Raw genomic sequence first — 72,089 nt, 5'->3', positions numbered from 1 at the left:
ATCTTCCCATGCTGCCCTGTATTGGGTTGTTTCAGACCGATACAGCCATATCATATGTACCAGTTTCGATATTTAAAACATTGCCTAGTTAGAGTGATTTTTACATCACCATGCATACACAAGCAGGAAACGAGGGAAGATCTGTTGTTAGGAGTTGTATAAACATATTGTTTTTATGATGCCCAGTTCCCCATTCATGCCCAACAGGCTATTTTCCTGTTCGGAGCTTTGTTTGTAGATGTAGGGTCCATGATTGGTCTATCCAAGCCACTGATCTGATGGCCCCCATCATGGATGGACCATTCCTCCAAAATCTCCCAAATTGAAAGATCCTAGCTAGTAAATCCTTGCTCTTTCCTTCATTGAATGTGGTTCGTTCGTCTATTCTTTTTAACCATCCTTGGCCTCTGTTTTTATTTATTAATTTATTTTTGGCGAAAGGCTTGGATGACCACACCCAGTCAGCAGGAGCGTGACTTATTCCCTTAGCTGGATGGAGGATTTTATGTGGATGAGATCCACTCCGTCCACCACGTGCGCCACCTGTCTTTGGACTAGGACCCAAAAATCAGTTGGGTTAAACCATCCTGAACAATTGAGTAGGGAAGTCTAACCATTGCAATCATCCAAATTGTGGGTGGGGCCCACCGTGGTGTGTATGTTCCATCTTCTATCCAATCCACTCATCTGACGTGCCACACCAGGTTGACTGGATTACCCAAAACTTAGGACATTATACAGCTCATGCGAGCTTCACCATGTGAATTGAGTTTCTGGGCATGATTTTATAGAGTCCCCATTGAGTGGCCCACATAAGTCTTGGATTGGACTGATTTTTAAGATCAATGGTAAAAATGTGGCCACGAACCTGACAGACGAGATGGATCTGATCGATATTCTCACGATCCCACGTGGTGATCAGTTGTGGGAATGCCCTCCATATGACTATGCATAGTCAGGTTAGTACAGTCCATTTATTTTTGCTGAAAGGACAAACGTGTTATTTAAGAAACCATTCTTTCAATCCAAATAATCCAATGAACACAGAAACATCAGAATGCAATTTTTCTAATAGAGAAAAATAAATATTTTATACAGATATATGTTTTCACAGTTGAGATATCCAATAGAGAGATGCCTTTTGACCCTTAAGACAGTCTTTTCAAACCCCACTATGATTTTCCCCCTTACTTCACAACATTAAACAATCTTTTGAGCCCTTAAATTCCAACTTTGATCATGACATTGTTTAAGGACTCCGTTGATGACTCCAACACCTACATAATCATATTATATGATTATTCATCTGTTTCCATGCACCTTCATTTTTTAACCATCCTAAAATCCAATAATTCATTGTGCAGTATACACATGAGCAACCCCTGCATCATCATTCCAATATGTCGCCTCAGTACAACATCCAAGCCGTCCAAAGGTGGGCCCCTGCATGAAGATTGATTCACATGAAAAAAGGGGGTAACCGTACGTGTGTGTGGGCCACCTGATGAGTGGATCAGCTGATTTTTTAGGCCTGTTGATCTTCATGCAGTGGGACACCTTTTGGATGGCCCGGATGTTGCAGGTGACACTATGACCTGTTTGTGCAAGGTGGACAGTAACTAAACATCCATTGTGTGTGTGTGTGTGTGTGTGTTTGTGGAATCCCATGATCTACCTATAGACATGAGCTTTGACTACTCTTGCTGAAATCGATTGGTAGGCAGAATCAAGGAGCTAAAGAAAAGCTAGGAATGTTTCAAGAAAAACAAATACAGACTGTATGTGGCCACGGATTTATTGAAAGCCTTCTGTTTCTTAATCGTTTTTTTCTTGGCGCGTGCGAAGTCATCATCACCGTCGTTTGAACTGATATCCATCTTTCCTTTCTCAGTCGCCTTCTTGGCAGGAGTGAAGTCATCATAGTCATTGATCCAAATTGAAAATCTCCCTTGCACTTCTTGACGCATTCAACACGGTTTTGGATAGGACAGTTTTCTTTGCAGAGGCCTATAATGTTCTCTTACTTCACACAAGAGTTAAACTTCTGTCGCGGGTTCTTTTTCAGCTTTTTCTTGTGATCTCTTTGCACGCTCCAGTCGCAGAACATCCTGCAATAACATGAAAAATAAAATAAAAATAAAAATAAAGAAGAAGACTTATCCAATGAAACCAAAAGAGATTGTATAACGAAGACGAGATATGTAGTAACGTGACTCATAGACCATAACACAAAATGGGTGCCATATGATAGAGAAGAATAGAGTATTGCAAAAGTAGAGAGTTGGACATATAAGGCGCCATAATCACCACCTAAAAGAATCAGAGGACTATGATCCTTGAACCCAGGATAGCCGAGGATGTACACATGTAGTCCAATTACCCATGATCCAGATTCTTGATCTGATGAGTCCCACTGTGGAGAGACCATGCTCCAACAATATCCCAGTCCAAATCTTTTGCAATTCTCCATCAAAGGTGGACCATTGCTGTATTTTTATTTTTTATTTTTTATTTTTATATTTAACCTTCTATTTGCAGGCCACTAGTTGAAGGGTTAGGATTGTCCATAGAGGAGACATTCTCAATCCATGGGGGGGTTTTTCAGATGAATGGTCTGGATCTCTATACCATTGGTGCAAAATATGCAGACCAAGATCCAAAGAATACTACGCATCCATTGCTCAAGAATCCCGTTGATTCCTCAAAGAATCACAAAAAGCAAGTGATGCAAACACAGCCTGCAGTGTAGAAGATGTGGGTGCATCACATATAGAGGCTAGGCAAGAGGGGGACATCTTCTACAGCCATGGTCATCAAATACAGTAGACAGAATGTGTGAAACTTCCTAGGCAGTGCCAAACATGGAGTTGAATTATAATTGGAAATATAAACAGAAGCTTCCTTGGCTACCCCACAATGATATAAAGGCCTCTAGTGTTGCTAATGATTTCCCACCCTAGTCATAACATATATATATATAAAGGAACCACTAACAGCAAGTGGCAATCGGTGCACTATGCCACTATCGCTTTCCAATATAAAGTTACAAATAGAAGCCAAGCACCAACAAGGTGATCTAGGGCAGCCCTAAGTAAGAAATAACCCAATTGGCGCCTTTATACAACACCAAGGAGGCTACAAAGACTTGCAACCTCTAGGGCTAGTCATTGAACTGGGGGTATGGTTCTGCCAGCTGAACCTGTGGTACAAAATTAATATAGTTGGGTTAAGAGCAACCACACATGGGCCATATGGTTCTTTGCAGTTTATATTAATTATTAAGACGGCCAACATGGGTTTCGTTCCACTTTCCAAATCGTCATCATCATCTAATCCTTATCCCAACTAATCGGGGTTGGTTACCCCAATCCAGTTTGACCATTCCATTCTATCAAGGGGTTTGAAATGTCATATTGTTAGAATACATGATGAAGTTTACGGCAAAAGATTCTGAAGAAGTTGGAGAATATGCGGGAAATGAAATATAAGAAATTATTAAGCTCTGACACTCCATATACAAATTAGAGGCCCATGATTCATTAATTCAGACTGTTGTTGTGTTGGGTCCCATAATTGATGGGGACACCTGAAAATATCACCCTAATTGGAAGTTCCTGACCCTTATTCAGCGACTAACAAATAAACAGTTACAAGCAAAGGTATTAAAAAACGGTAATGTAACGGCTGTAACAGCCATTACTTAACAGTAACATTGGGAACCGTTACGAGTTACAGGGCCATAATGGAACCATTATGGGTCACTGGGACATAATGAAACCATTATGCATTACTGGGCCATAACAGCTGTTACAGAAAATATGGCCCGTAACAGCCTGTTGCAGGGGGCCAATACAGTTTTTTTTTTCTATTTTTAAGTAATGGCCGTTACGGCCTGTCTCGTAATGGTAATGACGGTGACCATTACAGCCACCATTACCATTATTGAATACCGCAATGGAAATAAAACAATGGTCTGGAGAAAAAGGCAGAAGATTAGATGGATATAGTTTTCCAATGTGGAAAAGCTCTGGGGCATCCCCCATCTATGGCGCTACCAGTTGGATCAATGGTCCAAGATCAACAGACCATGAGCCCAAGCTGTGTGAAGTGGATGCATCAGGAGTTCAAAACATGATAATTCCTCATAGAAGAAAGGTACACGTGTGTGTGTGTGTCTATATATATATATATATATATATATATATATATATATATATATATATATATATATATCCCAGACCTGTCCATTGGTTATTTGGAGCTGTGTCACAGCTGATCTACTACATTCCCACTTTTTTTTTTCCTGAAAGGTTACTGCAGTCCCACATCTGTTAGGAGTTCCTACTTCCTACATAACCCCAGATTCCCATCTTCGGTCAAATTGTTCTTGATCCTAATTCTAATTTAGTCAAATTACAGTACTGTCACTACCTAGGAGCCAAGAACATCAATAATAGAGCACACTTTTGACCACCCCAAAAACCATGTACATCATCAATTATGATAGATATATGTTTTGTACAAAATCATGTGAAGCTTTACTTCGAAAAAAAAAAATCTATAATGCTTAGGGACCGTTTGGTTTTACAATTTCCTATGAAATGCAAAGTAAATGAGTCATCATTATGATTTCCAAGTGTTTGTTTAAACAGGAATTATGGCTTGTAAATCAATAGTCAAATACACTTGTAAATGAAGAAGGTCAAGTAAATTGTAATCATTACATTTTCACACTATAAAACTACCATTTTTACAGTGATTTCTGGGTGAAACAAACAATGTAGCAAAATCATCATTGTAATAAAATGTAAGTGATGTCACTACACAATTACAAGAGTAAGTAATCATTTACCCATTTACAGCCATTTACCATTGTAATTGGAAAACCAAACAGGCCCTTTGAAGAAATACGCATAAAGGAAAAGATTGTATGCAGAGTGCAAATGGATAGTCATGCGCACATCTCCCACCATCCAGCAGTCATGGGATTGACTCTTAAAGCATGTCAATCACCCGTCTGAAAATCCAAATTCTGAAATCCTTACAGATTCCCACCAGCTATCTTTAAATGGTGGATGATAAAGTGGGCAGCAACTCTCATGCTCCCTGGACACATTGAAGTCATTCTCTAAGAATAAAGTACAGAAAAGAAATAAAAAATGGTGTTCATTACAGAAAGTCTTACATACATATAAATATGGAAATCAGGCGTTTTTCAGAAAAGTCTAACTCATCTCATCTGATGCATGTCAACTCATTTGATAATGTTATTCCAAGCTGAGAATTCCATGTCTGGAGTGCTCCAGCATTCTGCCTTATGCTGCAGTTGTGTATGAGAAGACTATAATCAGTCCAAAACTGTTAGGTTATGGAAAAAAAAATAAAAATCACAGCAACAGTTACACCTTTGGAAATTACAATTAACATGACAAGAAGCGGCAAAAGTTCATAATACCCATCAAAGGTACATAACTAACCAGCAGGTATGCTCATGCCATATTTTTGTGTTAATTTGAACAAAAATCCCTTAGGGTCTATTTGGATTCATGAAAAGAAGTGTGGAAATATTGTTTTGGAACAATGTCATTACCAATAAATTGGTGGGATTGAAAACATGTTGCTGCTGTTTTTTTTTTTTTTTTTTTCAACAAAATTTTCCATGAAATTAGAAGTAATTTCAAAATCTCTCTCTCGGTAGAGATTTTTTCCATGGAAAATAAACTGGGTTAGGATTGACTAAATATGGGCCCCATATAGATGAGATCATCTAATAATGGGCCTCACACAAAAATACAAATGGTTTGGTTCAACTGATACACATGGTTGGGATCAACTCGCGATGGGCCTCCCATGGTTAAGATCATCTAACAATGGGCCCCACATGGAAATACAGGTGGTTAGGTCTGTTAGAATTGTCTAACATAGACTCCTGCATGGTGAAGATCATCAAATGATGGGCCCCATGTGGAAATACAAGTGGTTAGGATCAACTAACAATGAGCCCCACACTGTTAAGATCATCTAACAATGGGCAGCAAGTGGAAATACAAGTTGTTGCGATCAACTAATGACGGGTACCACATGCTTGAGATCATCTAATAATGGGCCCCGTGGTGGAATACAGGCATTAGGATTGACTAACGATGGACCCTACATGGTTAAGATCATGTAACAATGGCCCCCACGTGGAAATATAAGTGGTTGGAAATGAACAATGATGGATCACACTTATTTTATGATCAGGAATGATTTTTTTTTTATTTTTTTTTTTTAATGTTGACATAATTAGGCTATATCCCTTTGGGCCATGGGCCATTCCCTTTACTTGGGCCTGACTTGGGCCGCGGGCCTCTTATTTCCCTTTTATTAGTTCTCTTTTAGTTTTGTTTCCTTTTTACCCTTTTCTCTAAGGATAATTTATGTAATTTTGCCATTCACTTAATATATAAAGAGAGAGGGACAAGCCTCTCTGAGTTTCTTTTCTTTCCAAGTTCTTTCTTTCCTCTAACATGGTATCAGAGCAAAAAGGTCCCTAGGGTTTCTTATCTCTTGATCTCTTCCCTTTTCCTTCTAATCTCTCCTCCTCCTCCTCCTCATCTTCTTCTTCTTTTCATGTAACCTCTCCTGGTTTGAGAATCTTAACCTTTTAATCACTCATTATATGTGACTTGTGGGGGGTGGTCTGCGACTGTGGTGTCCTACAGATCTTGTTGAAGTTTTTGCTGGAAATTCTAGATTGATTTGTTCCCTATGGTTGGATCAAAAACAGGTTTGATTGATTTCGATTTGCTGGACTTTCATTTTCTTCAAATTTTTTGGATTGTTTTTCTTCTGGGTTTTATTGAAACTGGATTGCAGCAATAAGGGTTTGCTGGTCATTATTGTTTGGACAGTTTTTTGGGCATCTTTCTTTCAGATTTACAGGAATCTCCTCGTGGTAACCTTAGATTTTCCTAGATTTGTATTATTTTAGTAATTTAACCATAAGAACACTCCCTTTTTTTAGATTCTTGGTGATTTGTTGATTTGAATATTCATTCTTTGAAATTTATTGCCTTTTGATTATTCCTTTTGAGATTATTGCATGCTACATTTCTTTGAAATTTATTACCTTTTGATTATTCCTTTTGAGATTATTAAATGCTACATTTGCCTATAGCATATGTCGGATTCTAGTTGGTGAAATTTTAAGACTTGTTGGGTTTAAATATGGCTTCTTCATCTACCTCTAAGACAATAGACACAATCGACTCTAAGATGAAATGGTTGATTATTCATTCTGAGAACCTTGGGTTGTAAATGAACCCTAGGTTGTAGATTACAATCCATAGGCTTAAGTCCTCCATTGCAAGGTGTTCCCAAAGTAACAGTGGCCATAATGGCCACCACTATTACTGTTATGATACCCCATATCGGTCGTTACTGCCCTTTTTTATTTTTTTTAAAAACTGTTACCCCGTAACGGTCTGTTACAGGATCGTTACAGGGTCGTTACAGTTTGTTACAGGGCCGTTACGGTCTGTTACAGGGCCTTTACGACCTGTTTTTTACTGTACTAGCCATTACAGCCGTTTCGAGCCTGTAATGTGTAACGGTTATGACTATTACCGTTACGTAATGGCTGTTATGGCCATTACGCAACTGATTTTGAATACCTTGGTCCATCACCAAAAGCAGTTGAGATGTTTATTGGAGAAAAACAAAGGCTAGAATATATAGATGGTAGTATATAAAAAGCTACCACGTATCCTTCTTATCAAGATTGGAAATCCAATAACTTGATTGTCATGTCCTGGCTTCTGAAATCTATGAAACCAAAAGTTAGTGAAGGATTTTTTATTTTGTTTTGGTTATCCACTACACATGACATTCGGTTGACTACTCATGAATTGTATGTTGATCAAAATAATATGGCTTGGATTTATAATACCTACTAGGGGATTGGGAATTTGAGACGGGAGGAGCGTTTAGTTTCTAACTATTACTTTAAGATGCATGCTTTACAGCAGGAATTATTTTTCCCGGATAATCTCCAATTTTCTTGTACTACAAATGTGGAGACATCACGTAGTTATGGGATCAACTTTGGTTGAGAAATTTGCTCTTATGACCGAATTTAGAAATTATGATAATACTGGTAGTGGAAGAGGTAGAGCTACTGGACGAGGGGGCCGTAATGCTGGCCATGGCCATGGTCGCATGGTCATGGTGCAAACCATTTATGTACTCATTGTGGTCGATATGGCCATACAAGTTAGGTGCTTGATGGTAAACCACCTCAAGGCCATTTTGCTAATTCAGCCACTAAAGATGATAAAGACTTTACACATAAAGATACTTGCCTCCAGTGTTTGAAATATCAGTATTGCATTACGTATCGCATCCTTGGGATACAGATACATATCAGTTATCGCACGGGATATATTGTTTTTATCGGATAACTTATTGCACTTCTTGGGAAACATGGGGAAACATGGGGAAACATTGGGAAAATGGTTGTATTTTTCAATGAAACTTCAAAGATTGTTTTAAAAAAAATACCTCAATACATACTTTTAAATCATAACATCTCGAAAAAGAAGTGCGCATAATAGGTTTCCTTTGTATAGGGTCCTAAGCTATGCATTGTCTCACTGAACTAACGCAACTATATTCAAATTGAATGCATAACATCTAGGATTCTAGAGTGTATGTAATTATCATATCATCAAACACTCATAGATACTTCGAAATTAGACTTAATTGACAGCTGGTTGAAGGGAAATTTGACAAAAAAAATAATATTTTAATAGTTTTTTATTATTAAGTTTTACCTAAAAATGATTTTTATTTTCCAAAAATTGACAAGAACTTAATAAATTAGTAGATCAGCCTTCATGCATGCTTGATTTCATGTTTGGAGTGCAACATTGTAAGCAATTTGGGAGAAATTGGGAAACTTTTGAATTTTCCCCAAACCGGACCACCTACACTCAAATTTCAAAATTATAGTGTATGTGATGATCATTTCATCAAATACTCCTAAATACTTTGAAATTAGTCTCAATTGATAGCTGGTTAAAGGAAAATTTTGAAAAAAAATTGGAGAATATGAAGAACCAATGGATATTGAAATCAAAGCTCCAACTCCATGATTTTTCATGCAAAACATGTAGAACCAATGAATTTATAACCATTTGACACTGATTTAACATAATTTCAACAAAAAAAAAAAAAAAAAAAAGGGATCGGAAATTGAAAACGTTGACCGAATCAAACATGTGAGATATATCGGCACTACTTGTGCGTTTTGTATCACACGGGTGGGATACAAGATATATCGTGGGATATATCAACCGATATCATCGATATTTAAAACATTGCTTGCCTCTATTTCCCTTGTCTTTTTCTGTCATTTGTCTTGTTGGTGCCTAACATTATGTCTAGTCTATCATCAGTTAGTAAAGTATCCAACAACTTGAATTGTAGTGTGACTTTTTATCTTGATCATTATGTTTTCAAGGAGCTGAAGATGAAAAAGTTGCTCGGTGGCGGGCATGAGATTGATGGTTTATACATTTTTCGTTTGAATGCTTCAAGTGAGCATCTTAGTGTCATGAATGAAGACCTTTATCATTGGCATTGTACATTTGATCGACCTCCAAGTCTAGAATTGCAATCTTTATTATTAACATCAGTCAAGTCTGGTGATCTTAAAATTTTAAAATGTGAGGCATGTGTTTTAACCAAACACCGTAGGTTTGTCTATTTTCCTGTGGAGAAACATTCTAGTAGAATTTTTTTTCTTTAGTTCATTCGGATATTTGAAGTCCAGTTCCTATTATTTCTACTGGATTTAAATACTTTGTTTTTTTTTATTGATGATACATCCCATACTACGTGGACTCATTTGATGAAATGTAGAGATGAGGTTAGCTCTATTTTTAAAGTGTTTCATAGTTGAATTAAAAATCAATTTAATGTGAGTATTGGTACTCTTTGTACAGATAATGTAAAAGAATACATTTCCTATACTATGATATCTTATCTTTAAGAGCATAGTATTAACTCTTAGATCACATGTGCATATACCCCACAACAAAATGGCATGGCTGAAAGGAAGAATAGACATCATTTAGAAGTCACTCGGGCTCTTCTTTTCCTCCCACTAAAGTTCATGTTGGAAAGTCTCACATTTGATATTTTTTTGACTTCTATCCAATCTCTGACATTCCCTTGTGTATCTTTGAGTGTGTATATAATGTCCATAACACTGATTCTCTTAGAAACAAATTGTCAAATAGAGCTATCAAATGCATTTTCTTAGGATATTCATCTTCACAAAAAGGGTATAAATGTCTTGATCCTCTTATGAAAAGTGTTGTCTTTATGGATGTTAAATTTGTGGAAGATGCTCTCTACTTTTCTAATAGAAATGGGGAGACATTCCATGGTTCTTCATGTTCCTGCTCTTGAGTCTAATCATATAGTGTTCGTCTTCTGCACCTGACAATGCTAGAAATAAGGTTGGTACTAATTCCACTAAGTCAAACTTAAAACAATATACGAATGAAGAAATGTTAGTAAACACATTACTTCTTAGGACACAATGAAGCACGCTCCTTCGACTATAGATACTGATAGTGTTCCTACTCGACTACCTATTTATGATGATTCTTATTTAGAATCTACCTTGGTTTTACCTCTTGCTATTAGAAAAGAAAAAAGATCGTGTACCTCTCATCATGTTCAGAGATTTGTTTCTTATCATTCCTTGTCCCCTCAGCATCAGTCCTTTATTTCAGTTGTTGAGTGTTCTTCCTCCACCATTCCTAAAAATATTAATGAGGTTGTTATTTCTCCTTTGTGGCTTTGAGTTACGAAGGAGGAGATGGTAACTCTTGAAAAGAATCATAAATGGGAGATGACTGACTTACCAGCTGAAAAGAATCCTATAAGTTGTTGAGTATGGCTTGTCATAAAGCCCATCTTATAGCCAAAGGTTTTACATAACCGTTGGCGAGGATTATTTTGAGACCTTTGCTCCTGTTGCCAAGATAAACTATGTACAAGTGATTATTTCTCATGCTACCAATTTTAATTAGCCCTTGCATCAGTTGGATGTTAAGAATGCTTTTTGGATGGTAATTTGACCAAGGAAATCTATATGCTTCCTCCTAGATTTGTTCGAAAGGGGGAGGAGAGTAAGGTATGTCATCTAAAGAAAGCAATACATGAGTTGAAACGGTCTCCTCATGCTTGGTTTGAAAATTTTAATGAGGCCTTGATGCATATTGGTTTCACTCTCATCCATTCTTATGATTTTGTGTTTGTCAATCGGCATGCGAATGGGCCATTGTGAGCGTGTATGTGGATGACATTCTGGTTACAAGTGATGATGCTAATGGCATATCAAAGCTAAAATTATATTTGAGTAACATATTTGATATCAAAGATTTGGGATCGTTAAAATACTTTCTTGAAATTGAAGTCTCTTGGTCTAAGAAGGGCATAGTTCTGTCTCAACAAAAAATGTGATCTTGATTTATTGACTTCAACTAGGAATATTTATATCAAACCTATTAATTTTCTATTGGAAGTTAAAAAGAAGCACAAGGCAAATGATGGGTAACTTCTTGATGAACCTCGTATGTATCAGTGCTTGGTTGGAAGATTGATGATCCTTGACCAGATTTGTCTTATGCAATCAGTTTAGTTAGTCATTTCATGCATGCTCCCCATTATAGTCATTTTAAAATTGTTCGTTGTATCTTGCACTACATCAAATCGCCCCCGAGGCGTGGTATCCTCTTTGGTCATCAACATAATCTTGATATTGAAGGGTATTCTAAAGCCGATTGGGTAGGTTCCCCGAATGATGTCGCTATATGTCAGGCTACTGTACTTTTCCAGCTGCAATTTAGTCACTTGGAAGACTAAGAAGCATAAAGTTGTAGCACGATCTAGTGTTGAGGCAGATTATTATGCTATGGCAAATACGATATGAGTACTTGTCTGGTTGAAAAGTTATGTTTCTGAATTGGGATTTCCTATGAAGAATCATGTGTTGATGTATCACAATCAAGCTACTACTCATATTGCCTCTAATCCAATCTTTCATGAGTGCACAAAACTTATTGAAGTTGATTGTCACTTTATTCGTGAGAAGGTTGCCACAGGTGTTGCTTCCACTCCATTTATTCAGCCTTTTGAGCAATTTGTGGATATCTTCACAAAGGTTCTTACAGTGGAAGTTGGACGACAAATTCTTGGCAACTTGAGCATGGTTGATATATATGCCTCAACTGGAGGGAAAGTGTAGGTGTATATGCCAATTGGGCCTTCTCCTATTGTTATAAATAAAGTAGGGCTAAACATCCCAGCCCCATGAGCTTCTTTTATCTCTCAAAATTTCTCCTCTAGCAATTCCCAAATCATGTAATAGAATTTTCAGCCACAATAACTCTGCTACGCCTGTGTGTTGGCCCTGTACTTTGCATCTCCAAGTGATTAAATTTCCTCCCACAATAGTACAATATCCTGTAGTCGACTTTCTGTCATCTACACCACCAGCTCAATCTGTATCAATATGGGCCTCTGTGTAGATGACATGATTTATAAATAAAAGGCCCTTCCCAAGAGATGCAATCAAATATCTCAAGATTCTTTCAACTGCCTCTTTGTGGAGCCTACATGAACTAACTCGCCACACTATTTATGTTATGTCAAGTTGGGTGAGAAAAAGATATAATAGTTGGCCAATGAACCTCTGATACATCTCTTTATTCGGTAACAACTCCCTGTCACTTCAGTTCAGCTTATGATTAGCATTAATAGGAGTGTCTATTGCTCAATAACCTACCATACTAGCCTCATTCAAAAGTCTAAGGTGTACTTCTTTGAGAAATAAAGATACCTTTCTTTGATTGAGCAACCTCTGTACTCAAAAATATTTCAGACTTGCTACATCTTAATCTCAAATTCTTTTGCAAAAATTCCTTTTAAGTTTTTAATCTCCTGGGAATCATTTCCTGTCACCACGGTATCATCCACATAAATAGTGAAAGTTGTAGTCAACTGTCCCCTTTGCCTCATAAAGAGAGTGGTCGGTGTGACTCTCGGAATAACCAATCCTCTTCACTGCTTGATTGAATCTTGAACCAAGCCCAAGGGGATTGTTTGAGTCCATAAATAGACTTTTCAACCTGTGAACCTTTCCTTATTGTTGGAGAACCTAAAACCAGGTGAGGAGCCATATACACTTCCTCCTTCAAGTCTCCAAAGAGAAAGGCATTCCTCACATCTAGTTGATATAACGGCCAAGAAAATTGGTTGCAAGTAACAATAGAACCCATATAGAGTTCATCTAGGCTACAGGTGCAAACGTTTCCTTGTAGTCAATTCCACACGTCTAAGTGTATCCCTTAGCAACAAGTCTGGCTTATACCTTTCAATAGGCCTGTCTGACTTATGCTTTACTTTGAAGACCCTTTTGCAACCCACTGGCTCCTTTCCTTCAGGTAAATCTACCAGTTCCCACATGTCATTCTTTATTAATGCCCTCATCTCTTCCAACATAGACTCGTGCCACTTCAGATCGCAAACCGCCTCTTGCAATCTAAAAGGCAAAGAAACATAAGAAACCAAAGACAATGAAGGAGACAAAGATGCATATGAAACAAAATTAGATATAATATATAAAGGACATTGACGCTTCCTGGCAATAGGAGCATTATCCACAGAGGAAGAAGGTATGGACCAAGAAGAGGGATTGACTGGTTTCAAAGAATCAGAATTGGTGAGTGGGCGTGTCCCAGTGATCACCACTTTCTGGTGTCTTGTGTATGCTTGCAATTCTTCCGCCTGTGAGTGTCAAGAAGCATCAGTAGTAGTATTAATAGGATGCCCTAGATTAACTTGAACAACAGCCAATGGACTGCAAGGAATGAGATCAGGAAGAGGATAAACTGGATAAGGATGCCCCTGTTCCAACTAACTAAGCTCCCCCTCCCCAAATGGCTTTTGGATCTAACTTGGTCCATTTCAGATTGAAGACATGAATATACACCTAAAAACACGAGGTGGAACAATGAAAGAAGGTTGATCTGGTGAAAGGACCTGATATAGGGACTTTCACTTCAATACCATGGATGGTATATGATTAATAAGATAGGCGGCTGTAAGCACAACATTGGCCTAAAAATGCCTTGGAACGTGCATCCCTGTCAATAGACTTGAGCAACTTAAGTCCATGACAATTCTTCCATTCTTCCACTCCATTTTGTTGAGTGTATAGATAAGAACTTCGATGTATCATCTCATACTCTTCTAAATAGCCCCACGATTCACCTTCGAAGTTTTCTTGGGCTTCTAACCGAAATATTTTTATGTTCTAATCAAACTGGATGAGCACCATCTTATGAATTTTTTTAATAATATGTGGTACTTCATCACAAGTCTTCATAAGATATAACCAGGTACAGCAAGAGAAATCACCTATAAAAGAAATGAAATATTGATAGCCATCCATGGATACAATGAGAGCAGGTCCCCATACATCAGAGTGAACAATATGAAATCGAAACAAACTTTTAATTAAACTTTGGGAAAAGTTGATCGACAATGTTTGGATAACTCACAAACTTCACATTGTAGATTATGACTCACTACTGACTTAGACAAGTCCGGAATTAACAACTTCAATTATTGAAAAGACATGTCCTAAATGATTGTGCCGCATTTTAACCTGCGCAACATTATTATCTCTGCTACGACTACTACTTGACTGTAAGGTTAAAGGAGACGCAACAATACCCAAAAGGTAGAGACCATCCACTTCGCGACTACTCCCAGTCATTTTTCCTCATCACCAAGTCCTAGAAAACGATAGGAAAGAAAGTTATACAGCAGTTCAAACAATAAATTTGTGGATAAATTTGGAACATAAAGAACGAAGGACAGACAGGTAATCATTAAGATGGATATTACCCTTCCCAAAGACAAAAGGTAGGGATCCATCGGCAATTCTCTCTTTATCTTTTCTGAATGATAGACTCTATGACGAAAAAATGGATAATACACCTACCATGTGCTCAAACGCACCTAAATGAATGATCTAGGCTGGACTGGATAAGGAATGACAGACAAGGCTAGTAGACGCATGCATTCCTAATTGTGCAAATAAAGTAAAAACAAATGGACCTTCTAGTTGGGAAAGTTGACGACAAAGGCGTTCTAAATCCATAACAGATAAACTGTCTGAGACCGATGAGGACTGCCTAGAGGGAGGGACGGACGTGGTGGAAGATGTAACACCCGAGAAGGAGCTGAGGTAGTGATAAGGCCATTGGAAGAAGGAGGTTGTCCAGAGCAGTTGAACTTCACTGGTCTACCATGGAAATCCCAACAAGTCTCCTGTGTATGGAGTGTTTTCCCACAATGGTCACATATCAACTTATCCTTCTCATCGGGCACTCTATTCTTCCAATTGGATCATTTTCCACCCCTAGAGGCACCAAAAGAGACTACAAGAGCTAACTAATCGTTGTTAGAAGAAATTGGTTGCATGGCTTTCTTCCGACTTTGCTCACTTTGAACCAGGGAATAAACCTGGTCCAATGATGGAAGCAGTGTTCGAAATATCGGTATCGCATTACGTATCACACCCTTGGGATATGGATACATATCAGTTATCGCATGGGATATATCGGTTGTATCGTGTAATGCATCGTTATTGTTGGAAACATTGGGAAATTGGTCAAATATTTTAACGAAACTTCAGTGATTGTTAAAAAAGACATCAATACGTACTTATAAATCAAAACATTACAAAAAACAAGTGCACATAATAGGTTTTCTTTGTATGGGGTCCTAATCTATGTGTTGTCTAACTGAACTGTTGCATGCATATTCAAAGTCTATTCATATAATTTATAAATGTAAGAAGACGTGTGGAAACACAAACGATACATTCAAAAGCAAAATAAGAAGCACTAGATTAGGTTACATGTTTGATTTTATGTTTGGACATGCAGATTGCAACCAATTTGTGAGAAATTGGGAATTTTTGATTTTTTTCAATTTTCTGCAACTCAGTCCATCTCCTCCAAATCTCAAAATCAAAGCTCGTAATCCATGATTTTTCATACAAAACATGAAAAATCATGAATTTGTAATAATTTCACTCTGATTTAACATGATTTACAGAAAAAAGGATAAAAAATTGAAAATGCTCGCAGGATCAAATATGTGGGATATATCCCACTACTTGTGTGTTTCGTATCGCACAAGTGGGATACAAGATATTTCGCGGCATATATCGGCCGATATCGTCGATATTTTAAACACTGGATGGAAGCTCATCTCCCCCCCAAATCTGCACATGGGTTAACTCATACTAAGAGTTCAAACCAGCTAAGGAATCAAATATTTTATTTTGTTCACCCTGTTTTTTATATCTCTCCCTATTAGCATTTCTATCACATTTTAATAACTGATAATGATCCAATTCTTCTCATAGATCCTGAAGAGTGGAATAATAAGTAGCCAAACTCTTCTCCCCCCAACAAATAGTAGCAATCTCATGGCATAACTGATAGACAGGAGCAATATTCTACCACTGGGAATAAGTTAATGTAACTTTATCCTAGACTTCTTTAGTTTTCCACATGAACAAGAATCCTCTACTGATAATAGGTTGCATGGAGTTAAGTAGCCAAGACATCACCATCAAGTTCTCTTGCTCCCACTTATCATATGAAAAATCATCCGTAATTTTTTATTTTTTATTTTTTATTTTTTTTACACACTCACGCCGTAGTGGGATTTCAACCATAATTGGTTAATTAGTTCTTTCACCCGGCCATTCACATACCATAGTCTTCCTCGCCCGCCAATATACATCTTGATGGTGATGGGGACATCACGCGCATACGCACGCCCCTACGCACGTACACAAGGAGGAGGAGGGCCCCATCATCGATCTAGATCGATGACAACGTCCAACGAGGGCCTCCTAGCTAGAGGATTGTGTTTTGGTCCCCTTGGAGTGGACCCGATCGTCATGTGAATCCCACCATGGGTTCTCATGATCGTGGCCCACCATTCTAAACGATATAGTACTTTGAGTTTTGGTTATTTTTGTTATTAGGAACATCATGGATAGTTTAGATTGCTTTGATTAGTTGTTATTTGTGATTACTTCATCTATAAGTTATAGGTTGCGCACATGGTGCGAGTTTTGGGGTATAGGATTTTATTATAAATAGACACCCCTTCTAGTATTTTTCTCATGGAAAATTGAATAAAATTTCTGCATTTTCCTGCTCCTTTCTGAGTTGTAAAAGCCTAATTGGGTGCGAAACTCTCCCTTCTTCGAAGGGCTAACTACCGTGGTGCGAAGCCACGCCCATCCCGATTCGCCCGTACCTTCTACCATCTATCTTCCTCTTCTCCTACAATCATTCCACCTGAAAATCCATCGTTATTTTGCAGTCACACTACAGCAGATTTCTGGAATCTAGCCCTACAGGAGGACTAAAACTTCGTCGGAGCACTACGCATGGACCGTACGTCAGATCGGGCCAAAACTTGGGGGGTTTGTAGCCCAGCCTTGGCTAACCAAACCAAAGGAGGGGTTTTCTAGGTTCGTGGGCCCCACGCATGTGCGGACAACCACCAACGCATGTGCGTCAGGCCTAGCCTGCTGTCCACACGCACGGGTTAGCGTCAGGTTCACTCTTTCCTCTCTTTCACTCCTCTCTTACTTGATTTCCCTAACCCTAGATTGTTTTAAATCACAATTTTCACGCTCTTTTCTTCAACTCTAGGGTTCTCTAAATTGAAATCTATGAATCCCTTGGATTGGAGAAATATTTCTGTGCATGTGTGGATGAAATTACTCTCCTTTGAGTAGTGTTTGGTCTATAAATTTTATTGATCCAGCCCTAGCATGTGTAGGCCTGGACCCGCATAGATTCCCCTTAATTGAGTGCTTGACTTTATGCGGGATGTGGAATTTGTGTGACTGTTTCTGAACTAGTATGATTTAAAGCCTGGAATCTTGCATAGAATCTTTAAATTTCCATGTCCTGCATCAGATGGATTGCGACCATTCAAGGAAATTATTGTTGTCCAACTTCACAACTATGATCTGCACACTAGGATTGTCATCATGAGCACGTATGGTTGATATGAAACTTAAGGCCCCAAAAACATTGGAAGTAGCCTCTGAACCACTGGTAGTCAATATCTTCCCACAGAAAGCAGCTCTTAAAATTCTCCGTGGTATAGCAAAAGTACTATTTAGACTTTCAAGGAGGCTCAACAAAAAATCAGATAAAAAATATGACCAAAAGGAGGGTTATACAACAGCATTCCTTCATAAATCTCTCAAACCTTAATGGAATGAGATGATTTTTGTTTCCAGGGGTGGGAATTAGTCAACCGTACCGAATCAATGTGGAGAATTTTCACAAACCACCCTCAGGCAAAAGGCACGCACAAAAACTAAATTGGTCCCCTTTTCCAAGGCTATTTCAAGCAAAACACCACTAAATACTTAATCATGAAAAGATCACCATAGTTCTTAGAAGATCATTCTCTTCTAAATCCCATACTTTTCTTCTTCATGGAACCATCCAACGACACACTGCTGACCTTAGGTGTACGACATGATGACATCAACAGTGTCTCCTACCCAAGAAACCTCCAATCAATGCAGGAACATGCACTATGATACCAAGTAGAAAAGGAGAATAAACCCTAGGAAGAGAAAGAAAAGAAGTAGAAAGAGGTAAAAAAAAGAGTTGGAGAATAAAGACTTGGGTGCATTTCTGCCCCCTTTTTAAATAAAAGAACTTTTAGAAAAAAAAATACAAATGAGCCCTTATAGGAACCAATATTACATAAAAGCCCTTCTAATCACATATCTCAACAAAAAACAATTAATGATGGATATGGGCTATGATCTGCAGAATACCGGTAAGCTAAATTGTGGTCGAGGGTATCAATTCTATTATAGCCTTACATTGCGCCTTATCAGATGGAGATATGGTAGAAGTGGGACATCTCATCTTCCAACCTTATCGCGTGGGCTATTAATCTACTCCAATTATCCAAAAAATAGTCTCAAAAGTTGAAGACAATTAAGAGGCAAGCTATTCAAACACCAATAAATGGAGTTTTGAGTGACAAACTAGCATAAATGTATTTTCGATAAGTTATACATATGTAACATAGGAAGACGAAGTCAAAGAATCGCTCTACTACAAAGAACTTTCCTCATAAATAAATAAAAATGAGAAGGCTAAAATCAAGCAACTACAAAAGACAAAGTTAAGGAGATGCGTCTAAGAACTCCTAAAAACCCATGACCTATATGTCTCAGTGAAAATGTGAATGAAGAACAAACTTCCACACATATGGGTCTACTCCATGAGTTAATGGATGTGTTTGCTCAGAGCTACACAAAAATGCCAGGGTTGGATTCTACAATATTCACACATATGTTGAATATCTAGGAGGATACCAAGCCCATAAAACACAAATCTCCAAGCCCATAAAACACAAATAGGAGATCCTATCCAGAAATCATGGATAAAATTGAAGCTGAAGTCCAAAAGTTGAGACAAGTGGACTTCATATGGGAAGAAAAACATCCAGATTGGTTGGCGAACATTGTCCAGTCACTAAAAAGAATTCACAGATTTAAGTGTTCATTGACTTTAGGAATTTGCGCAATGCGTGTCCAAAGGATAAATTTCCTTTGACCATCCCAAAAATCATGCTTGACAATGCTATGGTTTTGAGGCTCTGTCATTTTGGAGGTTTCCCTTGATACAATCATATTAAGATTTTTCCTAACAACAAGAAACATAATTCACACTACATTTGGCGTGTGCTTGTACTATTATAAAGTGATGTCATTTAGACAAAAGAATGCTAGAGTGACGTATCAAAGGGCGATGATGTGTATCTTTAAGGACATGCTGCATAAGATCGTTGAATGTTATGTTGATGAACTCATCATTAAAAGTCAAAACAAGAAAAGTCACTGCAAGATTTGTGGAAAGTCAAGGCTTCGGCAGATAACCTGAAGACCAGTGTTCGAAGTATCAATATCGCTACAAGTTTCGCCAGCCGGGGATACAGAAACAATATCAATATTGCCGATAACTGGCAATGCAAGAAAGCATTGGGGAAACATGGAGGAAACCGTGGAATTCTTTAATGAAACTTCGGGAGATGCTAAATACACATTTATATATTTAGGAATCAAAAATTGCAAAAATAATGTATACATGATAAGTTTCCATTTAATGGGGGCCTAAAAGCATGTGATGTCGTAAGAAATCAGTCCAACTATCTTATCCATCCAACCATCCCATCTATCTATCCAAACATCCAAAAATCCATTGATATTTTAGAACATCGACACGCTCAATATTTCATCGAGAAATCGTCGACAACTGGAAAGGAAACGAATGATTGTATTCTCGATATTGCTAATGTTGTGATAACAATAATATCGCGATATTATCGATGCAATTGTCGACAAATTGAACATTGCATACAACCATGTGCCAAAAAAAATGGAAATGGATTCTTTTATAAACAGATTTTTGGCAATATTGATACATTGGCGATATTATCAAGATATCTTCGATACATTGATGATACAAGCAACACCTAGAATTTACATGGTCGATAATTTTGGCAATACATTGGCGATATCGATACTTTGGCAATACAAGCGACACCTGGAATTTACACAATAAAAATAATTGGCAATACTTAGCGATACATCGCTGGTACCTGGAATTTCTAATACCACCAGTGTTTTCGGTATCGTCGAGCTGGAGATATGGATAATATCAAAGATATTTCAATAATATCAAGGATACTTCGAACAATGCCGAAGACAAATCATTTGAAGTGTTCCCTTGAGGTAACTTCAAAGAAATTCGTCAAATTTGTAGTATGAGACGATGCAATCAGCATTAATCCCGCAAAAACAAAACCAACCTTGAAAATGAAAGCATCTTTAAGTCTTAGAAAACTACAAGGATTGTAAGGATAACTTTTGTATATCATAAGCTTTATTGTCAACATTTAGGGAAAATGGAAACCCTTCACACACTTGTTCTAGCTGCAATAGTGTAAGGGAAACCATTCACAAAAGAATGATGAAGGGAAAGACACTCCTCTTTTTTATTTAAGGTTTTTTTTTTTTTTTTTTTGGAAAGATAAAGACAATTTTATTAAAAGAGTGTCAAACGTGTGCAAAAGCTACAAGGAGCACCCAAAAGGACGTTAAGAGACCCAATCTACATTGAAATTTAGATTAGAAGCCCAATCTTTTACATCTGACTTGGCTCTCTCAACCATCCTAGACACCATCTCGCTCTTATCTCTAAAGCATCGGTTGTTTCGTTCGCCCCAGATGAACCATAGGCCCACTAACAAGGAAAGCCTCCACATCACCCTCCCTTGCCACAATTGCCTCCATGCCATGCTTGCATCTAGTGTTCGAAATATCGGTATCGCGTTACGTATCGCATCCTTAGGATACAGATACGTATCAGTTATCGCATGGGATATATCGTTTGTATTGGGTAATTTATCGTACTTTTTGGGAAACATGGGAAAACATTGGGAAAATAGTTGAATTTTTCAATGAAACTTTAGGGATTGTTAAAAAAGACCTTAATACACACTTTTAAATCATAACATCTTAAAAAAGAAATGCACATAATAGGTTTCCGTTGTACAAGGTCCTAAGCTATGCGTTGTCTAACTAAACTAATACAACTATATTCAAATTGAATGCATAACATTTAGAGTGTGTGATGATCATTTCATCAAACACTCCTAACTACATCAAAATTAGTCTCAATTGACAGCTAGTTGAAGGGGAAATTCGGAAAAAAAGTATTTTAACAATATTTTATTATTTTTAAATTAAAAAGTGATATTTATTTTTCGAAAATTGACAAGGACTTAACAAATCAGTAGATCAGCCCTCATACATGCTTGATTTCATGTTTGGAGTGCAACATTGCATGCAATTTGGGAGAAATTTCAAATTTCCTCTAATTTTCCCCAAATCGGACCACCTACATTCAAATTTCAAAATTAGAATGTTTGTGATGATCATTTCATCAAATACTCCTAAATACTTTGAAATTAGTCTCAATTGACAGCTAGTTGAAGGAAATTTTTGAAAAATAAAATAAAATGAAAAACCGATGGATATTGAAATCAAAGCTCCAACTCCATAATTTTTTATGCAAAATATGAAGAACCAATGGATTTACCATTTGACACTGATTTTAACATAATTTCAACAAAAACAAAAAAAGGGGGGGGGGGTGGTGGGGAATCAGAAATTGAAAATGCTCACCAGATTGAACATGTGGGATATATCGGCACTACCTGTGCATTTTGTATCGCACAAGTGGTATACAAGATATATCGTGGGATATATCGGCCGATATCTTCGATATTTAAAACATTGCTTGCATCAACCCTTCAATCAATCTTGGCATCCAAGGGATCTTGAAAGCCCCCACTAGGTTCGCCCATAACACACTCACTATCGGAAAATGAATAAACAAGTGGTTTGTCGACTCCGCATCGCTAAGGCAAATGGGGCACGAGATCATCATCAATCTCTTTTGAAGATTGTCAACAGTTAGCACTCTACCACAATCGCCTCCACCCCATGCTTGCATCAACCCTTCAATCGATCTTGGCATCACCCAAGGTATTTTGAAAGGCCCCACTAGGTTCTCCCATAACACTCTTGCTATTGGACAATGAAAAAACAAGTGGTTTGCCAACTCCGCATCGCCAAGGCACATGGAGCACACGCTAGAGATAATCATCGATCTCTTTTGAAGATTGTTGTTGAGTGTCAAATATTGCATATTTTCCCCTGCTTATATCTTAGTTTTATACATGTTTGTGTTGAAAGGTGAATCTAAGAGCTTGGATTGAAAAGAATGCAAAAAGCATGGATTTGAAGCTCAAGAATCACTAAAGCAAAGGATGGATCTTAGGAGACCAAGATTGAAGGATTCACATGCCAAAGATCCAAGGAAACCAAGTGACTCTCGACTAGCCTAAGCCCTGCTTCGACCGGTCTAAGCTCTGCCTCGACTAGTCGAAGAAACTTCGGCTCGAACTCCAGCAACATTATCTTTTAAATTCGCGCAATCCTCGACTCGTCGAAGATTGCCTTCGACTCGTCTAAGGTAACGCAGATTTTGTGTGGACTGCGTAAATTTGAGGCGGTTTCTAGATTTTTCCAAGTTGGTTCGCAAGGAGGCGTTTCACAACTATAAATAGGAGTTCCTATGATGTTCCTAAGCATCTTCTAAGGTTTAAGGAGTGGGACAAAAGCGTGGAGAGCCACTGCCAAGAGTCTTTCTTCTTCTTCCTTAGTTGTTTTTATGCTTTTCTTAAGAAATTTTAGTTCAATCATGTCTATGGTTGGCTAAACCTCTTAGCTAGGGCTAAGAGGTGAAGCTTGTAGCGTGATTGGGATGTTTGCTTTGCTTTAATTCATGTTTTTATTGAACCTTTTGGATTCTAGTTCTTTATTGAGGAATATTTTTAGTTTTTAATGGTTTGTTGTGACAAATTACAATAGATCTGCAATTGCTTTAAATATCTTCTTTTCCGGATTTTAGATTGTGAAATTAGTAAGTCCCGTTGTTCACCATCGTCCCTTGGGCATGGTTGGGTGATGAAACCCTTCCTAATCTTCACAATTCTCCTATGATTGGTTGTGGGATTAGTATATCTTGTTGTTTGACATTGTCTCCTGGGCATGGTTGGGTGATGGAATCACTTCCAATCCTCACAACTCTCATCTGTTAAGACTAGGTTCATGAGAAGTTCAGAGATCTGACCGTATCTTCTTTCTCTAACTGGATAAGATAGGAATTCGATTCCAGTTGGATCTCTTAAATCATGCAAGGTGGCCTCCCAATAGCTATAAGTGGATCCTTGGCACCTTAGTTCCCACCTTTAAATTCACAAGTTTCAATTACATTATTCACAATTACTCTTTCCAATTATTCATATTTAGATTTACATCTTCTTCTAGTTCTAGTTTTAGTTACTTTCAGAAACGTACAAGATTAGTCCCTGTGGATTCGACCTCGGTCTTACCGAGATTATTACTACATCGCGACCCTACACTTGGGGTTGTCGGTGAAAAAGTTTTTGGCGCCGTTGCTGGGGACTAACGGTTGCGTTTTTCTGAATTTAATTAGTTTTAGAATTGGGTTAAGATTAGGACTGACTTTTTGTTTCGTTTTTATGTTAGGATTTTCTCTGATTTGCTTTTAGAAACTAACTTACTTTTCTGTTTTGTAGGATACTAACATAGCAATCTCCAATCTGGTAACTTCCTTCTAATTCTCTCTCTATTTTAGATCTCTTATTTGTTTTAGTTTCTCTAGTTTTATTTCTTAGGTTTAGTTACTTGAGGGCTTCGAGTGGTTCATGCCCAAGTGGGTTCGTGACAACACTCAACGTTTCTTAAGTGAAGGAGGATTGGTCGAAGGGTTGCCTATCCATCACAGGATTAGACACTACCAGAGATCCTCAGAGTTGATAGAAGTGATGGCTACAAATCAACCTACAAATCAACCTGCAAATCCACCTCAACCTCCGGTTAAGGAAATCCAAGATGAAAACAAGGTGCAAAACGTACCCCCACCTTGTACACTACGAGATTTCTTACAACCGACGGGGGTGAGCACACCTTCCTGTATGGTTTTTCCAAAAAATACAGAAAACATGGATATCTAGCCAGGAGTGATCCAACTCCTTCCAAAGTTCCATGGACTTGAATCCGGAAGTCCATATTTACACATGAAAGAGTTTGATGAGATAATAGCCACTTTATATTTTCCTAATGAGTCTGAGGACATGGTCAGGCTGAAACTTTTTCCCTTCTCTTTGAAAGAAAAAGCTAAGATGTGGTTGCATTCATTACTCCCACGATCTATTGGTAGATAGAACAACATGACAAGGGAGTTCATAAAGAAATTCTTCTCATATCATAAAACAAACACCCTCAAAAAATCGATCATGAACTTCGCCCAAAAGGAAGATGAAACATTCTTCTAATGTTGGAAGCGGTTCAAGGATCTTGTCAGTTCATGCTCACAACACGGTTTTGAAACGTGGCGCATAACAAGTTTCTTGATAGACTGACATCTTCCATGAGCCAAATGGTCGAGACAATGTGCAATGGGGAATTCATGAGCAAAGATGTCAATGATGTGTGGGACTATTTTGATAAACTTGTTGAAAACACACAATCATGAGACATCTCCCCTAGACCCATTACCACTTCTAAGCCTGCTTAATCAAAGGAGGGGCGGAATATACTTGTTAAAAGAGGAAGACAATCTAAATGCTAAAGTGGCCAGTCTCACAAGGAAATTGGAGGCCATGGAACTTAAGAAGGATAAAGCTAAGGAAGTTGTCTGCAGTATTTGTGCTTGTAATGTTCATACAACTGAAAATTGTCCAACAATAACTTCTTTTCAAGAAATATTGAATGAGCAATCGAATGTCGTAAACAACTACCAAAGGCCTTTCAAAGGACTCACTTCAAACACATACAACTCAAGTTGGAGAAATCATCCAAACTTCGGCTAGAGGAATAGACAAACTGCTACTCCTCAAGGAGTCCCTAACCAATTTTTAAATCAAGGGAAACCTCAAGAGGAATCGGTTCGAAATCCCACACAGACTCAAGAGCTCATCCAGCAAAGTATTCTCCAAGCCTTACAAGAACTTACTAAGGCTATACAAAAGATAGACTCGCGTATTACGATTATGGAGAAAGGGATCCTTCCAGCTCAACCTATCCCCAATCCTAAACCGCAATACGGAGTTAGTGACCCAAGCTCTTCAAATTCAATGGAACAAGCCAAGTCTATCACCACTCTTAGGAGTGGAAAAACAATTGACAAATCTATTCTGGTAAGGGCTGAAAAGTCTAAGGACCCAGAAGAGAACACGGATGATAGACCTAGTACTACTCCACATGGATTAGAACCAAAACCTCTGAGCAAGCCGATTGCTCCATTCCCCCAACAGTTGATTGCATCAAAACCTCTAGCCAACTCACATGATATTCTAGAGGTATTGAAACAAGTGAAGGTCAACATCCCTCTTCTGGATGTTGTGAAACAAATTCCCTCCTATGCTAAATTTCTAAAAGACCTATACACAACCAAGAGGCGGCACAGTATCAAAAAGAAAATTTTCTTGACAAAGTGAGTGACATCCTCAAGCATAGTGTGCCACAAAAATACAAAGATCCTGGTAGCCCAACTATTACTTGTATAATTGGGAATCACCAAATTGAGAATGCACTTCTTGACTTGGGGGCTAGTGTAAATCTGATCCCTTACTCGGTCTACGAACAACTTGGTCTAGGTGAATTAAAACCCACTCGGACCACATTACAACTTATTGATCGCTCAGTTCATGTACCAAGGGGGATGATTGAGGATGTGTTGGTCCAGGTTGACAAATTCAACTATACGGTAGATTTTATCGTCCTAGATACTCAGCCCATTGTAGATATGAGCACTCAAATCCCTATCATACTTGGCCGCCCATTCCTTGCTACATCCAACGCTATTAGCAATTGTAGGAACGGGGTCATGAATTTGTCTTTTGGAAATATGACGCTCAAGCTCAATATCTTCCTTAACATGAGCATACAGGCAGAGGATGATAACGAGGCCCACGACATAAACATGATAGACTCCTTCGGGGAAGATAGAGCCCTGATAACCTTATCCTCTGACCTTTTAGAGACGTGCTTGGCACACTCCCCCAATTTGGATGATGACACGATTAGGGAGATGGCCACCATGCTTGATACTACACCGGTACTTGAAGTTAACCGGTGGAGACCACAATTTGAAGAATTGCCCCAAACTAATGTAGTGCCTCTACCGTCTAACCTCAAAGCACTGAAGCTTGACCTAAAGCCTTTACCCGCTAATTTAAAATGTCTTTTTAGGTCAAGATGAAACATACCCGGTGGTGATTTCTTCCCACCTTGAGAAAGAACAGGAAAGTGAGCTTATTGGTACTCTCATTGAGCATAAAGGAGCTCTTGGATGGTCGATTGCGGACCTCAAGGGAATCGACCCTTTAATTTGTACTCACCACATTCATCTTAAAGATAATGCGAAGACCTCCCGACAACCACAATGTAAATTAAATCCAAACATGAAGGAAGTGGTTAAGGCTGAAGTGCTTAAATTGTTGGACGTGGGTATCATATACCCCATATCCGATAGCCAATGGGTGAGTCCAACTCAAGTGGTTCCTAAGAAGTCCAGAATCACCATCGTAGCCAATGCTGACAATAAACTCGTGCCAACTAGAGTCACTACTGGTTGGAGAGTGTGCATTGACTACAGGAAGTTGAATATTATCACGAGGAATGACCACTTTCCTTTACCCTTCATTGATCAAATCTTGGAAAGGCTAGCTGGTCACTCTTATTATTGCTTCCTCGACGAGTATTCAGGCTACAATCAGATAGAGATAGCCCTTGAAGATCAGGAAAAGACCACATTCACATGTCCCTATGGCACATTTGCTTACAGAAGGATGTCATTCGGATTGTGTGATGCCCCTACCACTTTTCAGCGATGCATTTGAGTATTTTTTCTGACATGGTGGGGCAATATTTAGAGGTCTTCATGGACGACTTCTCTGTCTTTGGTCCATCCTTCAACAAATGTTTGGAAAATCTGAAAAATGTGCTGAAGTGATGTGAGGAAAAGAATTTGGTACTAAATTGGGAGAAGTGTCATTTCATGTTTCACAAGGGAATTGTTCTGGGACATATCATCTCGTCCAAGGGAATTGAGGTAGATAAGGTTAAAATTGATCTTATCTCTAACCTATCTCCACCCAAGAGCATACAAGACATGCGATCCTTCTTAGGACACTGGATTTTACAGAAGATTCATAAAGGACTTTAGTCACCTCCCTCGTCTTTTATGCAATCTACTTCAAAAGGATATACCATGCAAGTGGACTAAGCAATGCCAGGAAGCTTTTTCTAAGCTCAAAAGCATGTTGACCACCGCACCTATCATGTAGCCACCCGATTGAAGCATCCCTTTTGAGATTATGTGTGATGCGTCTGACTATGCTATTGGGGCAGTTTTAGGCCAGAGAAAAGAAAAGAAGCCCTACGTCATTCATTATGCAAGTAGAACTCTAAATCCTGCCCAAGTGAACTACTCTACTACGGAGAAAGAACTATTAGCCGTAGTATTTGCTTTGGACAAATTTAAGTACTACTTGATTGGATCTAAGATCATCATCTACACTGATCATGCGGCACTCAAGTACCTTCTCTCTAAGAATGATGCTAAGCCCCGCTTGATAAGATGGATCCTCCTACTCCAAGAATTTGATTTAGAAATAAAAGCTAAAAAGGGAGTAGAAAACGTAGTGGCTGACCATCTTTCAAGACTCGACCTCCCTGATTCCCTTGAGATGACACCTATAAACGACATGTTCCCTGATGAACAACTGTTTAAACTCTCGCACTTACCTTGGTTTCCTAACATTGCAAATTATCTTGCTACAGGTTTCACGCCCACTCATTGGACTATGCAGGATAAGAAAAAATTCTTCGTCGAGGTACGTAAGTTCTTCTGGGACGACCCGTATTTATTCAAATATTGCCCAAAACAAATTCTAAGGAGATGTATGCAAGACAATGAACACCAAAGTGTCATCTCCTTTTGTCACTCTCAGGCCTGTGGTGGTCACTTTTCTGCTAAAAAGACCACGGCCAAAATCCTGCAGTACGGTTTCTATTGGCCCACTGTTTAAGGACACTCATGAGTTTTGCAAAGCTTGTGAGCATTGTCAAAAATTGGGAGCGTTGTCCCATCGAAATATGATGCCTCTAAATCCCATACTGATCATTGGAGCATTTGATGGCTAGGGCATTGATTTCATGGGGCCATTCCCCCAATCCTTTGGAAATTTATACATTTTACTAGCAGTAGACTCTGTCACTAAATGGGTCCAAGCGATCCTGTGCCGGAACAATGACCATTGAACGGTCATTAGATTCTTAAAGGAAAACATTCTTTCCTAGTTCGGAACGCCTCAGGCCATCATTAGTGATGGAGGTTCACACTTCTGTAATAGGCCATTTGAAAGCTTAATGAAGAAATATGGCATCTCTCATAAGGTGAGCACTCCATACCACCCACAGACAAGTGGGCAAGCTGAGATTTCCAAAAAGGAGATTAAACATATTTTGGAGAAAACGGTTAACCCTGATCTCAAGGATTGGTCAATCCGTTTGACTGATGCTTTATGGGCCTACCGTACTGCCTTCAAGACCCTAATTGGAATGTCTCCCTTTAAACTCGTCTATAGGAAAGCTTGCCACTTGCCTGTGAAATTGGAACATAGAGCCTACTGGGCTATCAAAAACCTGAATTTTAACCTGGACAACGCTAGCTCGTTGCGCAGACTTCAGCTGAATGAACTCGAGGAAATACAGAATAACGCATATGAGAACTCGAGAATTTACAAGGATAGGATGGTGTTCCATGACAAGAACATCCTTTGGAAATCATTCTTGACTAGTCAAAAGGTCCTCTTGTACAACTCTCGGTTACATCTTTTTCTGGGTAAACTCCGATCTCGTTGAACCGGCCCTTTCACTGTTACGAATGTCTATCCTCATGGGGCTGTTGAGATAAAGAATCCGAACAATGGTAATGCTTTTAAAGTGAATGGACATCGTTTAAAGCCATTTGTTGAGAAATTTGATTCAGAGAACATGTCCATACCTCTAATTGCTCCTGTTTACCAAGATTGACCTCCTAATCTGATGGAGGTTAAGTTTATTGCTTTCATAGAATTTAGGATTAAGATAGTTTGCTTTCCGTTTGTTTCATATTTTGGCTAACCATCTTCATATTGAAATCCATGGAAAAAGCCTCAAAATTTCCTTCTTCAAGTACTATCTTTCCATCACTACTCCTTTCTTTTCGTTGCCTCTTTTGCATTACATGCTTATATATTTTACATTGAGGACAATGTAGATTTTAGGTTGGGGGATGTGGATTAGGTAAACTAATCAGTACTTTCTTAGTTTCTGAGCAAAAATTGTTGATTTTTTTTTGAATTTTTCAAGTAAAAACCTATTTGGAAAACAAAAGTTTGTGTACTTAAGAATGTTTTGAGTACGATAAGATAAAAATTGAATTTTGAATGGTTGGAGTCTGATCAACTAATTAGTCTACCACCTAAGTTCTTGCACTCAAATGATTGAGAGGAAGTTTGAATATCATTTTAATCTACATCACAAGACACGTTTAATTTGCTTTTTGTGAATAGTACTAGAATTTTTTATTGTTAGTATGATGATCATTGAAAAATATTGAGAATCGAGTCTGGAGAATTTTATCCACCTTAAAAGAAGAAAATGACCAGTTAAAAAATAGGAGATCAACAAAAAAGTCATGTACGGTGAAAAGACTGAAAAAGTTTGAAAAAGAATGAAAAATCTGAAAGAAAAAAGAAAAAATGAAAAGATTGAATGAATACAAATGACCGTCGATATAAAATCAAAAACTGAAAAAAGAAAGAAAAATGGGATAAGTTTGGAATCAGTACTCGAGTTTTCAACCAATCTTGAAGTGATGAGCATAGCAAACATTATAAAAAGATAGTATTTTTATGAGAAGTAAGTTGATTTGCACTAAGCACATTGAAAAACTTGATATATGAACTTATGCTCTGAAAGAATTGATAAAGAATTTATTTGATTGATTGCTTGTGTGATTCAGCTCTAGGTTTTCAAAATTCCATTTACTTGTCTTAATTCTACCCATTCATACTTGATTTCACAAAAGATTAATTTCTAAAAAAGGTTTGAACGTTGAGAATTGAAGATTACTTCACTAATGTTTTGCTCGAGACTAGCAAAATGCTGGTTGGGGAGCGTGTTGAGTGTCAAATATTGCATATTTTCCCCTATTTATATCTTGGTTTTATGCACATAATACTGCTTAATGGTATATTTTATACATGTTTGTGTTGTAAGGTGAATCTGAGAGCTTGGATTGAAAAGAATGTTAAAAGCATGGATTTGATGATAAAGAATCATCAAAGCAAAGAATGGATGTTAGGAAACCAAGATTGAAAAATTCACATGCCAAAGATCCAAGGAAACCAAGTGATTCTTGACTAGTCTAAGCCCTGCTTCGACTAGTCTAAGCTCTGTCTCGACTAGTCGAAGAAACTTCAACTCGAACTCCAACAACATTATCTTTTAACTTCGCGTGATCCTCGACTCGTCTAAGGTTACTCAAATTTTGCGCGAACTATGTAAATTTGAGACGATTTCCGGATTTTTTCAAGTCGGTTCGTAAGGAGGCGTTTCACAACTATAAATAGGAGTTCCTAGGATGTTCCTAGGCATCTTCTAGGGTTTAAGGAGTGGGACAAAAGCGTGGAGAGCCGCCAAGAATCTTTCTTCTTCTTCCTTAGTTGTTTTTATGCTTTTCTTAAGAGATTTTATTTCAATCATGTCTATGGTTAGCTAAACCTCTTAGCTAGGGCTAAGAGGTGATGCTTGTAGTGTGATTGGGATATTTGCTTTGCTTTGATTCATATTTTTATTAAACCTTATGGATTCTAGTTCTTTATTAAGGAATATTTTTAGTTTTGAATGGTTTGTTGCTACGAATTATAATAGATTTGCAATTGCTTTGAATATCTTCTTTTCCTGATTTGAGATTGTGAAATTAGTAAGTCCCGTTGTTCACCATCGTCCCTTAGGCATGGTTGGGTGATGGAATCCTTCCTAATCTTCACAATTCTCCTATGATTGGTTATGGGATTGGTATATCCTGTTGTTTGTCATCGTCTCCTGTGCATGGTTGGGTGATGGAATCACTTTCAATCCTCACAACTCTCATCTGTTAAGACTAGGTTCATGAGAAGTTCAGAGATCTATCCGTCTCTTCTTTCTCTAACTGGATAAGATAGGACTCTAATTCCAATTGGATCTCTTGAATCATGCAAGGTGGCCTCCCAATAGCCACAAGTGGATCCTTGGCACCCTAGTTCCTACCTTTAAATTCACAAATTTCAATTACATTATTCACAATTACTCTTTCCAATTATTCAGATTTAGATTTACATCTTTTTCTAGTTCTAGTTCTCGTTACTTTCAGAAATGTACACGATTAGTCCCTGTGGATTCGACCTCGGTCTTACCGAGATTATTACTACATTGCGACCCTACACCTGGGGTTGCCGGTGAACAATTGTCAATGGTTAGCACTTTATTTTTCCCCACGAACCAAACAAAGACCGCAACCTTGGGAGGAGTGCCATATTGTCAAACAAACGCCAATGGACTGGACTCCAGACACGAGACGTCACATGAGTGATCAACTTGTAGAAGGATCAAACCAAGAACTTACTCGACTTCTCCATTTTCCAAATCATGGCATCTCTCACCCCATGTGAGAGAGAGAGAGAGAGAGAGAGAGAGAGAGAGAGAGAGAGACCTTGAAGCATGGCCGAGACCCTTAAGAACTCTTCAACCTCCTCGTCTATTAGATTTATTCTACAAGACAGAGACCACACCCACGCCCTACCTAGCTTAGAGAAGCACTTAGCAATGGTGATACTGTTATTTGAAGCAATCGTCACTAGTCTAGGAAATTCAAATCATAGGCACTTGTCACCTAGCCATACATAATCCCAAAAGAAAACCTTTCTCCATCCCTGATTGTGAATCGGACTCCTTTATAAGTAGTTGAAATGCTTTCTACTACCTTCTAGATGTTAAACGCCCTATAAAAGGAAGATCTCTTGATCGACCAATCATCCCCTGACGCTCCGTATTAGGCAATAATTACATCTCTCTGCAAACTTCTTTCCTCCATCCCGAATCTCCACAGCCATTTGTGGTGCAAAACTTCATTGATCACATCCAATCTTTTAACCCCTGCTATGCCCTCCCTAGGCAGCTTGCAAATGACATCGCACTTAACCAAGTGGAATTTCAGAGATTCCCCGACACCTTGCCACGAGAAGTCATGCCTTAGCTTTTCCAACCAATTTAACACCAATTTCGGACACTCAAACAAGGACATGAAGCTCAACAATGTGCTTGTCATGAATACTTTTATCAATATCTTCCCTTAAGGGAAAGATGCATGCTTTTCCAGCTTGATAATCTTCCTCCCATTTTCTCTATGGCCCTAATCCAGAGATGCTTTGGTGGCTTCCCAATGCAAAGAGGGAGACCAAGATACGTGGATGGGAAGGACGCAACACCACATTCGAACACCCCAACTAACGTCTCCACTTCCTCAATACAGGTGTGAATACCCAACATCTCACTCTTTGAAATGTTAACCCTTGGACTTGATGCAATTTCAAAGCACCTGGTAATCTATCTTAAATTGTCCACTATACTTTCCTCGGCCTTGCAAAAGATTAAGGTGTCGTCGACTAACTGCAACCCCCACCTTGAATCCCTTGATAAGGCTCATTTTATGACCTTTATCTAGCATCCTACTAAAGGCTTCGGCTGTCGCCACGAACAAAGATGGAGAAAGAGAATCCCCCTCTCTAAGTCTCCTTGTTGCTTCAAAGAAACCTAACCATTAACCAAGATTGAGAATCTTGCAGACTGCATGCAGGATTGCATCGAACTTCCCCATCGACCGCCACATCCCAATCTCCCTAGCATGCAATCCAAAAAGGCCAAATCCACATGGTCATATGCTCTTTTTAAATCCAATTTGCAAACTATCCCCTTTTCCCCTCCCTTGTGATAAGCATTGATACATTCATGCGCCCCCAACGTGCAATCCAATATCTATCTTCCTTTATAAACACGCATTTTGGGACTTGGATATGACACTAGTAATCACCTCACGGAACCTTGAAGCGAAGACTTTAACTAGGATTTCATATGTGTTTCCAATTAGACAAGTAGGCCTGAAATCTTTCAGACTTTCAACTCCTTCCTTCTAGGGAATGATGGCTATGGAGTTTCCCATCTCCATCACAAGCCTGCCCCCTTTCATCAAATTCCTTAATAAATCGCATCACATCCCCTATCACAACGAGCCAAAACAATTGGAAAAACGCCAATGGAAAACCATCTAGTCCCAGAGCTTTGTCCCTCCCCAAGTCATCAACTACCACTTTGACTTTGCCACCGATATTGGTCTCTATAGAGTTTTTACAACCGAGTTGGGCATTCTTTCAAACGGGATATTGTTGAGCCACGACCTAGCCCAACCTTCACTAGATAATAGGTTGTTGTAGAAATTTACAATTGCCTTGCAAACTTGGGCTTAGTCTTCAACCTGGACACCTTGCATATTCACGTTTCTGATTTGATTCACCAAAACCGAAGCACTAACAACCCCGTGAAAATATTGTGTTTATATCCCCTTCTTTTAGCCATGCAGCCCTAAAGCGTTGCTTCCACTTTATTTCATCCTCCTCCAACCTTTTTTTATAATCAAACAATAGCTTCTCCCTAGTTGACCTATCATCGGTCGACAGGTCACCTCCCTCGCTTGGATATCCCTCAAAATGTTGTCCATCTCCTCCTCCCTCCTACCCAGCACGTCCTTCTTCCGATCATTAATCCTACCATTGAGAAAGCAAATCTTCTGGAAGATTTTGAAGACAGCCATACATTCCACTTCAAAAGACTCCCACCAGTCCTTCATGAGTTCTTTGAAGCCTTCCACCTCTAGCCATAGCAACTCAAAACGAAATGGAAGCAGCCCCTAATTCTCGTCATCTATGCCCACATCCCAACTGCCCTAACATATTGTCAAGAAAATTCCAGCCCACATGGTCGTATGCCTTGTTTATGTCTAGCTTGCAAATGATGCCCTCCATGCATGCCTTCTCAGTATTGTGAATTGATACACTCATGCAGAATCAAGGCACTATCCAATATCTATTCGCCAGCCACAAAAGCACCTTGAGCATAGGAGATAACATTCGATAGAAACACTCAAAATCTAGAGGCCAAAATTTTAGCCAGAATCTTGTATGGACTCCCAATGAGGGTAATAGGCCTAAAATCCCTCAAGCAATTGGCTCCTTCCTTTTTGGAATAATTGTTATGAAGATGTTGCCTAACTCTCGACGATAGCTAGCTGCCTTTGAAATGATAATGTGGGCGATAGTATAAATGAGTGGCAGATACTATTTAATATTACATATTGTTTGGAATTCTATCAGATGACCCAAAGAGAACATAAGCTATGGAGACTGGCACCTAGCTTGAATTATGACACAAATGCAAAGAATCTTTACTGTAAGCAATGTTGTCAAATGACATAAGCGATCCCGTGCGACTTAGGGAGGTTGTGCACTTATGCGATGCATATAATCACATATGCAATTGCACAACCTCCCAAACAATTTTTTTCTTTTGAAAAGGAAAAATGAAAACATTTAAAATTCAGGGAAAATGAGAAGAAAAATGAAAAATTATACAAAAATACCACAAGTATAGGGAATTGTTTGTTATAATTTTATTAGACTATTAGAATATAACAAGTCAATTAACAACTACTCAAATGAATGTATATACTAAAAAATGTAAATAAATAAATAAAAACATAGAAATAATATTGATAGCATTTTAAGGGAGAATGGGAGCAATAGAGTGTGAGAGAGTAGGAGAGTCAAGACACGAGAGAGATTGAGAGATTGAGAGATAGAGTATTGGAGTGATAGAGAGAGAGAAAGTTGTGAAAATGGGGGGGGCGGGAATAACTAATTATAGGCAAAAGGTGAGAGAAATGAAGAATCGAAAAAACCTTCAACAGTAAAAAATAGGCTATGCTATGTATGTGATGGCAAAACCACATAACTATGGTTTATGCAGTTGTATTCTTCTCTTTGTGACCACATAAGCCCCAACGGCACAATAACCACATATGCCACCATGGCATATGCAGTCCACTAGTCCAAAATGGCATATGCAATGGCATAATCGCTTATGCAATTGCATATGACAAAACTGACTGCAAGTCATTCGATGGAATCTTACACAGTTGTTTTCAAAGCTTAAAGCTGAGGAGGTGCTACGTGAGACTCATCAAGGGACTTGTGGTGCAGATCAACCCAGTCTATGTTGCATGACATAATTGCTAGGATATTATTGGACTATGGTCAAGGATGTGGTCGAATTTGCGCAATGTAAAGCATGTCAGTTTCATGTTGATTTCGTAAGTCAGGCTCCTGAGCCTCTTCATCCAATGATGCATCATGGCCATTTGAAGCTTGGGAAATGGACATCTTGGGACTAATAAATCACTCTCATCAAATTCGCATGGATTCATATTCGCCATGATAGATTACTTCTAGAAAATGGGCAGAAGTAATTCCCTTAGCAAAAGTTAAGACATCAGCTATCCTACAATTTTTATTTTATTTTATTTTATTTTATTTTATTGAACGGTACCAGCTATCCTACAATTCCTCAAGAATAATGGTATTTGCGGGTTTGGCATCCCACAAAGATTTATTCACAATGACGGAAAATAAATCTGTGATCAGCGCTTAGATAGATTATATCAAAATTATAGAATGAAATGCTACTCTTCAATGGCTTATGGTGCTCATGCAAGTGGTCTCACGGAAACATTTAATAGGACAATTTGCAAACTACTTAAACAAGATGATCTCTAAAAGTAACCATAGCTGGCATGGATGTCTTCCTGAAGCGCTATGGGCATATCACATGGCTGTCAAAGGGACAACGTGAACCACTCCATTCGCATTGTTGTATGGTTGTTGGTAGTATTAGCTCTCAAGATACAGATTTCCTCATTGCAAATTTCTCTACAAACTCAAATTACAAAAGAAGAAATTGGCAAACTACATCTTCAAGAACTCAAATCTCCTGACGAGTATAGATTGGACGCTCGACAGAGGACCGACATTTACCAAGCAAGAATGTGGGAGAGCTTTTAATGAAAAAGTTTGCCAATGGATTTTCAAGAAAGGCGACCTTGTCCTCGATGTTAAAACACTGACAATTATCATTGGTGAATCTAAAGGAAAATTGAAACAGAAAGTGGGAACGCCCGGTCGTGATTGACACAATTTACTCAAATGGTGCTTATCATCTGATAAATCAACAAGCCAACCATTGCCTTATGCCAATCAACGGGAACTCAAAAAAGTTTACTAAGAAAAGATCTAAAACAAATTGAACTTTCAAAAATTCATATTGAACTGCTGCATTACTGTTTGAGGGAACCAAGTTTCAAAATCCTAAAACTACTCCCTTTTAAGCTGATATTTAATTGCTCAAAGGAAACAGGTTAGTCAAGTTCTTAAATATTTGTGAGTTGCCAAATATTCTTTGAATACTTCATAATTCTAAGATTTCAAGTTATTGAATTTTCCCTTTCGAGTTAGTGTTTCTCTACTTAGGTAACCAAGTTTCAAATCACCAAGTTAAAAAATTTTAAATCAATGTTAAATTTGTGTAGCATGAAATAAATATCTCAGACATTAGACAAAAGAAACAAATATTATTAACATCTCAAAATGGCAACTGTCCAAAGTAAATAGATCTCCTAAATTGATGTATCCTTCAAAAGAATTTTGAAGAAAACTTTCAAACATCGTCATCGTCGTCTAAGCCTTATCCCAATTAATTCGGGTCGGCTACATGAATCCTATTCCACCATTCCACTATCAAAGGCCAAATCTTTGGTTAGACAACATGTCACAACAGATCATCAAGTATTTTCTTAATACCTCCATCAATGTCCCTTTGGGCCTTCCCTTGCCCTTTTAGAGCCTTCAACTTGTACCAACTCACTCCTAACCAGCACAATTCTTGGTCTCCATTGCATTGCATATGACCAAACCATCAAAATTTACTTTCCCTCATCCTATTACCTATTGGTACTACTCCTAAGTTCCCTTGAATGTTCATTTCTAATTATGTCCTTCCTAGTCTTGTCACTCGTCCATCTCAACATCCTCATCTCAACTACACATCCTATGAACATGTTGTTCCTTAACTACCCAACATTTTGTCCCATAAAGCATAGCTGGTCTTATAGCTATCCTATAAAATTTCCCTTTCAGTTTAAGTTGTACATGACGATCACATAAAACTCCAAAAGCACATCTCCATTTCTTCCACCCAGCTTGAATTATATGGGAACATCCTTTTCAATCTCTCCTCTCCCAAGGTATCAAAAGTGGTTCTTTTGGGAAACTTCTTGGTCAACAATCCTAGCTAATTCCTCATTTTCACTACTATTATTACTAAAATTGCAATTCATATACTTTGTTCTAGTCCGACTAATTTTACATCCTTTAGATTTAAAGGATCCCTCCATAGATCTAGCTTTGTGTTTACCCTTCCTCGTCTTGTCAGTCAAAACTATGTCATCCGCAAACAACATACAACATGGGATGTTTTCTAGCAAATGCTCGTTAACTTGTCCAAAACCAATGCAAAAAGGTACGGGCTCAATGCCAACCCTTAGTGTAAGCCAATAGTGATTGGGAATTGTCGTCTCTCAGATAATGATCCTCACATTTTTTACGCTCCCTTGTACATATACTTAACAATTCCAATGTCCTCTTGAGACTCCTTTCTTTCCCAACATCTACCAGATTAATTCTCTAAGGACCCTATCTTATGCTTTCGCTGAGTCAATAAAGACCTTGTGGAGATCATCCTCTCCCTATCTTTCTCCGTCAATTATCTAAGTAGGAAAATAGTTGTAGTGGTAGACCTCCCAGACATGAAACCAAACTGATTTTTTAATACATTCAGCTCATGCCTTAATCCATGCTCAATCACTCCCTTCCAAAGTTTCATGGTATGGCTCATAAGTTTAATCCCACGATAGTTAGTGCAGCTCTGCATGTCTCCGTTGTTCTTATAGATAAGTACTGTAGTATTTTTCCTCCATTAGTCTAGCATTTTCTTCAATCTTCCCATCTTGCCAAACAACTTTGTCAACCAAAATCACCCAATATCTCCCACACCTTTCAAACCTCTATTGGTATACCATATGGTCCATGGGCCTTTATTATTTTCATCCTTCACAAAACTTCTTTCACTTGAGATATCCTAATCGTAAGTATCTATGGCACCCTATGTCATTTGAGTTTATGGTTCCTTCTATTCCTTGCTCTAGAAGTGGTTGTCATTTAACAAGTTCAAAAAATAGTTTCTCCGCTTTGCATTGAACTCATTGTCTTTTACTAGTACCCTCTGGTTATCACTCTTAATGCATCTAATGTGATCTAGGCCCTCACTCTCTCTCATTATTGCAAGTTAGAAGACATCTTTCTCACCTTCTCTTGTTCCCAATCGATTGTAAAGATCATCATAAGCCTTATGTTTACCCACACTTAATTATTTTCTTACCAAACCTTTTAGCATTTCTATATTATTCAAAATTTTCATCATTTCTAGTCCATTGTCAGGCTTTGAAACATGAACATTTTTCATTGAAAGCTTTTTATATGTGCATCGTCATTCCACCACTGAGTTTCCTTATATGATCGATATTTCCCTCTAGATACTCTTAAACCAAATTTTGCCACTTTCCTAATGCACCCAACCATCTCATTCCACATAACATTTACTTCTTCGCCAACATCCCACTTTCTTCCATCAATTTATTTATAAATAACATTGTTTTCTCTCTTTTAAACTTCCAACACCTAGTTTTTTTACAACTATTAATTTCACTCCCTTTCTTCCATTTCTTGATGTAAACATCCATGACCATTAACCTCTGCTCAACAGTCAAACTCTCTCTCAATATAACCTTACAATCCTTACATATTTATCATTTTGTTTTTCTGAGTAGAAAGAAATATATTTGGCCTGCATATGATCCAATTCTAAAAGTTACAAAATGTTCTTCTTTCTTTTTAAATTATGTGTTTGCTAGAACTAGATTGTATGCTGTAACGAAATTAAGGATGGCATCCACCATCTCATTTCTTCTCCCAAAACCATATCCTCCATATATGCTCTCACATCCTCTACTTTATGTTCCTACGTGACCAATAAAGTCTCCTCCTATAAATATCATCTCTACATTCAGAATTCCTTGCATTAGTCCATCCATATCCTCCCAAAATTGTCTTTTGATTCTATCCACTAACCTTACCTACAGGCATATGCACTAATTACATTCATTATCTCCTCTCCTAACATAAGTTTTATTAATAAAATTCTATCACTTACTCTCCTAACATCTACAACTTTATCCTTCAAATCTTTATGTACCACTACCCCTACCCCATTTCTACCATTGTCCATTCCTATATACCAAAGTTTATATCCATCAATTTCACTAGTTTTGGCCTCTTTCCACTTGGTCTCCCACAATATTTTTCGTATTGTTATCGGGTAATGTATCACACCCTTGGGATACGGATACATATTGGTTACCGGCTTACCGCAAGGGATATATCTTGTATCGCGTAATTTATAGTTGTTGTTGGAAAACATGGGGAAACATTAGGAAATTGGTCGAATTTTTAAATGAAACTTTTGGGATTATTAAAAAAGACACCAATACAAACTTAGAAATATAAATAAAAAAAAAAAAAAAAAAACAAAAACAAAAACACAAGTGCACATAATAGGTTTCTTTTGTACAGGGTCCTAACCTATGAACTATCTAACTGAAATTATGCAACTATATTCAAAGTCAATTCATAAAATTTATAAATGTAAGAGACATGTATGGAAACAAAAGTATTACATTCAAAAGCAAAATAAGAAGTAGAAAACTAGAAATATACCTATGGATTTCAAAAATATATATCCTGAACATTTTTTAATTAAAAATTATTTTTTTCCAAAAAATTCCCAAATTGCCAATCACGTTATGTACATGTTTGATTTCGTGTTTGAATACTAAGATTGCAATTGATTTGGGAAAATTGGAAAAAAAAAAAAAAAAAAAATCAATTTTTCCCCAATTTTCCACAACTCGGCCCATCTCCACCAAATCTCAAAATCAAAGCTCCAAATCCATAATTTTTCATGCAAAACATGAAGAATCATGAATTTCTTACCATTTGACACCATTTACAAAATACGAAGAAAAAAAAATCAAAACTAAAAAATATGCACCTTTAAAATTCAATCCCAAGAAGCTTCTGATCATGATTTCAGAAAAATTTCAAAGATTTTCTTCCAACAAACTAAAGTAGATTGGTCAAAATCACCTTAGAATATACTGGGAATTTTTATTTTTTTATTTTTGCAAAAAATAAAAAATCGATGTTTGTGAATTTTTAAGGATTTTCCAGACAAAACAGCGCCAGTTTCCTTTCATCCTTTTCGATATCGCCCTCAATACCGATATATCACACGATACAATAAGAATTTATAAAGGGGGAGTGTGGATATATCGCACGATATATATATATATATAGCGAGAGAGAGAGAGAGAGAGAGGAATGCTTACCTGCCCACCTTCTTACATGAGCACCCATGCGCACCTTTACACACGTGTCATGGGCACAAAATCTGAACGGTCCACGTGATGTTGCACCCCTTAAAGCCTTATAAGCCCAACTTTCAGCCCGATACAAAACTCTAGTGGGCCATGGAAAAAGGAAACAATTTCCTCCCTTGATTTGCATTTCTCTTTGTTATGGCCTACTAGAGTTTTGGATTAGTCTGAAAATTGGGCCCATAGAGTTTCAAGGGGCGCCGCATCACGTGGACAGTTCAGATTTTGTGCCCATGACACGTGTGCAAAGGTGTGCATGGGTGCTCACATAAGAAGGTGCGCAGGTGAGCATTCCTCTATATATATTTGAAGATTGAGATATCATGCAATATATTGCCCGATACCATGAAAAATGGATATTAAAGCTAGGTTTCGTATCGCTCAACTAGGAGAACAGTTTAGGTGTTGTTTCAAGTGGAGATCTTAGATTAGGGAATGTGTTTCTTCACCTCTTTCTCGATTTTGGTAAACAGTTATTTCAATGCTTTTAAAGGTTTGCGGCGAGGATATCCACTCTCCCCCTTTCTATTTGTAGTGGTGGCAAAAGCTTTGAGTAAGATGCTTTCAAAAGGTCAGGAAGTGGGTTTAATCTAGGGCTTCAAGGTGACGCACACAGGTCCATCAATAACACATTTGCAGTTCGCAAACGACACTATATAGTTTTGTGAAGTGGATGGAACCATGCTAGATAATTTGCGCAAAATCATAGTGTGTTTTGAAGCAGTTTTAGGACTAAAAGTAAACCCTTCCAAATGTGAAATGCTTGGAATTCAAATGTCGAAGAATGAGGTTAGAAGGTTTGCTGAAAGTTTTGGATGTGGTGTAGAATCTTTTCCTTCCACATATCTAGGACTATCGCTTTGTATTGGGAAACCTCCTATATATCTGTGGGATTCGGTTATCAAAAGAATCGAACGAAAGATATCCACTTGAAAGGGTTGTCATCTCTCTTTCAATGGACGCCTAATCTTGAGTAAAATGGAATTTTCCAACATGGCGGTTTATTTGTTGTCGTTATTTCGATGTCCGAAAGCGGTTCTAGCAAGACTTCAAAAATTAAGAAGGGACTTCCTGTAGAGCGGTAAAGCGTTGTGGTAGAAATTTCATCTTTTGGGTTGGAAGGAGGTTTGTAGGCCTCAATCAGAAGGAAGGGCTGGCTTGAGGATCCTAGAGATTATGAATCAAGCATTACTAGGAAAATGGCTTTGGAGATTTGCAACGGAAGGCAATAGCTTATGGAGAGAGGTTATCACAAGCAAATATGGTACCGGCCAAGGAGGATGGTGGATCAAACGCTCCTCACGCTATAAATTGCCAGCACTTTGGTAAGCGATAACTTTTTTATTAAAAAGCAACAGAAGTGATTCATTAAGCGATAACTTGGTGGAAGCTAAGTTTAAAAAAGCTATTTCATTCACAGTGGGAAATGGCTCCCGCGTCCGTTTTTTGGAGGACTTTTGGACAAGAGATTGCATTCTGAAAAACGTGTTTCTTGCTTTGACTGCTCTCTCTCCGGATAAAAACATCTCAATGGCTAGGTGTCTCTTCCAAAGGATCTCGGATTGTATGGACGCCCCCAAGTCGAAGAGGACTTTCAGATGAGGAGGTAGAGGCTTTCTTAAATCTTTTGGAAAAATTGAAGAGTATGATGGTGAATGTGACGGCGGAAGACTACGTCGTTTGGAAAGGACATAGCTCGGGCAGATTCTCAGTTGGATCCTTTTATAGGCTCCTAACCTTGGCTCCTTCCCTCTCATCTCATAATTTTTGTTTCAAGAAGTATGGTGCTCCTCTGAAAGTGTCGGCTTTTGTTTGGTTGTTGGGAAGGAACGGAGTCCTTACGGTGGACAATCTTGTTAAAAAAGGAATGATTCTTCCAAACATATGCATCATGTGTGAGCGGGACGCGGAATTTGTGGATCATTTATTCATTCATTATCCCTTTGCTAGAAAGGTGTGGGATTTTATCCTAACGACTCTCAACGTTTCTTGGGTAATGCCTTTATCCATGCCTTCCTTCTTAGCATCATGGTATGAAGGTGGTGTCGGGCAGGAAGTGAAGGCGGCATGAAGGCTAGCAGCAATGGCATGCCTTTGGGCCATTTGGGGAGAAAGGAATAGACGTTGCTTCAAAAACAAGGTGGCTTTTGGTGAAGCTATCACGAGTAGAGTTATTTATTGGGTGTTTGAATGGGTCGCTGGCATTAAGGAATTGGACGTGTGTCCTAGACTCCTAGTTGCCATTTTGAGGGTGTAATTTTTGGTTTGTCTTCTTTTTTTCTTTTTGCCTTGTTTTCTTTTCCACTCCTTGTGGCCTCTTAATAAAATTGTTACTTCTCAAGAAAAAATAATAATAATAATAATAATAATAACAGATATATTGTGGGATATATTGGTGATATCACAGCATGCTGAAAACATTGGTCTTTTGAATGCAAGTTATGTTAACTCTCCTTCATTCTACTAAATCCATACTCTTAGTTGTCGATGTTTCTATATTCCATATGGCAAGATAAATCCTATTCTCCTGGACTAGCTTGTTTAGCTACACACATCCAGAATAGCACGAGAACCCTTGCCTACTTCTCACAGCAACAGAGCATTGTTGCAGCACATCGCTTCTGAAGGACAAGCTAGCCAAACCTTGCCCATTTCTCACTACACCCATGTTCCTAGTTACAAGAAACACCCTAACATGAGTTTGGAATGTCATATTGTTTGGATTCATGATGGAAGTTGTGGTATAAGTTTGACGCCGGCTGTCAACCTGACACAACCCTCCTTTATCCAAGTTGGGACCGACAATGAGAGCACAAAACTCGGACAGGCGCAATGTAATAAACTATTACCTAGGTTGATTACAATGAAGCATTATCTAATAATCTAGGTTAATTACAATCAACAAGAAATATGTTCGACAAGTTGATTCACTTTCTTCTGTTGGTACGCTTTGCATTCCTTGTCAAAAGATAACATTGTTGCGAATTCAAATTCTATTGGTGTTGCTTCATTAACTACCTACTTGTGTGGCCTCTCGATCTCTTCACCCACACTCAAAACCATTGTCAGATGCTCCTCAGCATTAGACAACTCCTGTTGACACTTCTCTACAACTCCTAATTCAAGTACGGCCTTCCAAGCTTTAGAAAGACGAGGATATTTCTTAAAGCTTCTATTTTTTTGGCTTCAAACCTGATGAAGCTTGTTTATGTTCACTTACTTGAGAAAGAAGATTTCCTATGGGAGTCTCTACCTTCTTTCGAGCATCTTCAGCTAGCTTCCACATTCAAACCCACCTTACGTGTCCTTAAGCTGGAAGTCAGCAATGTGCCTGCACATCCACAAGTCACCCAAATCATTTCTTTCCAGACTTTCAATGAATAGGTGGAAACCGCGGTGAGATATGCTTGCTCCATCTTCTAGCTTCTTTCTGCCAGCGGGATAGATGGTGATGCTTGTACTCAGCTAGAACAAAGACTTGAAGAGGAAGCACCCCTAGAAGAGTGCTTATAAACCGCTTCAAAGAACGAAGACTTGAAGAGGAAGCACCTCTAGAAGAGTGCTTACAAACCACTACTAAAGGTAGGCCACATACAGCGCCAGAAGGAATGGTTGATTCACCTTGAGATACAGGGCCTCCCACTGGCTCACCACAATGCTTTCCCCCTTGGCAGGTTGTCATCCTTGGTGAGGTGGCTCAATGGTCTTCATCAATTCCACAATCATTGCATTGGTAGAAGAGTGCAGGAACCATAATCGAACCAGAGTGATCACTACCCAAGCTTGGAAAGAAGTTCTGTTCATCCTGTTCCCCAAAGGCTCTATAGTTTGATTAGGAGGCTCAAAAAGATTGGAGTGTGCACTTCGCCTGTAGTTTTCTGTCCTCCCACAGAAGTCAGATCACAAATATGAAATGGTGTTGTGAATAAGAAAGCACATGAAATGAGGTCTCACTATAAAATTTAGTATGAACAATATACAGAAAAGTGGGGGAACATACTCTCTTCATCTTAATGGCACTGAAGGAGTTAACAAACCTTTGCAAGTAAATGTTACAGTCGGCACTTCAGGACTGGTACTCTGTACATCAACCGCCACAACATCAATCGACTGGATCTCAGCACCTTCAGAAGTAAGATTTTTTTCTCCAAGTTTAAAGTTTGTGGAGCTTCACTCAAGAATACAGTAGGTGACAAAAGATCCCTTCTTGCATTGATGTTCTGGGGCACAATTGGCATAGTAGATGTAGGAACAAGAGAATGAGGCCAAAAATGAATGAAACTTTAGCTAAACTGAATGATATGAATAACTGAAGGAAGGAATTAAACTAGATACCTGTAGTAGTAGCACTTCCTTCTGTAAGTTTACCGAGACCTGGAATGGTTGCACCAATCCCCAAAGACTGGCTTGCACCTAAGAAACCCAGAAACAAGCAAACAGTGCCACAAAATAAGATGTTTACAAAACTTGAGGAAGACAAAAGTTTACCTTCGGTTGTGCTACTGGGTTTTTCAGGACTGTAGTCAAGATAAAGGCTCCTGATGCACCATGTACTACAAATATTTAATCCAAGATCGAATGGGCCAGCATATAGGCAGGCATGAACTTACTTCCCAATGAAATGGAAATTGCCTAAGATTAAGAACGAAGCCTTTTTATTTGCGGCTTATCCCCACTCGATGAAGAGCCATTAGACTTGGTTCTCTTGGCTACATCCTCTTTCAAGGCTCAAGTTGTCGGTCCTCGTGGTGGAATCAATGGCTCTCATAAAGAAATTTGTGGCTCTTCAGAACTCACCACTCTAACATCTCTTCCTGTTTCATTCATTGGTGGTCCTGGCTCTACATTTTCTTTTTATATTTCGAAAAACCTTACAGAAGTTCAATTTGAAAAACAAAAAATCACTCCATTAGTGGAATATTTACCGCAATTCTGCAGGTGGATATGGGTGTGTAACACTTTCCTTCACAATCACCAAGCAAGGCATACAAAAATGGTTATGTAATGCCCGTCATATAACGGTAACAGGACAGGCTCTTATGTGAATCATAACAGCCTGTGTCAAAATTTTCGGACCCTAACAGGCCCGTAATGGTCCATTATGACCATGTGTAACGGCTCAGGACCTTTAAGCATATGTAAGTCCTGTTATGAGAGTCGTTTTTCATTTCCCCCACCTTTTGTTCTCTTTTTCACATTTTTGCTTCTTGGTTATTTTAACCCATTTTCAACTAGATTTGTCCAATTATATATTTGCACACGTAAGGCGTATGATCCAGGCCATCAAAATTAGTGAGAGCTTCAATTATTCGCTGATTTTTGCATATTTCTCCCTTTTGTTGGTAGTAGAAGAATCTCTATCTTGGATTGGATGTTTTCAGGGCATGATTTGGTCCTAGGGTCTGATATAAATGCGTGTGGTTGCCGATTTTCATCTGTTAACTAAATCAAAATGTTGCCATCGTGAGGCTTTTGGTGTCAGGGAAAAGGAGATCGATACTATCCTGAGCGTGTTCCAAAACTTAGACATCAAGGAAGAATTAGGTAAGTTATATGAGGAAGATCAAACTATAAGAGTGTAATACCTTGGCCCTCCAATACTTGGGTATTGAATGTCCTCAGGTGTTACTGGTAAAATCAAGATCGAAATAGGCAATTGCACATGCTTACATGCGCGTATTCTTGAAGACCAAGCGATCGTGAGCCAAGACTTAAATCTAAAAACCCATAACCCGATTGAACTTCATACCCTAACTGATCGAACTATATTAACTATCAAAGAGCACCAGGTCATCAGACCCACGGCCCATTAGACTTCGTTGTGTGATTAGATAGAATCCGCGCGTAGGTGCACTAAACGGAATGCCCAATTTGAACGAATAAGCTAATAGAAAGCATGAGTTGGAACCCTAGGGCTATAAAGCAACGAAAAGCCCCATCTACAAGTGAGAGCAAGTTATGTCCGTCCGACCTACAACCTTATCGATCCGACGAACTGTGTTAGCCTGGTAATCTGAGAAAACTATGTTTTGTCAGTTCCTACCAGTCCAACCGACTGCTCCTGCCGGTCCGACCAGCAATCCCCAAAATTCGATACACTTGCAACCACCAAACTTCTATCTAAAGCTATAAAAGCCCCTTTCAACCCTTTTTCTTTCATTTTTAGGTCAGAGGGAGGGAGTTTGAGCCTGAGAGAGGGAGTGTGAGATTGAGAGGGAGATTAAGAGAGAGGAGTGGGTCATTGCGCATGCATGTGGGGTTTCTGAAGTCGGATTCGTCTATGGCAACTGGCCAGCTGCATGCTGGAGCTCGTGGCGGCGTTGGATCGTCCGGGCAGGCCCGGGTTCGGGGTCACGTCGTCACATCGAGTCAATTCGGGTAATTAGGTGAGTCGAAGATCCTCGATTAGCTTCTAATTTGGGTTAATTTGATTGATTCGCCTGTTACCTTCAGGTTGAAGCGTTAGGGTTAGATTTCCTTAGTTTTTCCAAATTTTGCAACCGCATAATCCACCACAATTGAAGCGTATCCGGGTTGGAGCGCTCGGAACCTAGAAACCCGATTTCAAGAGGTAAAGATCTATCCTTCAAGTTTTCCCCGACATTTTAGTTTGGTATTGAATTTTGTACACGCCTTGTTTGTTGCTTAGACTTGAATCGCTTGTAATTTCTGAAATTTACGTTTACCTGGAACTCCTTTGTGTAACTCCCCCATAATGTATTCTAACCTGTTATCCTAGAAAATATACATGCCAAATTGATGACAGGCCCATAAATTAGGGGACTACTGTGATTTATAGGATTTGTGGGAAATATAAGTTGCTTATAAGCTATCAGTGTAGCTTTACCACCATTTTTATGAATAAATCATCGTGGCTTTGGAATGCCCCTTCCTGTGAATTTAACAAAAACAGACCCAGGATTAGAGGTCTGACCTGTCAGATGAATTCCACTTTGTTATATTGATGCCCTTGACGTTATCGGGATGGACCCCTTTTGTTTGTGTCCTTTATCTGTACTCTTCTGCCTGAGTGGTTTTCCTTGGGTCGAACCCTTTGTACGTCCTTAGTTGGAATTTGATGGAAAGGATCTTTGAAACTATTAAGTTGCCATTTATAGGGAGGGCCATTAATCGTGGGATCTTGTCTCAATGGATTACTTGTAAATTAGGCTGCTTGTTACTTACAAACAGGATTGCTCATTGCTTGTAAATCGCTTGTGAATTAGATGGTTTGTCGTGTGTAGATTGTTTGTAAAAGGAATTGCTTGTTGCGTGTAATTGGACTGATTGCGGTTAGGCTAATTGCACACCTAGCTAGCACACGGATTCCACCCGGGGGGGGAGGCGCTGGCCAATGTGAGTCGTAGGCCTGGTCATGACCCGAGTCAGCTTGAGAAACTCGATCAACTCAACTTGACTCGCCTCAACTCAATGGGAAGAGTCAATGCGAGTCGTATTTCGGAGCACGAGTCAGAAAACAAGTCAAGGTCAAGCACTGGGTCACTCGACCTCGACTCGGCTCATTAAATAGTTCTAAAAAAAAATAACAATAAAAAAATGAAATAAAATAAAATAAAATAACATATTTGGTTCTGTTTCTTCCCTGAATACCAGCAATAAGCCAATAACCAAAGAAAACCCCCAAAACCCTTCTTTTTACAGAGAGAGTGAGAGGAGAGAATTTTTTACTTTTCCAGATCTCTCTACATCATCAAATCAAATGCCAACGATTCAATCATCAAATCAAATTTCTGTAAAATCTTATCCCTTTTTCTTTTAATTCCCTTCTTCTAAGGATTTAGATTTCATATAATTTTTTCCATATGTATTTGTTCTTGATCTATTTCTTCTATTTTCGATCTGCGTCTCTTAGGTCCTTCGAGGATGAATTCGTGCTTGGATGTCCATTCTTTGTTGGATAGGGTCAGTATCTGGTCGGGATTAGGGTTTGGATTTCTTGTATTCAGTGTTTGAAGTATCGGTATCGCTACAAGTTTCGATGGCTAGGGATACCGAAACAATATCGATATCGCCGATAATATCGCTGATAACCTGAAATGCGGGGAAACATGGGGAAAACGATTAAATTTTCGGCGAAACTTCAAGAGATGTTAAAATATACATATTTGTATATTTATAAATAATATTTTAAAAAAATTTGCAAAAAGAATGCATACATAACAAGTTTCCATTTAATGGGGCCTTAAAAGCACGTGTTGTTGTAAGAAATCAGTCCAACCATCCCATCCGGCCTATTTAACCATCCAACTTTCCATTCAAACATCTATTGATATTGCAAAATATCAACAACATATGATATTTCACCATGCAATCATCAACAATTGGAAAGGAAACGAAAGATTGTAGTCTCAATATCGCGCGTGTTGTGATACAATATTATCAATATTATCAATAACAATTTAAACACCACATACAATCATGTGCCCATGAAAAAAAAGTTGAAATAAATTTTTTTTCTAATAAAATTTTGATGATATCAATACGTTGGCAATATTATTGAAATATCGTCGATACACTTATGATACAAGCATTACCTAGAATATTCATAGTTGAAAATATTGGTGATACATTAGCAATATTGATGCATTGGCAATACAAGCGACACCTAGAATTTACATAGTTGAAAATATTGGCGATTATATTAGCGATATTGATACGTTGGCGATACTTAGCAATATATTGCTAATACCTGGATTTTCTGATACTACCAGCGTTATCGGTATCGCTACCAGTGTTATCGGTATCGCTAAGCTAGAGATAAAGATAATATCGAAGATAATTCGAACATTGCTTGTATTGTTGGGAAGGAAATGGTTTCTAATTAGGTTTAGGTTTTGGGGGTTTTGGTAGCAATTTGGGGTTATGGAATATATTGTTGTGGATAGTTAAATCTTGTAAAGATTCTTGTTTTTTACTTCGCAATATGGTGTTCCATAATTGCAGTTTTGCTGATTGAATTTTGATTATAACAAGCCAAGCAGAGATTGTTATGGAGCAAGGAAATTGGTTTCAAGGGCTTTGCTTTTGTGGATTTTGGTGTTGGATCAAAATGATTATGTGGAATTCAGTATTGGCGATGTTAGTGGAATACAGGTACGGCCATTGTGAACAGGGTGCCTAGATCTAATTTCTCAAGATATGGTTGCAATTCACAAGTATTATAGTGTTGAACTATTTCTAACAATTGTCTCAGGTTGGGCTTTTAGCCCCATTAAAAAGTCTAGTAGGTGTAGAGATCTAGATAGATCTAGTTTTAAGGTCTTGAGGAAGGGGATCCATCATTTGGGCCCCTTATCAGAGAATCCAAGTTGGGTATTCCATTTTTTTTTTTTTTTGCCCCCTCATGATATGATATGAGTATCATTGCCTTGGTGATTGGTCACCTAGGAAGAATTAGGCTTATATTTTAGGTTGTAGTGACCTACGATTTTACAAGCAATTGCCTAAGATCTGGACGACTACCTGCAAATTCAAACCTAGTCCTAACCATTTAATTGTTGAAGGTTCTACATATATCACATTAAGGCTATACTACAAGGTTTGTCACTTTTTTTTGGGTTAAGTTATCGGCTTCTCAAAAGAAGGAAAAACGTGACAATTTTCATACACATGGCAAACAAGAATGAGATTCAAACTAATCATAAGTAGACCTTTCCTTGGATGGGCATATCCCAAAATCACATTTATCAAACTATCCTCACCATTGAAAGGGAGAATCTTGGGAAAAGATAATGGATGGTCACAACAGCTCAACCTAGTCGTGTTGACCATTGATATTTTTCAAGAAATGGTTTAGTTCAACAAATGTGAATTTTCCAAGCAGCTTGTTTTTACCTTTTGGATTATGACCCGACCAAGGTGAGGCTGCTTAATTTTGTCTGATGTTGTACATGTTTGCCACATGCGTGAAGATAAGCTTAGGAGGTGCATGGGAGCTTTGCTGGTCTAAACTACTCTAGTGTTTTAATTACCTTTCCTGACTTCATAGGTTCTAAGTATGAAGTTAGAAGAGTAGATGTCTTTGAAGGGTTCTTTACCAATTAATGGGAGAATGATCCATTTAAAGATTTCCTTTACTTTAAACTTTTTGGCAATTCTTCATTTTTAATGCACTTATTTTTGTGACTGACTTTAGGGGTCTGAGTTGAAGGTTTTGAATTTGGAGCAACATTTGATTTTAATGCCAAGTTTTTGGAAAAGATAGCTAAACTCAAAACAAATTGTCTGGTCAGCTTGATTTTTAGAACTTCAATTTGCTATTGCAAAGCAATCCAGGAACCTAAAGATCAGATCCGAACCATTAGGTAGGCTATTCTATTCTTCAATCCGTAGAAAGTTAAATTTTTTGGCACACTTCATGTTTCCATATTTGTGCTTTAAATCATTATCTCATTCTTTCTCTTATATTTTTCGATATTTGTTCTTTAAATGTTTATGCTTATGATTCTTTGTTAACTGATGTTGCAAATTAGTATTTAGGTCACCTAGTAGTTTAGCAATGCATCCCCCCATTCTAGGAATTCATGTTGAACAAGTACAATCATTCGACTCTAAATGTTTATTCATTATGGATTCCTAAATTGTCCAATTTTGGACAGTTCGGTATCATACAATATACTTAGATTGTCCTTGTTTTCAGTTTACATGCAATTGGAATTTCGGTAGCATCTCCTTGTATTTTTTCCGAATATGTGGCTCTTTACTAATTGGTTGCCTCTATCCATGTATAATGGATTACATGTGGCAACTAATTATTATTAAATTTTACATGCATCTAGAGAATATGGGGAGATGCTTCTGAAATTTCGACCTGCATGTAAACTGCATGAGGATAGTACATGTTATGCTACAGAATGCAATAGAGACAATTAGCATCTCTAGATAGAGACAACTAGGAATAGGTGAGACATTTAGAGACAATTAGCAAACAAAATTTTAAACAATCAGGGACAATCTATAGTTATGCATATGCATGTTCCTCAGCGTATTTATTGATTAGGAGACTATTTAAGACACTTGGTGTCTTGCAGTTTATGGAAGGGCCCCGATATACTATATATTTACACACACACACACACACATGTATGTGTGTGATTGACTTCAACCTGTAAAAGCTCTGATCTTACCTTACCCTTGTTATCTTTTGATTTATAGATGACTAGTGAGGAAAACCCAAGTACCACCGATGCCGGTGTGTCGGTCACATCTCCTCTTATTGTGGAGGAAGATGTGAGGGAAAACAAAGTTAAAACGACTTCAGGTTCAATGAAAGGAAATATATATATATATATACACACACACACACACACACACATCAGCGGTATGGGAATTTTTGGATGAGAACACGCTACCAGATGGTTCGGTTAAGGTTAGATGCAAGTATCGTATAACTCTGTATGGCAAGCATTCTGATTCTTCTACTACTCATTATCAGAGGCATCTTGATAATGTGTGGAGAGACCAAGAACATCGACTGGTGGAGTCCAGCAACTGCTTTCTTTTACCGCTTCTGAAAAGGACGACTCTCAAGCTACACTCTTCACCTATAAGTATGATTAAGAAAAACTGAAATAATGGTATGCAAGATTGCTGATAGTTAAGGAGAAACCGTTTAGAATAGTAGAAAGCAAAGTTTTTATGAGATTTTGCAAATTCTTTAATCTCAAATGTGAGAAGGTCTCTCATCTTACTATGAAAAGAGAGTGCATAAAGATGTATACAATTGAGATAGAAAACTAGAAAACTCTTTTAGCATCCTTCTTATCAAGAATAAGTTTGGCTTCGGATATATGGACAGCATCGAATCAAAGAAATGGATACATGTCATTAACCACACACTTCATTAGCGTATATTAAAAACTTCAAAAGGAGATTATAAACTTTCGCTATGTTCCTCCTCAAGGTGTCCTGTATCGGTATTGGTTGGCGTAACGGTGACCTCCAAAACCGATACGGATACGGGGGCGTAACGGTGATACGGGGGCGTAACGGTGATACGGGGGCATAACGGCCCGTAACGGCACAATTTTTTTTTTTTGCCAAAAAAATATAAAAAAAAATATGGATTAAATCCGGAATATTCTAAGCATTCCAAATATGCATTCATTTATAAATTGGAACATGTTTATGGTGGTGTAACGGTCCACTCTTTGGTGAGAAGTTGTATCGGACTGTCTGATAAATTTATGAACCAGATAACCTGAATTTGACTACAAAATTCATATATTTAATTTTCTAACTATCTACCATCAATGATAGATATATTAGAATGAATGTAATATGAAAATATCTTACATTTGGGTGTTTGCAATTATTTTTGAGGGCCAAAATTCATGCATAAATAGAAAAAAATATAAAATGGCACCCCAAATATGTAAAATGCACATTAACATGCTACTATGATTAACACATCATATGGCATCATTAAAACAGTAAAAGAATCATTAAAAAATGATTTTTCGAATTTTCAAAAAAAGGGCCAAAATAAGTGCGTAAATATAAAAAAAATATAAAAATATATAAAATGGCACCTCAAATCTGTAAAATGCACATTAACATGTTCTACCATGATTAACACATCATATGACATCATTAAAACAGCAAAAGAATCATTCAAAAATGATTTTTCGAATTTTCAAAAAATAGGCCAAAATAAATGCGTAAATAGAAAAAAATATAAAAAGGCACCCCAAATCTGTAAAATGCACATTAACATGTTCTACTATGATTAACACATCAAATGACATGATTAAAACAGTAAAACAACCATTAAAAATTGATTTTTCGAATTTTAAAAAAAGGGCCAAAATTCATGCGTAAATAGAAAAAAATAATAAAAAATTATTAAATGGCACCCCAAATCTGTAAAATGCACATTAACAAGTTCCACTATGATTAACACATCATATGGCATGATTAAAACAACAAAACATATTAAAAAAAGTATAAATACCTATTTTTGACGAATTTCTAAAAAATGGCCCACCGAGCTTTGATTCAAGAAAATCCGTAACATAATATGTTTTTATCTCAAATACCTAGCCAAGGTTGGTCGAAATTAGTAGTAGAAGGAGTGAGAAACAGTTTGGAAGCAAGAGGTTTCAAAAAAACAGCAAAAATAAAGCTTAAAATGAAAAAAAAAAAGTTACCGTTATTGGCCCGTAACGGGCCCGTATCGGCCGATACGGGTACAAAATCGGGTAACGGCTGATACGACGTTACGGCCGATACGTAACCATTTTGGCACACCTTGTTCCTCCTCCTCATACTAGTGCGGTAACATTGGACTGCATCTACAATTGTCTTGTTGAGTGTGGTAATCTACAATTGCCTTGTTGAGTGTGGTAATGACACTTTGGTTTCTTTCTTATGTAGTCAATTCGAGGTAGTTGGAAATTTATTTTTTGAAGGTAAGATATTTCAAGTCAGATGTTGCACCCACATACTAAACTTAATTATACAAAAAGGGCTTAAAGCAATTGACTCCATGATCGACAACATACAAAATAGCGTCAAATATATAAGGGGGTCCCCTTCATGATTGAGTACGTGAAATGATATAATCCAACATTTGAATTTGAAATCTAAAAAACAATTGAAGTTAGATGTTTGCACTGGCTGAAATTCAACATATGAAATGTTGGATACCACTTCATAATTTAAATTTGTATTCCCTGAACCTACGATGCATGATAAAATATACAGATTTGTGCCTAGTGATGAAGACTGGATGAAAGCTAAACAAGTTCACCAGTTTCTCAGAGTTTTTTACGACTGCATAAAGAAAAAAAAAATTGAATAAGCATCCTACAGCAAATTAGTTTCTTTAAGAATTTATTTTCATTATGGACGCTCTAAAAAAGTGTGCTTATGAGGGTCTAGATTTTTTACAAGTGATGGCTCTAGGAATGCAAATGAAATTCGACAAGTATTGGGCCAACTGCCATTAACTAATGGCCATTGTAGTTGTTATAGATCCACAATACAAGATGGCAATGGTTAGATACGTTTTCAAGTCATTTTATTCCAATTCTAAAAGAGTTTCAACGGAGACCGCCATTATTCGTGTTGCAGTTGAAGAGTTGTTCACTTCATATATTGGTACTTTTGCTGCAACATCTAACATAGTAGTTACTCTTTAATCTGGGTGTAGTACTTCTATTGGAGGAAAGCAACTTTGTGATTTTATGCCTTTCTTAGACGAAGAAGAAACAAAGACACAAAAAACTAAATTAAAAGTGGAGAAGTATCTAAAGGAGCCAAGCATAATGTTACAAGAAGAGGATTTTAATGTTTTGCAATGATGGAAGTCAAGAACTCGTGAATACCATGGACTTTCGGTGCTGGCACAAGACATACTGTCAATTCCAATTTCGATTGTGACATCAAAATCAGCTTTTAACACGGGGAGTAGGGTTGTGAGAATTTATTATCTTTGCTCGTCATTTGATAAATGTTGTGTTAATAAATGCAACTCTAATTGTGGCTTGTGAGTGGAATGCTAATTTGACTATGCGAACACGCGGGAAACACTCCTCCCTTGCGTTTTTATTTAGTTCCTCCGAATTCGGGATTTGGGTGTCGTTACTTGGGTACCGGGTTCTGCGGCTTGACACAAAGCTAAGTACTCCCTTGAATATAACTCTAGAATTAAGGAAGATGAGATAAAGTGGCGCCGAAGATCCCAAGTGATCTAACTAAAGGAGATAAGAATATGAATTTTTTCCACAGGATAGTCAGTGCTCGAGCTTGAGTGAACTCTATTTCTTCTTTATCAGTAGAGGGTAAAACCTTGACTGATAAATCTGGAATTACTGATGCGATTGTGATTTTTTTCTCATCGCTTCTCACAGATGATGGTTTTGATCGCCCCCGGTCAGATAACCTTTCCTTCATCTCTCTTTCAAGAGAAGAAGAAGATGGCCTCAAAGCCCCCTATTTCTTTGGAAGGAGTGAAGGAAGAAGTCCTCTCCCTTGAAAAGGAGAAGTCCCCGTGGCCAAATGGCTTCCCGCTAATTTTCTTTCAAAGGTTTTGGAACCTGGTCAGCAAGGATCCATTTCTATTCATCGATGATTTTTTCAGATTGAGTTACATTCCTTCAGAAATGGGATGCACATTGATAGCACTAATTCCTAATATTGATGGAGCTGTCAATCTTAAGGATTTTCGTCCTATTAGCTTAATCAATAGTCCTTACAAGATTTTAAATAAAATCCTCAACCTTAGACTTCGTGAGGTTATTCCCTCAATCATCACTCAATTTCATAGTGCATTTGTGGCCGGAAGACAAATTTTGGATGCAGTCCTCATAGTTAACGAATGTCTGGATTCATATCATGGAGCTAAGAGGGTTGGTGTCTTGTGTAAACTAGACCTAGAAAAAGCTTACGATCGTGTTAACTGGTCGTTTCTTGATTACAGGTTGTCTCAGTTGGGTTTTGGATCAAAATGGAGACACTGGATGCTTTCTTATGTATCTTCAGCTAGATTTTATATTCTGGTTAATGGTTCTCCTGTTGGTTTTTTCAAATTGTCAAGAGGTCTTCATCAAGGCGACCCGCTATCTCCCTTTCTCTTCATTCTCGTATCAGAAGCCCTTCGAAGAATTCTGATACAAAGGCAGGAAGTAGGTCTGTTTCAAGGCTTTCACGTGGGGAATTTTCCTAATCGTATTTGCCACCTTCAAATCACGGATGCTACCCTGCTTTTTTGCGAAGCAAAGGATCATATGACAGACTTTTTTAGCATGTCGGTTTGCTGGTTTGAGGTAATATCTAGTCTTAACTCTTAAAGTAAATAAACTGAAATGTGAGCTTTTTGAGATTAATCTATCATCAGAAGAATCCTCCCATTTGGCCAATATCTTTGGTTGCAAGGTAGGCTATCTGCCAACTTTTTATCTTAGTCTTCTGTTATGTGTCGGTAAGCCTCCATTATTCATTTGGGATAGAATTATAGAAAGGCTGGAAAATAGGCAATCCTCTTGGAAAGGTAAACTCATGTCCCTTGGAGGAAGATTAACTTTAATCAAGGATTGCTTGTCTAACCTGCCGATCTATTTCATGTCTCTATTTCAATGTCCTAAATCGGTATTGGCTAGAATAGACAAGCTCATGAGGGATTTCCTTTGGCAGGGTGGTTCTAATGAGAAAAAATTCCCCCTCTTGAGCTGGAAAGAGGTTTGCCTTTCATTCTCTCAAGGGGGGGCAAGTATTAAACGCCTTGGTTTAGCTAATGAAGCACTCCTTAGGAAATGGGTTTGGCAGTTTGCCACCAAGGAGAGGAGCTTATGGAGAGTTGTAGTAGCTGCCATGTATGGAACCACTCCGATGGGTTGGTGGATTAAAAAAATCCTCCTATCGGTTATCATTTATATGGAAAGGTATAAACAGAATTGCTATTCCGGTTTTTGATAGAATGAAATTCTTGGTGGGAGATGGGAAAAGAATTAGATTTTGGGTTGATTCCTGGATTGGAGATCATCCCTTGTCTTCTTCCATTTTGGATCAGGGTGAAGATATGATCTAGCTTCATTGATAGAATGAAATTCTTGGTGGAAGATGGGAAAAGAATTAGATTTTGGGTTGATTCCTGGATTGGAGATCATCCCTTGTCTTCTTCCTTTTCGGAGCTTGCTTCTCTTAGTTTGGATATTAATATTCCGATGGCTGATTGCTTTTCTATTTGAGGTGAAGATGTGATCTGGCTTCTCCCTTTTAGAAGAGATTTGAGAGATAACAAAATCGAAGTCTTAGCTTCATTGTTGTCTCTTTTGCAGGGCCACTCTATCCCCCTATCCCCATATGACTCAATCTACTAGAAGAAGACAGCATCAGGGTCCTTCTCAGTGCGATCTTTTTACAAGGAGCTGGAGCAACCTGATCTTGTTATTCTCCGAAGTTTGTGTGGCAAGGTCTGGCCCTTACCCCCCCTCCCGGAAAAAAAAAAAAAAGTGGCCTTTGTTTGGTTGGTGGGCAGAAAAAAGTGTTAACGGTTGACAATCTCTGTACATGTGGGATGATTCTTCCTAGCATCATCCTTCTCTGTCATCGCCACACCGCGTCAGTCACTCACATTTTTCTTCAATGTCCTTTTACGATTGACATATGGGCAGGAGTCCTTGGTACGGTGTTAGTCTCTTGGGTCATGCCTCACTCCATCGAAGATCTCTTCCTTGCTTGGCATTCAAAGGATGGAGGGAAGGTGGGCAAGAAAAGATGGAGAATTGCCCTCTTAGCATTATTGTCGTTGGTTTAGGGAGAAAGGAACGGTCGATGCTTTCGCAACAAAAGCATCGCGAGTGTGGGGGTTCTCAATCGAGTCATTCTATTGTTTCGGGATTGGGCATCGTGAATGAGCTGTCTGTTTTGGGGTCTCAGCCTGAGGTTGTTTTGTTATTGTATTTTTAACTTAGGCTTCCTTTAGATTTTTTTGGTTTTTTCTTTTCTTTTCTGTCTTTCTTTTTGCCTTTGATTAATAAACTATCACCTTTGAAAAAAAATATGTGGATGACATAGTAGTTATAGGTGATGATTTGGAAGAAATTAAGAAATTGAAGTCATGTCTTCACTCCCAGTTTCAAATTAAAGATCATGGTTGTCTTCTGTGTTTTCTGGGTATCGAAGGAGCAAGATCTAAAATTGAGATGAATTTGTGCCAAAGAGAAATATGTTTGTGATATGTTGAAAGAGACAAGTATGATAGGTGTCAAACCTGCAAATACACCAATGGACCCTCAGGCCTCATCTCAAGCTTGATCCCGAAAAGGAGAGTTATTGACAGGCCCTGGTATGTACAGAAGACTCGTTGATAAACTCATCTATTTAACTATCACAGGCTTGATATTTCCTCTCCTGTTAGTGCGGTTAGTCAATTTATGCAAATTCCCGGAGCTTCACATTTAGCTACAATTATGAGGATTCTTAAATACTTAAAGTGTGCACCTAGAAAAGGTATCCTATATAAATCTCATGGCTAGCTTGAGGTGGCTAATTATTCAAATGTGAATTACGCAAGGTCAAGACATGATAGGCGATCGATTACAGGCTACTGCATCTTTCTTGGTGTTAATGCGGTTACCTAAAAAAGCAAGAAGTAGAATGCCGTTGTGTGGTCCAATGCTGAAGTAGAATATAAATCCATGGCACACACAACTAGTGTTTAAAATATCGACGATATTGGCCGATATATCCCACGATATATCTTGTATCCCACTTGTGCGATACGAAACACACAAGTAGTGGGATATATCCCACATATTTGAACCTACGAGCATTTTCAATTTTTTATCCTTTTTTCTGTAAATCATGTTAAATCAGAGTGAAATTATTACAAATCCATGATTTTTCATGTTTTGCATGAAAAATCATGGATTATGAGCGTTGATTTTGAGATTTGGAGGAGATGGACTGAGTTGTAGAAAATTGAAAAAAAAAATCAAAATTTCCCAATTTCTCACAAATTGGTTGCAATCTGCATGTCCAAACATAAAATCAAACATGTAACCTAATCTAGTGCTTCTTATTTTGCTTTTGAATGTATTGTTTGTGTTTCCACACGTCTTCTTACATTTATAAATTATATGAATAGACTTTGAATATGCATGCAACAGTTCAATTAGACAACACATGGATTAGGACCCCATACAAAAAAAACCTATTATGCGCACTTGTTTTTTGTAATGTTTTGATTTATAAGTGCGTATTGATGTCATTTTTAACAATCACTAAAGTTTCATTGAAATATTTGACCAATTTCCCAATGTTTCCAACAATAACGATACATTACATGATACAACCGATATATCCCATGCGATAACCGATACGTATCCATAGCCTAAGGGTTTTATACGTAATGCGATACCGATATTTCGAACACTGCACACAACTTGTGAACTTGTTTGGCTGAAATCACTTCTGGACGAATTGGGGTTTTTGGTTCAAGTCCAATGTGATTACACTATGACAATCAAGCGACTATGCATATTGCCAACAATCCAATGTTCCATGAGAGGACAAAGCACATAAGGTCCACTACCACTTCATTCGGGATAAAATCTTTCATACAAAACTTGTCACTTCATATATTTCGTCCTATGATTAGATAGCAAATTTGTTTACCAAAGCTCTTAGAAAGTCTCAATTTGAGAAGCTTATATCCAAGTTGGGCATGCATGATATCTGTGCTCTAGCTTGAGAGGGAGCGTTAAATGTTAAAATTGTCCCACGTGTAGGCACTATGGGCTGTTGGGCCTAATGTACATGTTTCGATAGAGTTTTAGGCCCATTATTATGTCTCTCTTTAAGTTACTTAAGCAAGGGGGATAATATTGTAATTTCAGCATTTTAAGTGAAAGCCCTAATAAGATAAAAGAGTGGGGGATGTGGGGGGTAGAGAAGTCACTCCACTCTTTTCTCCTCTCTCTTCTTCCTCTCTCTTTTGTCTTCTTTATTCCTCTTGCTTATAATATTTTACACAATTTCAGCGCTCATTTCATTTTAGTTAACAGTGGTTATGTATTAAAGATCTTGATCTCTAATATATAACTTGTTCATCTCAATTTCATAAACTGTAATTATGTATTAGAGATCAAGCTCTCTTATACATAATAGTTGTTAACTAAAATGTGATTAACTCGTTTTTAGGCGTCTGCCAAACAGTGCCCAAGTAGAACTTCCAAATTTTGCAAAATAGGGTCATTCTCTCTTGTATTAGGATAAAAAATAAAAAAATAAAAAAAATTTTAAAAATAAAAAAAAAGAGCTGTTTCATATTCACACAAAGAATCATTTCATGATTTTGGGAATTATAGTAAGAGTTAAATCCCAAAATCATGAATTATTTTTTATATCATATGAAAAGATTTGCAACTCTATCACTTGTCAACCAAACACCTACGTAGTATGAGAACAAGCCTCAAGTTGTTTTACTTCATAAATATATTCAAAGTTCAAAAATGACTATTATGCGATGAGAAGTGACAAAATCTTTTAAATTGGCTTGTTTACAATCTTTTTCATCTCTCGTCTTGTGAAGGATTTTCAATTACAACACTAACCCAAGAGCAGAAAGCGTCGGTGTGATTGGAGCTTGGAGTCACATATCTGTGCGGGATTTGCAATTACAACAATAATCCATGATTAGAGGGTGTGGGTGTGATCAGAGCTGGGAGTCATGTATCTCAACTGAATAGATCATGTATACAAAAGCACAGAATTGTTTTTATATGAAAATCAGGAGTGGATTATTGGATTTTGTGCAAACTTTCAGACACATGACATTTCGCAATGCATGTAGATGTATGTGGACATCATATATAAGTAACTTTTTTCTTGTGGCAGTCTAAGCAATTAAAAATCCAGGAACATTTCATGCACATTAACAAATGTTGTATATTGTGATTCATCTCTTTTAAATGTTTTTTTCTACGGAATCTCTCAGTTAGTTGGTTGTTAATAAGGTACTTGAAAATTACAATTAGAGTTAAAACTTACTCTTGTTCATTTCTATTATTTGTGATTGTAGTTGTCTAATCTATTTTGGTGGGCATTTTCTTCTTCCTACAGGATGGAATTTCAATATTTCACCCCAGGCATGAGCATGCAAAACTCCAGACAAATTTGAGTAAAACAAATCCATCTTTGTCATAAACTGGTAGATTCCAAGAGGAACTGTCATAAACATAAGCAAAAGAGTACCAGATGATGGAGAAATATTACCTCAGAAATGCAGCCATGAATATGAATAATCTACCACCAAACTTGTCAAAAAACAAAGGAAAATCCCAGTAGAAATGCTAAATCTCAACCACTCTAGGGCTAGATTTGTGAACCAAGTGTTTATCTCAACTAGGAAGGTGATGGCCTTTTGGTGTGAGGAAGAAGATGGGAGAAATCTCTCTTTTCGTTTTCTCTCTTTCTCAAGGAAGAAAATCTCTACGATTAGAACTAGAAGTACAATTCTTCCATTAAACCTAAACTCATATATATAAAGCACTGGATAGAGAATTCCATTATGAGAATAACTCATCCTTCCCATGGTAGTAAGGTACACCAATTCCCATACACCCACCTACTTATATAAAGCTATCCTTCCATCAGTATATTGGTGGTCTAGAGTGGACACCTAAGGCTATTTAGCCTCCCTAGTGGGAGGCTAAAACAAAAGCGATGCATCACATCTCTAACCACTTGTCCAAGACGATTAATCTGATCACATTTGATCGGGCACATCCGTTCCATGTGTGCTTGTGCACAAATCCCCATGTTCCAACTGCAGTACATCATATACACTTTTGACATTCTTATACACTTTTGATATCGAACTTACTCTTTCTGTGACCATGATCTATCAAAACTAGTTCGACAATCGTTCCTTTGCACTAATACATTTACAAGCAGCACATCCACACCGCAATACATGAGATTGTGTACCAAGATCTCCCACCATCTTTTGGTGGTTGGCAGGAATCCTAAGCACATGCAGACTTCGTTTCCCTCCAACATTTCAAATTTGGTAAGGACATGTGCATAGGGGTTCCACCCTAGAATCAATGGACCAGTTGGAAGATGTTTGGCACATAAGCTATGATGCGGCTACATTAGTAAATGTTATGACACGGACATGGTCAAGGCTTTGGCCTAAAGGCTAGCTAACCTATCCCTCTTCTGCCCTACCATGGGATAATCCAGAGTCCCAGGCTAGCCAAACCTCTCCCTCATCGAGAAGTCCCCAACTTAGACAGTTCACGTGGAAAAATCCCCACTCATCCAAGATCCAATCCATACAAATTGACTTAGAAGTACTGGTCCACAAGCATTCTAATCACATAGGCATTGACAGTGATGATCTCTGATCATTGAGATTCTTTTTGTATTGATCATATAGTATAGCAGATCAAGATGAACGGTCTGCATCATCACATGGTGGGGCAGATTGGCAAACAGATCGGGCAAGCCTCTTGGGGGAGAGCCTTGCTAGCAAACCACCTTTAAAGGAAAATTTTCAAAAATAATAATAATAAGGTACATGAAGCAGGAGAAACGTAGCAATGCGGAGCATCCTTCTTGTGGGACCATCATGATGCCCCACAGTTAAAAAAACACACATATAGGCTGGACTGACTACAGAATCATTTCCCTACAACAAAAACCCAAAAGGGTCTTGGAAGCATCAACACAACAAGGGTATGTGGAACAAAAGAGGGCACATGAGACCTATCACCTATGGTGGAGACATAAATGAGTGAAGGGGTTGGGTTGCTGTTGCTTTCCATTACATGAAATATCAAGTTGTGGCTTCACATCTGTACTAGTTTTTATTTTTTGCTTCTCCCTCCCTCTCAGTCCACATCAAAGGTGAGGCCCACACAATGGACAACCCACATCAAAGGTGGGGCCCACATTATAGATGACCCACAACAAGGTGAGCCCACATAATGGCTTGTTCACATCAAAGGTAGGCCCCTAATGATAAATGGTTCACGTCCAAAGAAAGCCCCGCACGATGGACGACTCACATTGAAGCTGGAGCCCACACAATGGACAGTCCATATCAAAAGTGGGCTCCACATGAGGAGAGGTGGATATTTAAGGTGGCCCAGCCACACATGATGGACAATAACATTGAAGATGGGCCCCACATGATGGATGTCCCACATCAAAGGTTGGCCCCTAATGATCAATGGCCCACATCCAAGGCAGGCCCCGCATGACAGACATCACACATCGAAGGTGGGGCACCCTGTAGGCCCACACGATAGACAGCCTACATCAAAGGTGGGCTCCACATGATGAGCGGTGACATTGAAGGTGGGCCCCACATGATGGACAATTTATTTTGATGGTGGACTCCAGGTGATGGATGACCACATCAAGGTGGGCCTACACATAATCGACGGTACACATCAAAGGTGCCGATTATGAATGACCCACATCCAAGGTAGCCCTGCATGATGGACGACCCACATCAAAGGTGGGGCCCACATGACGGAAAGTGGATTTTCAGGGTGGACCGAACAAACTTGAGGGATAAGTACTTATGTGACATTGGAAGCCAAACGGATTTTTCTACTTTTTTGCTGATAAGTATGTTGTTTACCAAACATACTTATTTGTTGAATAAGTAAAAACTAAAATAAACTACTTGATGCATAAGTAGCTTATGTAAAGTAACTTACAATCCAAACGCCCCCTAAAATAATCATCAAAATGAAGTATTTATTTTTGCCACTAACTTAGAATGGTGGGTAACCAACAAAGTTCCTGGTCAATCACAAAAACACTAATCGTGCTAAAGCTAAATGATTGATAAATATCAACTAAAGAATCCTTGTGCTTCCCAAGGGACTGTTTGTCTCAAAGGACAATAGAAATTTCCTTGGTAAGATGAAAATGACCAAAAAGATGCTACTTTTGGTATGCTAAGAGGATTTTACAAAGGAAAAATCTTTTTTCTTTTTTATTAAAGGTTTTGCAGAAGGAAAAACACCAATGAATCCACAAAAATTAAGGAGAAAGATCATACAGAGCTTAGGCCAAAGGTTTGTACATTTTGGCTTTCAGATTGTACAAGCGGACCCATGGTTCAGTGATCCAAAACATTGACATCATGGGGCTCAATGCGGATGGCCCCTACACAAAAATACCCTAGATTGGAAGATCCTAGCTATAGAATATCCAGCCTTTTATTGGTTCAATGGGGCCCTTCGCCGTATTTTCCTGTTAGCCGCTTCTTTATAACACACGTATTAAAAGGTTTAAGATTTTAACATTGAGGAGATTTTTGCTAGATGGGCAGTTTGGATCAATGAACATGGCCTGAAATTGTACGAACTCAAAACCCAAACTGTACTTACTGTACAATCGCTTGGCTTAAGCATTTTATGACCCTTGCAGAAAAATGGCAAAAGGAAGAGAGGCTTCATTTTGTCAGCAAAAGTGGAAAGCTTCCTCATTTTAGACCTAAGAAAGCTTCCTTCTCAGTTGAAATAAGATGACCAACAGAAAAACCTCTCCTTTAAGCAGACCCAAGAAAGCTTCTTTCTCAATTGAACTAAGATGATCAACAGAAAATCCTCTTCTTTAACCAAATCCTAAGCACTCAAGTCCAACAATACAGCATTCTTTAGTCACATATAGAAATGGTGGATTAATCGGAAGGCGTGCCCTGTATTAGTATTAGCAAAATCATGGTAAGAATCTTCTCATTTCTTTTTTAGTCTTCCTTCTTTTCTTTTTTATTTGAAAGGTAACGAAGCTCTTGCTAGAAAAACCGCCTAGAAGAACAAAGGTGGAAAAGAATACAGCCCAAAAGAAAACAACTACAGCCAAAGAGATGATAATTTATAGACATCAACAACCTTTAAACAAGAGGCCCAATCCATCAGATCCTGCTTGATCTTCCTGACCACCTCTAATTCCAACCAACATGAGTTCCGCAAGTAACACTGGTTCCTTTCTCCCAAAATAGCCCATAGAGCTGCCACAAAAATGAGCCATCGCCCCACTCCCCCTTCTTTTCCAACCCTTCCTATAAGCCAAGCCAAGAGGTCTTCTATGGTCCCCCAGCATCACCCACGAGGTTCGGAGGATATCGAGGAGGCTAGCCCATACCTTTTTGCAGTGTGGGCCAACATCATCTCTTGTTCATTGACAAGAGATAACGAAAACTAACTAGGGAAGTACCACATGTGCCAACATGGAGTGCAGGATCCCAGGTGCTTGATGGTTGGTCCCTATGTTGAATGTTCCTTGGCTCAAAAATGTGGTAGAAAAATGAAGACACGGGAGTTAGAAAAATGATAACCAACAGACAATCGTTACATTCTGCTGAGAAGGATGCTCCAATTTTAGGATAGGATACATGCAGAGGGGGAGCATCCGATGAATATCCTGGATCCTGCACATACGTTCCATGTTGGCAAGTGTGGTGCGTTTATGTTTGTCATTTGAAATGTGGAATTAGCATTCAACATTCGCATTGTTTTCTAGTGCGAAGTCCTTTCCAACAGATGGTGGGCCCTGCCCTTGAATATTGGAATATGAATATGTCAATGTGAGTTCTGTTGATGGTGAGGTGTATGAAGAAAATGGTCTAGATGACCCCCAACCAATTAGTGGCAGGAGACTGACCAAGATGACCAACAACCATGTATTGGTTTCTGGTTTCGCCAACAAATTCGGGTTTCTCACTTTTCCCCAAGGACATATATCTTTGAAATGAAAAACCCTACAACAGCAGGGCCTCCAAAGTGGGGAGGGTTAGACTGACTGAGCAGTCCTTGTGCATCAAAGGTGTACTTGAAATATGGTTCGAGAGAGATATAATCCATGATTGCCCACAAAAAATGGGGAGTTTAAACACAGATAGTCGAAATAAAAGCAAAACCAGATAAAGGATTCGGAATAAGAAGATTCCAGCATCAGATGCAATTTTGAAGTTGCTTTGACAGAACTCCAGCAAAACACAGATCATCAAAATGAGAGCAAATCCAGATGAAGGAATAAAGAGATTCCAGCATCACATGCAATTTTGAAGTTGTTTTGACAGAATACCAGCAGACTCATATGAAATTAGCAGCCGAGCAATGGTCACACAGCCAGAAGGCCCAGACATCCAACATTTCAAGGGAACCTTCCTACCTGGTAAAAAAGAAACTTAAAGAACACTATGCAACCATGCATCTGAATGCGTCAAGCACAAACACATACACATGCCGACATGGCACACGTGAGATCCAGCCAGCACAGTGAATGCTCCTTTGCCCAAAAACCTAGGTGGTCCACTTATCAGGTAGGCCTCGCATGTACCAAAAAAACGGGGCAGAAAATAGATGGCAGACAGTCCACATTTGACATAAATGTGTGGCCCACCTGATAAGTGGGCTGGCCTAATTGTTAGGTTAGGATACATTACCCAAGGGTCTGATTGATGAACTTCCAGATCTCTCACACATCTTCCCAGTAGGCACAAATAAGGCTCTTGTGCTTGTTGCATCTGGAAAGGTGGCTGCAAACAATAATCATTGAGAAAATTTTCTAAAGAAATATATCTATCTGACATCCCCAAAATCTTCCGTTGATACACAGAGTTGATATGAACCTACAATGATCAATCCAACTAATCCTTCCAAAGCTACACTAAGCCAAGCCTTAAAACATGCATTTAACAAGAAATGCGGGTTGTTTCGACCAACCTCACTATCAAGTCAATCTCACAAGTACATAAGCCTAGCATCATGAATAATTTCTCATCAGTACATAAGCCTGGCACAGGAATAATTTAAGCATGGGAGCCCACATAAGCAAAACATGATCATTCTATGAAACTTCTACCTTCCATCAAGCCCATTTTGGCAAAATAAAAAATTGAGAAAAACTGATCATAGAAGTTTGGATACCTTCTCTCTCTACCAGTAATCCCTGCAAGAGCAGAGCCCATCCTTGAAATGGTGAAACCGCTTAGCATCTCGTACAATGAGTTCCCGACCAACAATCTTCGATATGATCTTCAACGCACTGTGGCAATCACCACAAATACGAAGATTCTTAATTATACGAATCGGTGAACGAGCTGGGCTGCTGATGAGGCCATAAGCAATAGCAAGCCTCTCACTGTGATAAAGCAAAGCTTCCTCCTTTGCTTCTTGGTCTATGTCATGCAAGACAAATCTTGTATCTGGAACATACCCTGCCTCTCTCATTTGCCCACTCAAGCCTTTCAATTGTTCATAAATCTTGTCTTTTTCAGGGTGCGAAGTATCTCCCGCCCTGTACTCATGCACTCTACTTCTGACCTCTAGAAGGTTCTGTGCAGACAATTTCTTCTTCTCTTTCTCCTTTGCTAGATCTGAAGCTTTAATGGGCAAAAGACCTGCCTTTGATTGTTCTGTTAGCCTGGATGAGTCCAAGTTTTCTACAAACTCAGCACAGCGATCGCCAAGTTCCATGTTTCCGTGGACCCTGCTAAGGTTCATCAATGTTTCCCAAACATCAACAGTCGGATCAACAGGCATCTTTTCGATGAACTCCATGGCTTCATCCAAATACCCCGATTTCCCAAGCATATCCACAATACTCACATAATGCTCCATGGCAGGGACAATACTATAATCCTTGCTCATCGATTCAAAATGCAGCATTCCCTCATCAATTGCATTCAGAACACTACATGCAGAAAAGACCCCAATAAACATACGCCCATCAGGCCTCAGCCCTGCCTGCTTGAACCGGCTGAACATGTCAATAGCATCCTCTCCAAGACCATTGTTCGCAAACCCCGTTATCAAGGTGTCCCAAGATGTAAAGTTACGTTCAGGCATTTTCTCAAACAGATAGTAAGCATTGTCCATCGAACTGCATTTGGAGTACATCTCTAAGATCTTGTTATAAACCCAGACTTCAACTTGAACCATAGATCTCGAGATGTGATCATGAACAACCTTTGCTTGTTCTAGAGCTTTTGCATCACCACATGCCTGCAACAACTGTATATACCTTGGTAAATCCACAACAATGCCTTGTTGCTCTAACAAACCTAAAACTTCGACAGCTTCCTTCACTTTTCCCTCCTTGCAAAAATCATCCAGTTCATTGACAGTGCCTTTATACCCTTCACTTCCATCTGTTTCAACAGCTTTTTCACTAGGTCTGCCATCACACGCCAAAGGAGACTCACCCGTTTCTCCCCGAAATCCATTTGGGTTTTGCTGAAAGTCCTCTCTCCAATTCCCTTTTGGGTTCTGCTGAAACTCTGCAGGCTTCTGCTCATAAAACCCATTTGAATTCTGCTGAACTTCTGATGGATTTTCCCGGTAAAACCCATGCGGGGTGTTCTGCTGGAAATTTTCTCTAGGGTTTTCTCTGTAATAACCATTTGGGTTTTGATGAAAATCCCTGGTGGTTTCTCCATAATACCCATTTGAGTTTTGCCAGGGGTCTGCACGGTTTTCTCCATAATAGCCATTTGGATTCTGCTGAAATTCTTGTTGTCTAGGGTTTTCTCTGTAAAACCCAATTGTACTCTGCTGAAAATCTTTCTGCCTAGGGTTTTCTCTGTAAAACCCATTTCTAGGGCTCTCTCCGTAAACTCCATTTGGGCTTTGCTGAGAATCTACAGGATTTTCTACTTGAAACCCATTTGAGTTATGTTGGAATTCAAACCTATGGTTATCTTTTGTAATATGAGGATCTGTTTGGAAATCTGTTCTTTCAGCAGCAGTACCGATGTGTTTGACAAAAGCTAGGGTTTTGATAGAATCCAAAGAGTTCTTTGAAGAACTCAGGGCTTTGGGATGATGGAAAAAAAGAGAAGGGTTTACCTGAGAGAAAGCTGCAATGGATTTGATGGTGAGAAGAGTGGCCCTCTTTCTGGACATTATTAAAGCAGGACCGTTAATCATATTGCCAGTAATGAGAATTGGGAAGTGGAGTGCAATGGGAAGACAACGTTTCTAGGAGGTTTTGAATGGAGAAACTTTACTACTCGGGTGGAGTACGGTGGATGATACGCGGGCACTTACAAAGTGTAAGCATGGCATAATTCAAAGTGAACTGTCCGAATTTTGGGTGCCAGTTTAGATGTATCATGTACCAAAAAATAGGGCTATTGATTTATCTGAATATCAGATTGGTGGACACTTATTAGACGGTTAAAAATGAAAATATATAAGTGTTCTATTTAAATAAAAATATCCACTAATCACAAGGTATAATTGATCAAGCAATTGGATTTTGAATTTGTGACTTAGGAACAGTGTCATCAGCAAGTTAGTGGGTTTACTTTGAGTTGATGTTGTTGTACCGTATTTTTTTCCATTTATGGGAAAGTCAATTAAGAACGGACACATGTCATTACACTGGAAGTATACAACACATGTAAGTTATAGGAAGACATTTGAGGCACTTTTTATGGGAATAATAGTCTGCGTTTGGTCAAGTGATACACATTACACATTATTTGAGGGCAGAACATGGTTGAGAAATTTTAAAGCAGAACGTGGTCGAACAAGAAGAACGATTATCGAGATAGATGTTGAAAAGAGAATGAAGAATTTGGAAGGCCAGAGTAGTGTTGAAGTAGTTGTTGTAACTGCTAAACGTGGGAAAAAACATCCAGATTGTCTCACCCCAAATTCAATTTCCAACAACCATTCGTTGTAATCCGAGTTTGGATTTGACAACCTCCCGTAGTACCATGTTTTCAACACTCGGTGCCCATACACCATGTCCTGGAAACAGGATCCCACGAGGTGGATTTTCAGGTTTTTTTTTATATATATAAATGAGCATAATCATAATGTACCACAAACCAAAACACCATCACATACATCTACTACAAAAAAGATTTGAGTACAATGTTGGAAATAGAAATACAATGCACAATTAAAACTCCAAAAGATCAAGCACATGTTCCAGTCACACTAATACTATTGTTTAACATAACCTACACATAAACAATACACGTAAGCTTAGTACGAAGATTAGAGAGTGCGTGTGTGCATGCGCAATGCATATAACAAATATATAGATATCAGAGTATGCGGAAATGATGGAGAGCTATGTTGTCAAGCCCATAAATGTCATTAGTCATACCAAGCCTATGTAATACGAAGGCCTAGCAGGCCAAATGTCATGTATAGCTATGCAACACAAACACGCAAATCCTAATATCTAATCCACATCACAGTACGTTTCTTCATGTGAAATATAACCAAGGTCTCGTGCAATTCTAATACTAGCCGCCACATAACGCACGCTTAACCAAGCGAGCGGAATGGACCCCACTATCCACCTCGTCAATGATATGCCAATACATCGGCTCGTTGATAGCGAACTCATTGCAAGAGCTGGTTAGGCTCAACCTAATATATAAGCATTTGCATCCTGGCGGGTAAGGTTATACCCCCTTCCAACCAACCCTAATACAGTGGGAGACACAGCCTATTGGTATTCGATCATTATGTGCTCATAAATTCACTCGGTGTAGACATTAAAACATCCTACTGGTACTACAAGATTCAAGACCTTTTACTTATGAACATTCATGGCGCCCCATATATTGTAACAGAATTTTTGGTGTCCATAAACTCATCTGTCAGCCACGGCAAGCCGTGGTGGCTACAACCACAACATTGCTAGGGTGTATATGTAATCGTGACATTCTATTGAGACTCAAATATTGTATAATTTTTACCATTTACATCTTGGTTTTATGAACATGAATCAGCTTAATGTTCTATTTTACTCATGTATGTGTTGCAAGGTGAAATTAAGAGCTTGGATTGAAAAATGATGTTAAAAAGCATAAATTTTATGCTCAAGAATCACCGAGGCAAGGGGTGGATCTTAGGAGACCAAGATTGAAGAATTCGCATGCCAAAGATCCAAAAAAACCAAGTGAGGAATGAAAAGAATCGAAGATTTGAAGGAAAGAATCCTGAAATCGTCCCAAAAATTGTATTCTGAAGTTCTGAAGTC

The 72,089-nt window shown here is 38.4% G+C and overlaps 1 protein-coding gene, 1 long non-coding RNA gene and 1 other non-coding gene across 4 annotated transcripts; 1 reads left to right on the top strand and 2 right to left on the bottom strand.

Moving 5' to 3' along the window:
* Window positions 1–6,315: 6,315 nt before the first annotated feature.
* On the top strand, window positions 6,316–10,539 carry LOC131237360 (uncharacterized). Its single transcript, XR_009167195.1, has 3 exons — window positions 6,316–6,769; window positions 6,859–6,937; window positions 9,503–10,539. It is a non-coding gene; the product is annotated as an uncharacterized LOC131237360 (long non-coding RNA).
* Window positions 10,540–25,065: 14,526 nt separating this feature from the next.
* Window positions 25,066–25,172, bottom strand: LOC131238330 (small nucleolar RNA R71). The gene has a single exon (XR_009167731.1). It is a non-coding gene; the product is annotated as a small nucleolar RNA R71 (small nucleolar RNA).
* Window positions 25,173–44,855: 19,683 nt separating this feature from the next.
* On the bottom strand, window positions 44,856–70,055 carry LOC131237359 (pentatricopeptide repeat-containing protein At4g32450, mitochondrial-like). 2 transcript variants are annotated; one of them, XR_009167194.1, is made up of 3 exons: window positions 68,012–70,055; window positions 45,927–46,004; window positions 44,856–45,811 (listed from the first exon to the last, which is right to left on the bottom strand). XR_009167194.1 is itself a non-coding variant. In XM_058235077.1 (1 exon), the coding sequence occupies exon 1, from the start codon at window positions 70,010–70,012 to the stop codon at window positions 68,021–68,023; it is 1,992 nt and encodes a 663-aa protein (XP_058091060.1). In that variant the 5' UTR covers window positions 70,013–70,055; the 3' UTR covers window positions 67,663–68,020. The 2 variants fall into 2 exon arrangements, 1 of the variants encoding a protein (XP_058091060.1); XM_058235077.1 differs by lacking the exons at window positions 44,856–45,811; window positions 45,927–46,004 and having other exon boundaries at window positions 67,663–70,055.
* Between the last annotated feature and the right edge of the window lie 2,034 nt (window positions 70,056–72,089).

This window comes from Magnolia sinica, chromosome 2 (genome assembly GCF_029962835.1).
Source record: "Magnolia sinica isolate HGM2019 chromosome 2, MsV1, whole genome shotgun sequence".
In the NCBI taxonomy this organism is placed as follows: Eukaryota; Viridiplantae; Streptophyta; class Magnoliopsida; order Magnoliales; family Magnoliaceae; genus Magnolia; species Magnolia sinica.
The sequence above is the reverse complement of the archived record's forward strand: the minus strand, read 5'-3'. Positions and strand labels throughout refer to the sequence as shown.

Bases quoted from the DNA above. Each gene is read 5' to 3' on its own strand.
- LOC131237359 (XM_058235077.1), bottom strand. From the start codon at position 70,012: ATGATTAACGGTCCTGCTTTAATAATGTCCAGAAAGAGGGCCACTCTT.